The 72,089-nt window shown below is 39.6% G+C and overlaps 1 protein-coding gene across 2 annotated transcripts; it reads left to right on the forward strand.

Annotated features, from left to right (window-relative positions):
- The first annotated feature begins 27,543 nt into the window (after window positions 1–27,543).
- Window positions 27,544–59,628, forward strand: LOC126262499 (uncharacterized). 2 transcript variants are annotated; one of them, XM_049959166.1, is made up of 4 exons: window positions 27,544–27,704; window positions 53,737–53,824; window positions 56,012–56,242; window positions 58,449–59,628. In XM_049959166.1, exons 1-4 carry the CDS (start codon window positions 27,613–27,615, stop codon window positions 58,563–58,565), a joined length of 528 nt encoding a protein of 175 aa, XP_049815123.1. In that variant the 5' UTR covers window positions 27,544–27,612; the 3' UTR covers window positions 58,566–59,628. The 2 variants fall into 2 exon arrangements, with proteins under 2 accessions (XP_049815123.1, XP_049815122.1); XM_049959165.1 differs by having other exon boundaries at window positions 27,544–27,830; window positions 58,449–58,963.
- Window positions 59,629–72,089: the final 12,461 nt, after the last annotated feature.

Below are 72,089 nucleotides of genomic sequence, written 5' to 3' on the forward strand. Positions count from 1 at the left end.
CCGGTCTAGGAATGGTAGAACGATGGGTTCGATGACGGTTTGGATGTACCGTGCACTATTCAGTGTCCCCTCGACGATCACCAGTGGTGTACGGCCAGTGTAGGAGATCGCTCCCCACACCATGATGCCGGGTGTTGGCCCTGTGTGCCTCGGTCGTATGCAGTCCTGATTGTGGCGCTCACCTGCACGGCGCCAAACACGCATACGACCATCATTGGCAATTCGGCGGTACGTCCACCCGGCCTCCCGCATGCCCACTATACGCCCTCGCTCAAAGTCCGTCTTCTGCACATACGGTTCACGTCCACGCTGTCGCGGCATGCTACCAGTGTTAAAGACTGCGATGGAGCTCCGTATGCCACAGCAAACTGGCTGACACTGACGGCGGCGGTGCACAAATGCTGCGCAGCTAGCGCCATTCGACGGCCAACACCGCGGTTCCTGGTGTGTCCGCTGTGCCGTGCGTGTGATCATTGCTTGTACAGCCCTCTCGCAGTGTCCGGAGCAAGTATGGTGGGTCTGACACACCGGTGTCAATGTGTTCTTTTTTCCATTTCCAGGAGTGTATTTTGAATATTACTCTGTTAATTCAATAAATATAGTCAGACATAAATTATGTTTCATTGTTCTGAACACATGTGCTTGATCATATTTGGGTCGATGTTCTCACAACCATCTGACACAGAGCAGTTGACGCACACAACAGTGTTAAAGAGGAGAACAACAAAAATGAAACCTGAAATTTAGATTAAAAATTGACCTTTTTGTCTTTGAGACACTTACAAAATTCTGTTCCCTCATTCACATATTTCGATTGTCATCTGCAGCATAAACAATTATTCACCCTTACTATTACTAATAATAAATAAGGTGCAAAGAGGGAACAAATTTATTTTATATTAAGCTTTAGTTTTATTTTTTTTAAGTCACATTGGCAACATGTGCAGTATGCAGTGGTAGGACACTATGTTCTCTCCATACATACTACTGTTCTATGATCACAGCATATGATTTAGACAAACTACAACAAATAGAAATTGATCATCAAAACATTTTATATTAAAGAGGACAAAACGAAGTGAAATCTGAAATATGGATTAGAAATTGCTATTTCGTTAACCTGTAGATGATCTTGTGAACTAATTTCCGTATGTTTGACAGGTGTTTAAAAAGAATCATATTTTGACAGTCCCTGAGTATCATTAATAAAAATACTACAATAAAATGAAAAACGTTAAAGAATCACTGCAGTCCTACTTATATTCCATATTTTCATTAACACATTGACTGCCACTAACAATCTACCTCATACCTGGTGATTTGGCTGCTGCCACTAGCTACAAATTAGCTCATCTAAAATAAATTTCTGGATGAAGTTAGATACAAGAACAATTATAACTTTCAACAGTGATTTGCACTTCGTGGGCTTAAGACACAGGTACAGAAACTCATTTCCCCTGGTTTTATGGGATCACAATTCTTATTTTCACTCTGGGGCTGAAGAAACTTAGAAATGCATGCAGAAGTTCATACAAATAAGACAAGGTATCCCAGAATAAATGGTCAGCATTCTTGGATATGGCAGGAACAGTCATTTCAAACAAAATATTTTATAAGGTCTGAATGGTTTCTGAAATATGAAACATGTAATTTACAGTATTATCTATGGAAATGATTGTTTTACACACAACTGGTTTGAATCATGCTTAACAAACGGAATGCAAAAAGTTGTGCTGAACAATTCAAACAATGTTAGAAAGGTAGAAAATTTTAGTGATTGGATAGAAATGACAACGGGTGTCCCACAGGGTTCAATTTTCCTGCAATCCCATCCCTATAGCAAAAAGACATACTACTCAAAGAGACTGAAAGCAATGACGTAGCTTGGGCTAGAATAGAATGTCAAAGAGGTTGGGTGAGTAAGACACATACATGCTTGCCACTAGCTGGAAAACCGTGCACTCCAAATCAAAGCCATTTGGAATAGGGCACATGTCTATATGAAGTTTTTTGCTTCAAATGAACGTACCTGTTATATCCCTGAACATTGATCTTTCCTCCTGGGACACCTTTATACATATTAATTATGTTTTTTATGTGAAACTGTAATACCATAAAATACAAAGTAGGATAAGGTTTTCGCGGTATAGATAATTTGCAGTATTTCATTAAAAGCTTGTTGCAACGATCCTATCCAATGTACTGTTTACTATTTTTCTCATCAGATATCATGATAATGTGTTGTCATGTTGCACTACAGCTGCACTCTCTCAGAGTCAGGAGAATGCATTTACAAAACAGCCTACTGTTGCATAACGCATCTCAAGGTGGAAGCAATTTCCTTCACAAATTTAAATCCATTTTAGAGCTGCAACAACCAACAGAATAATTATTATGAGACCTATAGTGTTATGTGAATTATTTTGTTTTTTTTTATTGTTTGAAATACGTGAAGACAGAGACATTAGGAAGTCAATGATTGGTTTTACAATAATCGGACTTCGTGCTGGGTCACTGAGTTGAATATTGGTACTGCATCAGTTCTATGTATTTCTGCTAGATGTATATTGCATATATTACAGGGGCAAGTATTTTTCACATGTTAATATAAATCAACTTGAATTTCAGACTACTGCCAAACTACCTAGGTTCCTGATGTTTGTTGTTGCTAAATTGCATATGGTTACAACAGAAGAATTATTTATTAGACAGCCATTTAAAATGTATTTTAAGCATTTATGCTAATATATTTTATTTTGAACTTTTCAGAATTTACTTCTACGTGGCCCCTAAGAAGAAAGCTGATAACCATGGTAAGAATATGAAATTAAAACCCACAGAAACGAATAAGGGAAAAATGAAAACGTTTGCAGAAGTTACAAAAATTTGGATCTCTTGACAGCAAGTAGAAGAGTGAAATATGTAAATATGACTACATATAAAGTATCAAACTACACAGAAACCCCTACAACACTATCTAAAAGTTCTTGTTGGGCAGTATATACGATGAGCATCCAGAAATGCAAAAACGGGGCACATAATTTGCATTACCAGCTGAAATGCAGCATCATGTTGTCAACTACATTTGCGACATGCAGGAGTTTGATTTTGTATTAACCATGATATAGCTCAGAAAATCTGCATATGATTTAGCTGCAACCCAAGGAAGAAAGCATATGTTCAGTTCTGAAAAACAAGTGAGTAGTAAGCGATAATTTTCAAAATCCACAGAACACCGCAGTTTACGTTTTAGGGTTCCAGAAAATCAGTAACCAATGAGTATATTATAAGGGACAATAAACCTAAAGAGTCAGTACCATAGCAGAACAGAAGGAAGGAGGGTTCATTGTCAAATGTAGGGTTTTTACATTAGGTGACTTTTCCTTCAATCCAGATAATGATAGCTATGGGAAATCCAGAAGTATCAGCGTAAGATCCGAAGAAATACCTCCCACAGATGAGAGTATTAAAATCCTAACTGTTAACTGTCAAAGCACTCACAACAAAATGCCAGAGTTTAAAGCGCTCCCAAAAAGCACTGAAGCTCAAATAATATTAGCCAAAGAAAGCTAATTAAATCAAGAGGCTGACAGGAGTGAAATATTTGGGGAAAATTGAAACATATACCAAAAGGATAGGGAAACAGGAAATGGAGATGGTATATTTGTTGTGATAGACAAGAAACTCAAATCGACTGAGATAGAAACTGAAGCTGCATGTGAAACGATTCAGGTAAGGCTCAGTATCACGGATGGGCAAAAAATTATAATAGGGTCCTTCTATCGACCACTGTATTCTCCTCTGCTGTAACTGAAAACTCTAGAGAAAACCTCAGTTCGCCTGTCAGTAAGCTCCCTAATGATATTGTAATCATTGGAGAAGACTTTAGTCATCCAACAGTACTATTAGTGATGGGTGTGGCAAGACATCCCTTGAATCTTTGCTAAATACCTTCTCTGAAAACTACCTAGAACAGGTAGTTCAGAAACCCACTCATTATGAGAATATATTAGATTAAATGGCAACAAACAAGTCTGACCTCTTTGAGGAAGTCCACATCGAAACTGATATGAGTGACTGTGAGCCAGTTATAGCAAGAATGAATACCAAAGCACTAATGTCTACTAAAACAAACAGTAGGATTTGTATGTTCAGAAAATTACACAGAGAAACAATAGTGTTATACCTCAATGAGGAACTTGAAACTTTTAACTCGGGACAGGAGCATGCAGAGAAAGAATATTGAGCATACACAGGATAAATATATTATATCTAGTAGGACAGTTCACAAGCAAGAGGTCATCCATGGTGTACAGTCACTGTAAAAAAAATTTCTAAAGAAACAGGGACTGCTGCATAATAGAAATAAAACAAAGCACAGGGCTACAGATAGAGAGATGCTGAATGAAAGAGACCAATGAATGAAGTCATCAGTACTACTGTGCAGAATATTGTCAAATGAACTTCCACAAAAACCAAAGAAATTCTGCTCGTGTGCAAAGGCTATTGGTGGCACCAAAGTTAGTGTCCAGTCACTCAGAGATCAGACTAGAACTGAAATTCAGAGAAAGTAGAAATGCTTAACCCTGTTTTCAAATGTTCCTTTAGAAAGGAAAACCCAAGAGAATTTTACCAACTTAATTCTCGTATCACTGAAAAGATCAATGAAATAGATATTAGTCTTGGTGGTGTTGAGAAACAGCTGAAACTATCACAATTTACAAGCTATTTTATATTCCGGGCAACTGACGTTGTTGAAAGGCATGATGTTTGGAAATACTCTGCTTGCAGCTATTAAAATTGTTGTTTATTAAAACACGACGGGTTTCGCGGCTTTAAACCGCATCATCAAGTGAACAAAGTTAAAAGATCATAGGCACACCCATAGATCCTAGTCAAAATTTACTATTCAGAGAATATCACGAATAATACGGCGGGCGAAAGGTAAAGAAGACATGTGACGAACGACAGTAATTTCGAGTGGTCGCGCTAAAAGCAGAGACGTTCTAACACAGCGGAGTATGACTGCGCATGGAACCCCTTTGGTTCCTTGATTATTCTTAGTTTTTGTATTTGACCGCTTCGCGTTGGTTTCTGGAATTATTTTGCGAGTTTTTGTAAGATTGCTAATTTGATTGTGTTTTGTGGATACAGTAAAACAATAAAAGCCAAGTAATACTCTCAAGAAGTTCTGCGTTATTACAGCAATACATATCAGTAACATCAGTTGTGACCCTGATATTACGGACACAAAAATTAGCTCACAAGAAAAAGTGACCACAAGAATGGAAGAGACTTGATCACGTACAGAAATTGGACGGCAAGAAGACGATATCAGCGGAGTTCAAGCAACTCCAATTGAAGATTCATCCGTGCCGTTTCGTAACAGTGGCGAATCAGATTGAAACGTCCCCTTAGAAAAATTAATGAATGGTTGTGCTGATAAACCTCTTACATTATTTGATTTTCAAACAGTTGAGCAGAACTGAACGTACTCAGACATTTCGCTCTTTACCTATAAACTGACACACAATATTTTTAACGCAACGCAATCTGACTTTCAATAACCCCTACAAAAGAATGGCCCTGACTAACATTAACCTATATCTTTCACAAATCACTTACATCACAAAAATCTTCGTTACTCGAACTACTGCAATACAGCGAGAGCCAGTACTGCCAGCTAAATAAAAGATTCAAACTACTGAAGGCACTAACTACTGATAGGCTTACTAAGCAAATCAAAGATTTTGATAGACAACAAACAATGTATTTACCTTAATAGTGTTCAAAATTCATTATATATATATCCAACCATCTGAAAACTGTTACCAACACCTGAAGTCAGCGTTAATACAACGTGTTTCCAAGTCGATTGAGCAACAAATCCTACATTTATTGCATCAAGAGATGGAAGACAAGACGCCTTCGCAATTTCTCCGACGCCTGAGAAACCCCCTAGCGGACACGGAAATGCCAGACACAATGCTGCGAGTGCTGTGGACAAGTCGCCTACCTGTATCAGTGCAAACCATCGTACATTCACGCATGGAATTTAGATAAGCTGACAGAGATGGCTGACCGAGTACAGGAAACAATTTCACTTTCGCTACCACCAATCATAGAGCTTCCACGACATTATTCAGCAGCGTCAACAGAGATGGCCGCAGCAAGACAGCGGAAGTACCATACAGATATACAGGACGAGTTGCAACATTCGTCAAATGCAGTACAGCAGCTGTCATGCCAAGTAGAGGCGTTAACAGTGCCGCATGAGCAAACGGAAGTTGACGATAAAGAGAAAAAAATTCAGAGACGTCGGAAAATGTTTTCTCAATCACCAATTACGAGCAACAGTCCGAGCCCACATCGACGTCAATTTTGTTGGTATTTCGAACGTTTTGGTGAACGTACAACACTCTGCTCACCACCGTTCCATTACCCAAACTTCTCGAGCGGCCGGGAATAGGCGCGACCGACTGCGGCAGTTATTTACAGCGCCAACTAAACAATTCATTCTCGCACAGACTCTTTGTCGCAGACAAACTTTCGCGGTGCAAGTTCCTCATAGACACAGGGTCGGATGCTTCCTTATACCCGCACAAGATGTTACGTGTTCGTGTGAAGCCCATGCCCTTACAGTTTTCCGCAGCAAACAACTCCGTGATTAAGACATGTGGTGAAATAACTCTGCCGTTAGATTTCGAACTGGCGAAGAGATATCAGTGGCAGTCTATTGTAGCTGATGTAGCAGAACCAATAATAGAACCAGACTTCCTCGCGTATTTCAGCTTTCTGCCTAATGTCAGGAATGGCTGTCTAACCGACAATACTTCCGGTTGCAGTACAAGAGGCACCCAGGCACCTTATCCCATGAAACAGGTGCGAGAAGCATTCGTCACAAATGAGTTTACGCAGCTGTTTCAATACTTTCCCGAGATTGTTACACCACAATACAAGAAGTAAGACGTAAAACATAATACGCAACATTTCATCAAAACCACACCAGGTCCACGAGTGTCTACACGGCCACGGAAATCACCACCTGACCGCCTAGTAATAGCAAAACAAGAATTTGAGAAATTGTTGAAGGAAAACATTATGCGTCCATCTAACAGCCCTTGGACTTCGCCGTTTCGTTTAGTTCCCAAGAAACAAAAAACGTGGGGACCTTGTGGCGATTTCCGGGCACTTAACGCAAGTACAATACCTGATAAGTACCCGGTTCGAATTTAAAGGAGATTAACAATTTGCTAGCGGGATCACATGTGTTCAGTGTAGTGGATTTTGCGGGAGTTTAGATGCAAATTCCAGTGGCGGCAGAAGACGCCCCAAAGACAACTATAACTACCCCATTTGGCCTTTTCGAACACATGTATATGCCTTTTGGACTTATGCAAATTCCAGTGGCGGCAGAAGACGCCCCAAAGACAACTATAACTAGAAACAAAAAACGTGGGGACCTTGTGGCGATTTCCGGGCACTTAACGCAAGTACAATACCTGATAAGTACCCGGTTCGAATTTAAAGGAGATTAACAATTTGCTAGCGGGATCACATGTGTTCAGTGTAGTGGATTTTGCGGGAGTTTAGATGCAAATTCCAGTGGCGGCAGAAGACGCCCCAAAGACAACTATAACTACCCCATTTGGCCTTTTCGAACACATGTATATGCCTTTTGGACTTATGCAAATTCCAGTGGCGGCAGAAGACGCCCCAAAGACAACTATAACTACCCCATTTGGCCTTTTCGAACACATGTATATGCCTTTTGGACTTAAAAATGCAGCCCAGACATGGCAAAGGTTTATCGACGAGGTTTTGCGTGGCCTGCATTTGTGTTTCGCTTACATTGATGACATTCTAGTATTTACTAAAACTACGACCGAGCATAAGGATCATCTGACACAGGTTTTTCAAAGTCTCGGTGATTATGATGTGACCATTAATTTCAAGAAGTGTGTCATAGGACAAAACCAAGTGACTTTTTTAGGGTATTTAGTTACCGCAGCAGGAATTACTCCAACGCCTGAGAAGGTGCAAGCGTTACAGCAAGTATCACCCCTCAACCACATACCAAGAATTATGAAGATTTCTAGGAATGGTAAATTTCTGCAGGTGGTAATTGCCAGGGACGGCGGAGAAACAGGAGCCATTGACAGCAGCACTAGCAGGTACCAACGCTAAATGTAAGCGCGGAATTCAGTGGTCTATGGAAGTGCAACGCTCGTTCAAGGCAGAGAAACGAAGTGTAGTTGACCCAACGCCTCTAGCACACCCTGATCCGACAGCACCTTTGGCAATTGATGTCAATGCAAGTCAGGCAGCCATAGGCGCAGTCCTGCAACAATATGTTACTTTTGCGTGACAGCCTTTGCCACTTTTTTTTTCGAAAAAATTAAATGCGTGGCAAAGTAATTGGGGTGCATACGATTGTGAGTTGTTGGCGGCTTTTGAGGCAATCAAATATTTCAGAACGTCAGCAGAGGCCAAAAAAGACTTCACCGTTTTCACGGACCATAAAGCCTTAACGTTTGTTTTCAAGCAGTGAGGCAAATACAGTTCTCTAAGGCAACACATCTTTCCCAAATACACTCCTGGAAATGGAAAAAAGAACACATTGACACCGGTGTGTCAGACCCACCATACTTGCTCCGGACACTGCGAGAGGGCTGTACAAGCAATGATCACACGCACGGCACAGCGGACACACCAGGAACCGCGGTGTTGGCCGTCGAATGGCGCTAGCTGCGCAGCATTTGTGCACCGCCGCCGTCAGTGTCAGCCAGTTTGCCGTGGCATACGGAGCTCCATCGCAGTCTTTAACACTGGTAGCATGCCGCGACAGCGTGGACGTGAACCGTATGTGCAGTTGACGGACTTTGAGCGAGGGCGTATAGTGGGCATGCGGGAGGCCGGGTGGACGTACCGCCGAATTGCTCAACACGTGGGGCGTGAGGTCTCCACAGTACATCGATGTTGTCGCCAGTGGTCGGCGGAAGGTGCACGTGCCCGTCGACCTGGGACCGGACCGCAGCGACGCACGGATGCACGCCAAGACCGCAGGATCCTACGCAGTGCCGTAGGGGACCGCACCGCCACTTCCCAGCAAATTAGGGACACTGTTGCTCCTGGGGTATCGGCGAGGACCATTCGCAACCGTCTCCATGAAGCTGGGCTACGGTCCCGCACACCGTTAGGCCGTCTTCCGCTCACGCCCCAACATCGTGCAGCCCGCCTCCAGTGGTTCTGCGACAGGCGTGAATGGAGGGACGAATGGAGACGTGTCGTCTTCAGCGATGAGAGTCGCTTCTGCCTTGGTGCCAATGATGGTCGTATGCGTGTTTGGCGCCGTGCAGGTGAGCGCCACAATCAGGACTGCATACGCCCGAGGCACACAGGGCCAACACCCGGCATCATGGTGTGGGGAGCGATCTCCTACACTGGCCGAACACCACTGGTGATCGTCGAGGGGACACTGAATAGTGCACGGTACATCCAAACCGTCATCGAACCCATCGTTCTACCATTCCTAGACCGGCAAGGGAACTTGCTGTTCCAACAGGACAATGCACGTCCGCATGTATCCCGTGCCACCCAACGTGCTCTAGAAGGTGTAAGTCAACTACCCTGGCCAGCAAGATCTCCGGATCTGTCCCCCATTGAGCATGTTTGGGACTGGATGAAGCGTCGTCTCACGCGGTCTGCACGTCCAGCACGAACGCTGGTCCAACTGAGGCGCCAGGTGGAAATGGCATGGCAAGCCGTTCCAAAGGACTACATCCAGCATCTCTACGATCGTCTCCATGGGAGAATAGCAGCCTGCATTGCTGCGAAAGGTGGATATACACTGTACTAGTGCCGACATTGTGAATGCTCTGTTGCCTGTGTCTATGTGCCTGTGGTTCTGTCAGTGTGATCATGTGTTGTATCTGACCCCAGGAATGTGTCAATAAAGTTTCCCCTTCCTGGGACAATGAATTCACGGTGTTCTTATTTCAATTTCCAGGAGTGTAAATGTCATATCCCAAACTATTAACTTTCACGAGTCGGTAGTGGCACAAGAGAAGGATGCAGAGTTGCAGCATTTCCTCCTGAACGAGAATACGTGTCTCCATCTAGCGCAAATCAGATTGCTGAACTCGAGTCTCAAAGTTTGGTTCGACATCTCTACAGGTGGAAAGCGCCTATTTGTACCAACAGACTACCACAGACGAGCGTTCCATAGTTTTCACGATCTGGCCCATCCTGGAATCAGGAGCACGGTCCACCTGGTGACAGAACGTTTCGTACGGCCCGGGGTAAGGAAAGAATGCAGGAGATGGGCGCAAGAAGCAAAGTGGGTCATCATGCCCATCCTCCGTTGGGGACTTTTCCTGACAGCTGTGAAACATTCGCTCATGTCCATCTTGACTTGGTGGGACCATTACCTCCCTCTTACGGTAATTGATCGATATACCCGTCGGGCGGAAGCCGTTCCGATAGCGGACATTTCAGCAGAAACGACAGCAGAGACCTTCATAGGCGTGTGGAAAGCACGATTTTGATGTCCTATACATGTAATCACGGATAGAGGGGGACAGTTTGAATCAACTTTATTTCAACAGTTAGCCAAGCTGTGAGGAATGAACCACCACAAAACTACCAGTTATCATCCCAAGAGCAACGGTATGGTTGAAAGATGGCATTGAAGACGGGAGTCATATGACAGAAGAATTTGATACATCACCTACATTCATAGCGCAGTTACGACAACACGTGTCGACTCTGGGCACAATTCCAGGCACTAGGCATGGACATCAACCAACTTTCATGCACAAAGACTTGATCAGTTGTACCCACATTATGATGAGATCAGACATCGTCAGACCACCATTGCAACAACTGTATTCGGGACCTTACGCAGTTTTGTGCCGAAACACACATACGATGTAAATCTCCTACAATGGAAAGTCAACAGTGGTGTCAATAGAAAGGGCAAGCCAGCTTACATGCCTGGTGGCGGTAACGAAGCACGTCACCCAGCAACCAAGCCAGCACCGAAGATATCGGAGGAAACAATTTCTCTTGTGCCCCCACCGTCCAGTCAGCATACATCGCCCGAGCAAGTACCACATAGACATACACGAGCAGGTCGGCAGGTAGTACGCTTCAAGTACCCATACGTCCTGCGTGCTCCGCACTTTCAGCAGGGAGGCTGTGTGACGAACGACAGTGATTTCTAGTGGTCACGCTAAAAGCAGAGACGTTCCAACGCAGCGGAGTATGACTACGTACAGAACCCCTTTGGTTCCCTGATTATTCTTAGTTTTTGTATTTGACCGCTTCGTGTTGGTTCTGGAATTATTTTGTGAGTTTTTGTGTTATTGCTAATTTGATTGTGTTTTGTGGATGCAGTCAAACAATAAAAGCCAAGTAACACTCTCAAGAAGTTCTGCATTATTTCAACAATATATATTAGTAACTTCAGACGTGCTCCATTCTTTCAAATTTGCCTTGCCCTGCACTGAGCTACCCTGCTGTCATACTGATGCAGGTAAATTTTAAAGAATGGGGCACGTCTTCTTTACCTTTCATTCATCGTAGTATTGATGATAGTCTCTGAATAGTACATTTTGAGTAGGACCGATGGGCATGCCTATGATCTTCTAACATTGTTCTTCTGATGACGCGACTTAAAGTCGCGAAACTGGTCATGTTTTAATAAACAACAATTTTACCAGCTGTAAGCGGAGTTCTTCCTAACACTATGTTAAAATTTATCAAGGCCCTATGGAATCACTATCAGACTCCATATAAAATTCGTGGCTGAGTTAGCCCCTCTGTTAGCTATAATTTTTCGTAGATCTCATCAAACAAAAACAATGTGTCCCTTAGACAGTAAAAAGCGCAGGCCACATCCATCTACATGAAGGGTAACAGAAGTGATCCACAATATTCTTGACATCCATTTGTTGTGGAATCTTAGTACGTATTATAAGCAGTAAAAAACAACCTTCTCCATGCCAACCAGCACTGATTTTGAAAACAAAGATCATGTGAAATCCAACTCGCACTTTTCTGACATGACATTCTGTAAGACATGGATCAAGGCAGTCAGGTAGATGTAGTATTTCTCGATTTCTGGAAAGCATTTGACTCAGTACCACATCTATGTTTATTATCAAAAGTATAATCATATGGGGTATCAGACGAAATATGTGACTGTATTGAGGATTTCTTGGTAGTGAGGACAAAATGTGTTATCTTGGATGGAGAGTCATCGACAGATGTAGAAGTAACTTCGGGTGTGCCCCAGAGAAGTGTGTTGGGTCCCTTGCTCTTCATATTGTATATTAACGATCTTGAAGGCAATATTAATAGTAACCTCAGACTTTTCACATCTGAGGCAGTTATCTACAACGAAATAGAGTCTGAATGAAGCTATACAAATATTCAGTCAGACCTTTACAAGATTTCAAAGTGGAACAATGACTGGCAGCTTGCTTTAAATGTTCAAAACTGTAAAATTGTGCTCTTATCAAAACATAGTATCCTGTGAGTATAATAGTAATGAGTCACTCTGCAATCTATAAACTCATATAAATACTTGGATGCAATGCTTGGTAGGGATATGAAGTGAAATGATCACATAGGTTAAGTCGTGAGTAAAGCATGTAGCAACGTTGGTTTATGGGTAGAATACTATTGAAATTCAATCAGTCTACATAGCAGATGACTTACAAATCACTTGTGTGACCCATCCTAGAATATTAGTCAAGTGTGTGGGACCCATACCAAACAGGACCAGCAGGGATAAAGAATGTATGCAGAGAAGGACAGCATGAAAGATCACAGGTCTGCTTGACACATGGGAGAGTATCACTGAGATGCTGAAAGAACTGAACTGTCAGATTCTTGCGGATAGTATAAACTATCCCAAGAAAGTCTAATAACAAAGTTTGAAGAACCCACTTCAAATGATGACTTCAGGAACATACTACAATCATCTATTGGGTTTCAACTCTCCTGAATTAAGCTAATTCATATTGGCCATCCCAGCAGAATCACATCGCAACATCATCACATCATGGTGTATTCACACTGTCGATCACAGCAGAGCACCTCAGGTCAATTCAAGTCATGTGATTTCAACTCATCTGGCTGTCCTCAACTTTTTGTTGTTGTTGTGGGAACTGCGATATTCGCAATATGATTTTCAACTCTTTTCATACATGAAGTGCACGTACACAATGCTGTAGTTTACGTAAGTGGTTGCTGGAGTCCACATTTGTATGAAAATGACATTTATTGGACTCAAATGGTATGCAGTTAACAGGGATAGCTTGTACATTACCGAAGGAAAACAGAAGTGCAGACCAACACAAAAAAATAGTGTGGGTCCAAAAACATATCATTACATGGTACAGAAGGGGAATTTCACATATTATATGAGGTGCTTAAGGAAGAAGAATCTGAATTTTATAAGTATTTTAGAAAGCTGAAGCATCAGTTTGTTTATTTGTTATGTCAAATTTCACCCAGAGTTACTAAATGGAACACAGTGTTATGAGCTGCAACTACACCCCATGAAAAATTTGTTGGTGTAAGTTTAGCTATATCTACATCTACATTTATACTCACCAAGCCACCCAACGGTGTGTGGCGGAGGGCACTTTACGTGCCACTGTCATTACCTCCCTTTCCTGTTCCAGTCGCGTATGGGTCTCGGGAAGAACGACTGCCGGAAAGCCTCCGTGCCCGCTCGAATCTCTCTAATTTTACATTCGTGATCTCCTCGGGAGGTATAAGTAGGGGGAAGCAATATACTCGATACCTCATCCAGAAACGCACCCTCTCGAAACCTGGACAGCAAGCTACACCGCGATGCAGAGCGCCTCTCTTGCGGAGTCTGCCACTTGAATTTGCTAAATATCTCCGTAACGCTATCACGCTTACCAAATAACCCTGTGACGAAACACGCCGCTCTTCTTTGGATCTTCTCTATCTCCTCTGTCAACCCGACCTGGTACGGATCCCACACTGAAGAACAATACTCAAGTATAGGACGAACGAGTGTTTTGTAAGCCACCTCCTTTGTTGATGGACTACATTTTCTAAGGACTCTCCCAATGAATCTCAACCTGGCACCCGCCTTACCAACAATTAATTTTATATGAACATTCCACTTCAAATCGTTCCGCACGCATACTCCCAGATATTTTACAGAAGTAACTGCTACCAGTGTTCGTTCCGCTATCATATAATCATACAATAAAGGATCCTTCTTTCTATGTATTCGCAATACATTACATTTGTCTATGTTAAGGGTCAGTTATCCGCTGCAGATCTTTCTGCATTTCGCTGCAATTTTCTAATGCTGCAACTTCTCTGTATACTACAGCATCATCCGCGAAAAGCCGCATGGAACTTCCGACACTATCTACTAGGTCATTTATATGTATTGTGAAAAGCAATGGTCCCATAATACTCCCCTCTGGCACGCCATAGGTTACTTTAACATCTGTAGACGTCTCTCCATTGAGAACAACATGCTGTGTTCTGTTTGCTAAAAACTCTTCAATCCAGCCACACCGCTGGTCTCATTTTCCGTAGGCTCTTACTTTGTTTATCAGGCGACAGTGCGGAACTGTATCGGACGCCTTCTGGAAGTCAAGGAAAATGGCATCTACCTGGGAGCCAGTATCTAATATTTTCTGGGTCTCATGAAGAAATAAAGCGAGTTGGGTCTCACACGATCGCTGTTTCCGGAATCCATGTTGATTCCTACAGAGCAGATTCTGGGTTTCCAGAAATGACACGATACGCGAGCAAAAAACATGTTCTAAAATTCTACAACAGATCGATGTCAGAGATATAGGTCTATAGTTTTGCGCATCTGCTCGACGACCCTTCTTGAAGACTGGGACTACCTGTGCTCTTTTCCAATCATTTGGAACCTTCCGTTCCTCTAGAGACTTGCGGTACACGGCTGTTACAAGGGGGCCAAGTTCTTTCGCGTACTCTGTGTAGAATCGAATTGGTACCCCGTCAGGTCCAGTGGACTTTCCTCTGATGAGTGATTTCAGTTGCTTTTCTATTCCTTAGACACTTATTTCGATGTCAGCCATTTTTTCGTTTATGCGAGGATTTAGAGAAGGGACTGCAGTGCGGTCTTCCTCTGTGAAACAGCTTTGGAAAAAGGTGTGTCGTATTTCAGCTTTACGCGTGTCATCCTCTGTTTCAATGCCGTCATCATCCCAGAGTGTCTGGATATGCTGTTTCGAGCCACTTACTGATTTAACGTAAGACCAGAACTTCCTAGGATTTTTTGTCAAGTCGGTACATAGAATTTTACTTTCGAATTCACTGAACGCTTCACGCATAGCTCCCCTTGCGCTAACTTTGACATCGTTTAACTTCTGTTTGTCTGAGAGGTTTTGGCTGCGTTTAAACTTGCAGTTAAGCTCTCTTTGCTTTCGCAGTAGTTTCCTAACTTTGTTGTTGAACCACGGTGGGTTTTTCCCGTCCCTCACAGTTTTATTCGGCACATACCTGTCTAAAACGCATTTTACGATTGCCTTGAACTTTTTCCATAAACACTCAACATTGTCAGTGTCAGAAGAGAAATTTTCGTTTTTATCTGTTAGGTAGTCTGAAATCTGCCTTCTACTACTCTTGCTAAACAGATAAACCTTCCTCCTTTTTTTCATATTCCTATTTACTTCCATATTCAGGGATGCTGCAACGGCCTTATGATCACTGATTCCCTGTTATGCGCTTACAGAGCCGAAAAGTTCGGGTCTATATGTTATCAGTATTTCCAAGATGTTATCTCCACGAGTCGGTTCTCTGTTTAATTGCTCGAGGTAATTTTCGGATAGTGCACTCAGTATAATGTCACTCGATGCTCTGTCCCTACCACCCGTCCTAAACATCTGAGTGTGCCAGTCTATATCTGGTAAATTGAAATCTCCGCCTAAGACTATAACATGCTGAGAAAATTTATGTGAAATGTATTCCAGATTTTCTCTCAGTTGTCTGCCACTAATGCTGCTGAGTCGGGAGGTCGGTAAAAGGAGCCAATTATTAACCTAGCTCGGTTGTTGAGTGTAACCTCCACCCATAATAATTCACAGGAACTATCCACTTCTACTTCACTACAGGATAAACTATTACTAACAGCGACAAACACGCCACCACCGGTTGCATGCAATCTATCCTTTCTATACACCGCCTGTGCCTTTCTAAAAATTTCGGCAGAATTTATCTCTGGCTTCAGCCAGCTTTCCGTACCTATAACGATTTCAGCTTCGGTGCTTTCTATCAGCGCTCGAAGTTCCGGTACTTTACCAACGCAGCTTCGACAGTTTACAATTACAATACCGATTACTGCTTGGTCCCCGCATGTCCTGACTTTGCCCCGCACCCTCTGAGGCTGTTGCCCTATCTGTACTTGCCCGAGGCCATCTAACATAAAAAACCGCCCAGTCCACGCCACATAACTCCTGCTACCCGTGTAGCCGCCTGCTGTGTGTAGTGGATTCCTGACCTATCCAGCGGAGCCCGAAACCCCACCACCCTATGGCGCAATTCGAGGAAACTGCAGCCCACACGGTCGCAGAACCGTCTCAGCCTCTGACTCAGACCTTCCCTCTGTACCAAAGGTCCGCAGTCAGTCCTGTCGATGATGCTGCAGATGGTGGGCTCTGCTTTCATCCTGCTAGCGAGACTGGCAGTCTTCACCAAATCAGATAGCCGCCGGAAGCCAGAGAGGATTTCCTCCGATCCATAGCGACACACATCATTGGTGCCGACATGAGTGACCACCTGCAGATGGGTGCACCCTGTACCCTTCATGGCATCTGGAAGGACCTTTTCCACATCTGGAATGACTCCCCCCCGGTATGCACACGCAGTGCACATTGGTTTTCTTCCCCTCTCTTGCTGCCATATCCCTAAGGGGCCCCATTACGCACCTGATGTTGGAGCTCCCAACTACCAGTAAGCCCACCCTCTGCGACCATCCAGATCTTGCAGACTGAGGGGTAACCTCTGGAACAGGACAAGCAGCCATGTCCGGCCGAAGATCAGTATCAGCTGGACACAGATCCTGAAACCGGTTCGTCAGACAAACTGGCGAGGCCTTCCGTTCAGCCCTCCGGAATGTCTTTCGCCCCCTGCCACACCTCGAGACGACATCCCACTCTACCACAGGTGAGGGGTCAGCCTCAATGTGGGCGGTATCCCAGGCAGCCACAGCCGTAGTCCAATCGGGGGATGCGTGGGACCAGCTGGCCGTCCCCGACAAACCCCCTTCCAGACCCCCACAGTGATGCCCATTGGCAACAGCCTCAAGCTGTGTGACCAAAGTCAACACTGCCTGAAGCGGGGAGTGAAGGGATGCCAACTCAGCCCGCATCAAAACACAGCAGTCACAGTCCCTATCCATGCTAAATACTGTTGTGCAAAGAACAGTCCGCAGCTCGTGGTTGTGCGGTAGCATTATCGCTTCCCGCGCACGGGTTCCCGGGTTCGATTCCCGGCGGGGTCACGGATTTTCTCTGCCTCGTGATGACTGGGTGTTGTGTGATGTCCTTAGGTTAGTTAGGTTTAAGTAGTTCTAAGTTCTAGGGGATTGATGACCATAGATGTTAAGTCCCATAGTGCTCAGAGCCATTTTAACCATTTTGCAAAGAACGTCTGAACTAATCTAATCTACAGAGAGCACAAACAATTCGACACAAAATTTAAACGGTTATTAAAATACAAGACTGCCTAATAAATAGGGAAATATCAGTTGAGGACAACATGAGCAATGGAAATATCGACAAGGCCTATAAATGTGTGAGACATTGCTTTGGAGACAGAAGAAACAAGTGTAGGGCTGTGATGGATGAAAATGGCAATATGTTGGATGACGATGATGAAGTTGCAAGAAGATGGAAACAATATATAGGAAAACTGTACAGCGGACCAGACCTGTCTGAAAACATCATGGAAGAAGAAACAGAAGTAGATGCACACAACATAGGTGAACCTATATTAAAGGTAGAGTTTGAACTAGCTCTGAAAAAATTGAAAAACAACAAATCGCCTGGTATAGACAATATCCCAGCTGAACTTCTGAAATCTGGAGGAGCAAAACTGAATCAGGAGTTGTATAATCTTGTTTTCAACATGTACGAGCAGGGTAAAATTCCTACAGACTTTGAGAAAAACATTATGATCCCCATTCCAAAGAAGGCAAATGCTACAAGATGTGAAAATTATAGGACACTCAGCCTAGTTACTCACGCCTCTAAAATATTAACCTCAATTATCCTAAAACGCATAGAACAAAAAGTCGAAGCTACACTCTCCGAAGACCAGTTTGGATTCCGGAAAGATAGAGGAACCAGAGAAGCAATATTTGCTCTAAAACTAATAATAGAGAAACGACTCGATAAGAACCTGAAAACATACATAGCTTTTGTAGATGTAAAGAAAGCCTTTGATAATGTTAAATGGGATAAGATGTTTGAGGTACTCAAAAAAGTAGGAATAGGCCATAAAGATAGAAAAATGATATGGAACCTGTACAAAAACGAGACAGCAGTTATCCGTGGACGGACAAAACAAGAAGAGGTGCAGATACGGAAAGGTGTCCGACAAGGTTGCGCACTATCCCCTGTTATCTTTAACGTATACATTGAAGAGGCGCTGAAAAAAGTAAGGGAAAATTCATAGACAGGTGTAGTAATTCATGGCCAACGAATAGATATGATAAGATATGCTGATGATATAGCTGTCCTGGCTGAAAGTGAAGAAGATCTTGTAGTCCTACTGAATAGAATGGATAAAGTTTTGGGTGAAGAATATAATATGAGAATTAATAAAGCAAAAACAAAAGTAATGGCATGCGACAAAGAAGATCAAGTGAAAGTCCAAGTTCATGTAGGCAATGAACTGCTTGAACAAGTTGATAAGTTTACTTATCTGTGCAGTAATATTACCAGGGATGGAAGGAGCAAGGCAGAAGTGAGAAGTAGAATAGCTCAAGCAAAGGCTGCTTTTAACAAGAAGAAAAACATATTAACATCTAAGAACATCAGCCTTGAAACCAGGAAAAGATTTTTGAAATCATATGTGTGGAGTGTGGCATGCTATGGGTGTGAAACATGGACTCTCGGGACAGAGGAACAGCAGAAACTAAATTCTTTTGAAATGTGGTGCTATAGACGCATGCTCAAAATAAAATGGATCGACAAGATCACAAACGAAGTGGTTCTGGAAAGAGCAGGTGAGAAGAGAAGCTTCTGGAGTTTCATTGTTAAAAGAAGAGTGCAATTTACAGGCCATCTATTAAGACATAAAGGACTCCTGAACACAATCATAGAGGGATATGTCGAGGGAAAAAGACCAAGAGGAAGACCACGACTGAGGTACATGGATCAAATCGTGAAAGATGTGGGATGTAACACCTATAAAGAAATGAAGAGAAAAGCTGAAAGATGCACAGAATGGAGACAAGCTGCCATTGTAGCTGTTGCAAACCAATCCTTGGATTGACCACTACAGAAGAAGAAGAAGAGCCTAATAAATGCAGTAATGCTGCTACTTGCGCACTGCTGACACACTGCTCAGCGGCAGAAGGAGACTACGCGATTTTACACTATTCAGGTACTAAAATGCGAATTCAATGCACATTTCTGTGCAATAGTCATATCTCCCACAATACTTTTGCCTTTAAAGGTTATAGGTTTCCTTTTCATCTTGTATTTTGCTTTTAATAGTTCAAGTGCCTTATTTGTTTTGGGGTTAGCTAGTGAAACCACATAAATATTGAGCACTGATGCTTGCAAAACTTTTCACACATACAGGCCATAGAGCTGCTTAACAATAAATAAACCTGCGACAGGAACAAGTTTAAATAAACAATACTAATATATTACTTGATTACTTGATATACACTTCAAAAAAACATTTTCGCACTGTTTCAGAGTCTGCAGGTTTCTGTCCATATGTTTTTGCAGCATTTACAAATGTCTGACAGCATACAAATAAATTCCACTAACTAATCAATCTGATTCTACCCACTGTACTTTTTTCACTTCAAGTTGCAGCCATTTTGCAGTCCATATCATCATAAAATATTAAACAGTGTGTAAAAAAAACACTTCATAAATATAGCAGACTGCACCTAATTTAGTACACTTGTGTCATACAATTCAGACAGCTGCCTGACTGCTTCAGTTAATGTTTCGTCTCTTGTTGTAAAATTAAAAATTTAAATGAAAGAAATAACGAAACGAAACAGTTGCTAATAAATTTAAAAAAGTAGTTATTAAAGGCCAATTCATAATGGCCATCATGTCATGTCACATCACATCCCATCAAAGCATTCTGCAATGCATTACAAATGGTGACATCCACACTGTCCATCCCATCACGTCACATCACGTCACGTCACGCCAAGTCACCATCAGGGTTGCTTGGAAAGAAAGTTTTGATGACTGACATCATCTGTCTGTTTTTGAGCATGTGACCCCCAAGCTCATTTACTCACGATAGATGGTTATGAGCACATTTCCATGTTTCGTTTCATTATGGTTTTCGTGATTGATATAGTTGTTTGTTATTCATTACTTTTGTTATTCTTCACAAATTGTTTCGTCTCGTTATTTTTCGTTAAAAATTATAATCTTATAATAAATGATGAAATTATAACGTGTAGGTTTTCACAACTGGCGTCTTCATTAGTTAAAACTTCTTAGCTGAGAGGCCATGGTCGATCTGACATTTCGTTGTCTACTGCAGGCAACATATTCCAAGGTGAGTCAAGGACTGGCTGCTGGCGGCGGCGTCATATCATGTCGGACATTTCTTGCTCAGTAGCATCTGATGGGCCAGTGGACTTCGCCAGTTTGCCTTCTGTCATGATCTAGGGCGTTTTGAAATGACGGTTTATTTGCTTGAGTTATCTGTGTTTGTACATGTGTTGTTCAAAATGGTTCAAATGGCTCTGAGCACTATGGGACTTAGCAGCCGAGGTCATCAGTCCCCTAGAACTTAGAACTACTTAAACATAACTAACCTAAGGACATCACACACATCCATACCCGAGGCAGAGTTCGAAATGCGACCATAGCGGTCGCACGATTCCAGACTAAAGCACCTAGAACCGCTCGGCTACTCCGGCCGGCTGAAGTTTTGTGTTGTGAGTGTGCAACACTCTGAAGTGTTTAGTTATCGTGTTTTGCGGATGTCTGTAGTTGATGTGAAATGGTTCTGCACTGAGTGAAGATATGAGATGATGTGGAGAATTTTCAGAACATGTGTAGAATGACTGGGTTTTCTGTTGAATGAGTGTGGTGACTTCCATATCTTTAGTTTAGTCCTAGTGGTCAGGTCATTGCCTTTTAGCAGTGGGTATAGGTTGTAAATGCTGCCCAAACCTCTATTATACGCATCAGTAATGTGGGAGTTCCACAGCAGTTTGGAATCTATCTTTAGGCGTAGATACTTTACTTCGTTAGACGAGGGGAGATCCCTATTGGCTGCCAGTCCGTGGCAGTCCCGTTTATATAGAGCACATAGAGAGCACTGCCATAGGTCACGTAGGGCCGACTGTCTCTCTCTGCCTAACACCATTATTCTCGATTGAAGGTAATCGATTGTCACATCTTTGTGCAAAGTCTACCGCCATATCTTATCTAAGTTTAAGCCTTCCTCTTTTCTACAAAAATTATTATGGTGTCTGAATCTCTATAGTTTCTTTATACGTACGTGCAAAATAAAGCGATGGTCTGGCACGCTCGTCTCACTAAATTTTATTTCATGATCACCGTCTTTAAAAACATGTTTCGCTACAGCTGATTTGTCGCTATGTCCCAGTCGACACTTCCTTTTGTGTTCGGTTAAGCAGGTATTGACACTTCTTTCTGTTGTTCCAATATAAACCTTCCCACAGCTACACGGAATTCTGAACACACAAGGAGTTGCTAAGAGGTGTCGAGCGTCTTTCGCCTTCTTAAACACTCACTCATCTTCTTGGTGGGTCTAAAGATCGTTTCAAACTGAAACTTGGCCAGAACTGACCCAGAATGGTCCGTAATATTGTAAATAAATGGAAGAAAAGCTTTTCCAGCTGACAGTTGTTGTTGCTGAATGTTGTCAGACACTTTCCTTCTGATGTGGAGTGTTCGATCTGTCTCGTTGTCAGCGTATCCATTTTTCTTAAAAGCCTGTCGCAAATGATTTAATTCATCTTGCTAATAATCTGGCTCACAGATCTTATTACCTCTGTCCACCAATGTTTTAATGATACCTCTCTTCTGCTAGAATGATGGTTCGAATCCTTATGGAGGTAATAGTCGGTGTGTGTATCTTTTCTATACACTTGATGCCCTATACTCCCATCTGCCCGTTTAATTACTGATAAATCCAAAAAATTTAGTTGTCCATTACTCTCTTTCTCCACAGTAAATTGTATCTTTGGATTAATACTTTTTAAGTGCATCAAGAAACCATACAATTCTTCTCCATCATGATTCCATACCACAAAAGTGTCATCCACGTACTTCAAAGGGGTTTTACTGCCAGGCTGCAGCGCCTGCTATTCAAAAAACTCCATGAATAGATTAGCAACAGCTGGACTCAGAGGGCTGCTCCTGCACACTCCTTCGGTTTGTTCATAAAACTCACTATCACACTGAAGATAAGTCATGGACAGGCAATGTCGAAATAGAGCTACTACATCAGTGGGAAACATATCAACTATGTATGAAAGAGCTTCGTCAACAGGAACCATGGTAAACAGTGATACCACATCAAAACTGACAGCTGGCCCCACGTGATGTATGGTGGTGTCCTCTATGCGCTCCATAAAGATGGGACCTCCTCGGCCTGGCAGCCTGTCGTTGAGTCATCTTGGAAGTTGCCCACAGTTGCCAACAAAACGTCAGTAAGAAAAAATTTTACAGATTGACCACGGCCTCTCGGCCCTGAAGTTTTAACTAAGAAATGACGAAAGATTAATTGAAGCAATGAGCTGAACTGTATGACATGAGCATAATAAATTACTTGCCATCTGGTACATTTATAAAGTTGATTTTATACATACTGGTATCGTAATTAATATATTGCAATGAAATGGACTGCAATATCGCTACAACCTGAAGTGAAAACGTATTGTAGATAGAATAAGTTTGATTAATAATTAGAATGTCTCTGCATGTTGTCCGACATTTGCAATGTTTCTTAAAGAAATGGACTGAAACATGCAGATACTGCAACATTGGCAATACACCTTTTTTGTCAAGTATAGATCAAGTAATGTGTTAAGAGTTGTTTGTTTAACTATGTATTTGTGGCAGGCTTATTTATTGGTAAGTCGCTCACGGTTTTGCAAGCATCAGTGCTCAATATTTTTATGGTTTCACTAGCTAAACTGAGTACAAATAAGGTGCTTGAACTATTGAAAGCCAAATACAAGATTAAAGAAAACCCAACAATCTTGAAGAGATAGGTATGGAGGGAGATATGACTATTGCACAAAACTTTTGTGCTGGGCTGACAGCTAAACATGATATTAAACAAAAAAAATTATAGAATGTGAAGAAAGCTCGTAACACTATGTTCCTTTTAGGAATTCTGGGTGCAATTTCATGTAACAAATAGAAAAACTGGTGTTTCGACTTTCTAAAATACTTACAAAACGCAGATTCCTCATCCTCAAGCTCCTTACATAGTGTGTGAAATTCTCCTTCTGTACTATGTAATGACATTTTTCGGATCCACACAGTTTTGTGTTGTTTTGCATTTCTGACTTCCTGCTCTGATGCACGAACTATTCCTCCAAGTTGCAAATCATTTGAGTCCAATATATTTAATTTTCATACAAATGTCGACTCCAGCATCAGTGTAAATAAGGTACTTAGTTGTGTATTTGGACTTAACGAGTCAAAGAAGTTGAAGATCATTTTGCTTAGATCGATGTCCCCGCGAAAACAACAGTTGGGGACAGACATAAGAGTTGAAATCAAGTGACTTGAATTGACTTGACGTGCAGTGCTCTTGATGTGACAGTGCCGTGACAGCCAGAGTGAATTAACCTTGACAGCAAACTTGCCGCATATTTTTCAAATCTCGTTTTTGGATGATCGTTTGACCATCGATTAATCGATATGGCGAAGTAAGGTTGATACAATGATTGCGTAAATATATACTGAATACAAAACAATTTATATTTAACACGGCGTCGCGTCACAACTCACGTTGCCCTTCTCTCGTTGTTTCTTTCTAGAATATGGTCGTATTCATTTTCGTTCCTCATAATAAGAATAAAATTTCCATTGATGGAAGCACATTGGAAAAGTGGCGATCTATGATGATTGTGGTTGAGCCCAAAGGAATTAAATCTGGGGAGGTAAATAAGATCCTTTGCTTTGTCCTTGGTGTACCAGCATCTAATGTTCACACAGAAAGAATTTTTTCTCTGCAAAACAATAAAAGATCTGATGATAGGAACCGTTGTATGTGGACTTAATAAAAGCAAAATTACTAATAAGTGTTAATTTTGGTTACACATGTGAATAATTTGTTAAATTTGTAAAGAATTGTCTCCAAAAAATGTAATCAAATATAGTTTTAAGTAAAAAAAATGCTGTAGGCCGTCAGTTTGTAATTGTTATAAAGACCTTTTTTGATTCGGTGAGGCAACAAACCTGTTTTCAAATATTAAAATATTGCATTAGGCCTATTCATTCTGTCAGGCCGAAGTCTCCCTTATTTTGACAAAAAGAAAAAAAATAGTTGGCAACTTCCCCCATGTATATCACTCCCATAGGGGTCGTAACGATAAGATTAGGCTAATTACAGCCTGCACCAAGGCATTTAAATGATTATTGTTCCTATTTTCCATACGTGAATGGGACTAGAAAAAGACCTAAAAAGTGTTAACAGTGAATTGTTCCCTGTACCCAACACTTCACAGTGGTTTGCAGAGTATAGCTAGAGGTTTCTTAATATGGTTGAAAGCATTTAAGTTTACATTCCACCAAAATCCAATTACACTCTTGTAAACAATGCCCCAATAGTTTCCACAAGTTAATCCAAACAACAATGCCCAGACAACACGAAAGGTGACGATTAGATTTGTGATGTTGCTTAAAGACTTTCTCACCTGATGTGAAGAAAAAAAAGCTAGTTGTATAATTGGCCAATGCTCTTTTTGCTCAACACCCTACCATGACAGCTTTCAAAAACAAACGACAAAAGAAGCTATCCAAATTTGTGATAATCGTGAACATTCCAGCTCTGAAGATCAGGACTGATGAAGTAGAGTATTGTATGAAATTCAGTTTAAGAGAAGCCTAAAGGATTTATTGGTGGCCAACTCCTTCTGCTCCATTGATGAATTTCTCAGTAAAACCAACTGATATATACAATATAACTTATGTACAATTTCAGTGCACTAATGTGTTCATTGTAAATATGTGTGTGTGTGTGTGTGTACGTACAATCTAACTTCTGCACCATTTCAGTGCAGTAATGTGTTCATTGTAAATAAGTATTATAGTAGTTGTATTACACGTTTATTACCTTATAATTAAAAAAACTTTTTTATTTTAAATTCAGTACATTAGTATTTGTAAAATAACTCTTTCATATAGTGTTCATTAAAAAAAATGCGATAATTCCATTTGGCACCTGTGGAATGGTACATTAGCTTATTTGTTTTATTTGTAAATATTTGTCATGTATTGTCATGTTCTACATCCTGGAGGACCTCCTCACTACGGATCAATTGGAATGAAGTAAATCTAATCTAATTGTATTGTCTTTGTATTCGTCTCCTAATATACATTTTACAGATCATGTGATTGCATTGTACAGGAGACACATCAATTTTTTGCTCATGATATTCATAGTTACATACTTTTTAACTCTAATTTTACCAGCGCAGGTTTTTGTGGAACACATTATTAGACTGAGAGAATGAAACTTTGTGTTGCGTAGTTACCATGGCACTACAACAGAATCTTACCCACTGTAAAATTAAGTTCCTTTGTATGCTTCAATTTTATTTATAATTATGAACAGTGCCAATAAGAAAAACTTTCTTCATAAAATTATTTATAAAAAAGTAATTTTGTACTAATAAAAATTACATGTTATTGGAAATACTGCCAAATTACCTTATCTTACCCGACAATATCCCTCTAAAGCCCGGTCCACACGCAACGATCTGTCTGCGCAGACATCGTTGCAGATGTCTGTACATGCAAAAGATCGCTGCAAATGTGGTGTGTTCACACGACACAAACCCCAATCTACTACTCGCCCGCCATCTGTCGGTGTAGAAAAGAAATATCAGTGGCAAGCGACTACGCTCCCCGTAAACGTCAAACATTTAATTCAGTTATTTTGAAATATAGAAATGGAGGAAGTTCTGTTTGTGGTCTGTGTTCGCAACTTGTGTTGCAAAAAACATTCAGACCAACCGCAGGAAACAGAGAAAGCGGGCAAAATGGTGTAGACAGTGGCTGCTAAAGCGAAAGCAGTTTTCTCACGTAAATTTACTGAGAGAGTTGCAGGACGAACCTAACGACTGGCGAAATTATTTGCGGATGGATGTCGAAACTTATAATTATCTCTTAAAGCTTGTAACCCTTCATATTATGAGAAAAAATACTTGTATGGGAAGGGCAATTTCTCCTCATGAACGGCTGGCGGTAACATTGACACTCCAATTTCATCTTCAATTGTACTCCTGCTTGGTCTTGGTGTTTCTTGATCACTAAGAAAGCCAAGCAGATCAAAATACCATAACGTTGGCTGGTATACTTGATCTACTCCTACACCAGATCTAGATTTCTGAACTTTGGATAACTCAATTAGAGCATTGAATGCTGCAGTCTTTTTGTCTCGGTCACTATATTCTTTACTTTTAATCTTCCACAAACATGGGTGGTTTCTACATATTTCAATGAATTCACTTACAAACTCTCGAGAACACTGACGAGTATCAGCCAATTTAATGCCCGGTGTGCACAAATACAAACACTAGACTGAGCAAACAGCTGTTTCGCGCCAGATTTGCGGCGATCTCCTGTCCACACGCTCCAACTTGTCTGCGCAGATGTGGTTTGAACCCACAGATTTGAGAGGTTTCGCTCAAACCTCCAACTCCAACTTCCAGGTTTGCACACACCTCAGGTTGGTGCAAATCTTCTGTCCACACGCAACGATCTGTCTGCGCAGATGTGATGTGCGCAGACATTTGCGCAGACAGATCGTAACGTGTGGACGGGCCTTTAAGAGAGGTCGAAAATGAATACAACTACAACTACTACAGAATAACTTAACAGGAAAATTGATTAAGTAAAAACGAGAACAAATATTTTGTTATTACGCATAGCTTCGTGTTTAATGCTTGAATTCGCTTGTTAGACATTTCATGCTTTGTAAATTCGTCATGTGTGTCTTGACCGATTACTTTAGCTACTCAGAAACGGAGGGGAAAAATTGTAGAAGGCTATTAGAGCTGTACTATAGTTCTATGTTGGCTAACCTGCGTGTCAAAATGTAGCATACATGCGCTTTCTTTAAATGTTCAGGCTAATCGATCGCCGGTGGTAGCTGTTACAGATGTCATCAGAAATTGAATTAATTTGGAAATGCGTGACGTCTTCCATACCAAAATCTGTTGTGGATGAGTGGTGGAGCAAAATCCTCAAACAGTTTAGTGAAGAACATAGATATTACCATAACTTTAAAAATATTCAAGAGAAATTCCGTCATTACGAGAAAGTTAAATCGATATTGAGAGACCCAGATGCTGTAGCGTTAGCACTGTTTTTCCAGTAGTAAGTCTCTTTAATAAATTTGTTTAAATGTTTTGCTGGGCGCTGTAATTTTTGTTAGTTTTGCGACATTGGCTAGAAACCACACAAAATTAAGTCTCTCTAGCAATTAGAATTTTGTATCTGGTAGTCGCGGCAGCGACCTACAACTTTAAACCATACACTTTTTAATTTATTTAGTTATGCCCGTTACAACACACACACATTTTCGTTCTATAAATTTAAAGCTTTTACAACGGTCTGCGAGATTCTGTTCCTTGCGAACAATTTATCACGTCACTTAATGATAGATCATCTTCATTGCTGTATTTTCTGCAATGTTTCTGTATATTTCAATGTATAGATGCAATTTGTTAATATATTAAATACAGTATCTGTTGCGAACAATGTATATCGTCACCTTTCATTGAGAAAGTATAACAAAATTAAGTATTAGCTGTTAAATACCTTTAACTTTATTTTTGTTTTGTTGACAAACCATTTAAAAATGTTTACCGCAGTATGCATCCATCTGAGGTGTAGGTTCACCACGTTTCTACGCTATTTTGTCTGGTGAATTTTGTGATGGTTAATCAAGCATCATGAATGTAGCGTAAATTTTCCGCACGCTGCTTCATAATAGATTGTATTGTAATAAGATGAGAAACTATTTTCTAAATTTTGTATTTTAACTAAACGATCTATCTGAAAATGCTGCTTTGGTAATTACTAATGGGGTGGACTGTATAAAGTGAACAGTGAAGTCATATACATTCACATGCTGTAACTGGATGAATTTTCAGTGTTGGAAAAATGTTTAGTCAGTGTCTCCAAAAATGCGTTTTACTTAAACTTTGAGTGTGGCATTAATTATTCTTCCATTCTATTTCATTATCCAACTGTTTCTACTTGGAACAATAGTGATTTACATACGGTCACATGTCTATCGTTGCAAGTAATTATGGTATTTCTAGGTAATTTCAAACTAAACAGAAAACATTGAAAATAAAACACACCTGTGAATATGTTACAAGCAGTGTACACTGGCAGAAACAAAGGCAAAGTGATTGCCTTAATAAAATCATTACACTGTAAAATCGCTTGGTGAGATATATTGTGTAAAACACCTATTAGAAAAGGTTTTGTGGTGTATTTTTATCATATATTGTAAAAGCTGGAGTGTCCTCCTAGCTTTTAGGAAAAGATTGGCCAAAGATATTTGATAGTGTAACAGAAACTTAAAGAGGCCAGTTGGATACAACCATTCATTCATGCATTCGTCACATTCTGTAGACATCAAGTTGTGAAACACTCTGAGATGTGAAATAAATCAAGGTACACATGAAAAAGATGTGTATATTACAGAAATTTAATCTGTGTCTGAAGTAAAAATAAATTATCGCTCTACTGCTTTGTGCTGTCCACACTTATGCTAGCTAAATTTAAATGCAGAAGAAGTAGCTGCTGTCTCCTCACTTCTAATAGATAGATGCTGTTTGGATCCTGTTTGTTTCTTGGTATTTACATGAATGCATTGGTATCTTTCAAAGGAAATCAGTACCTATCTGTATTAATACAGAGCACTGTATCCAATATATTACTACCTTTTCATTTATTTATTTATTTAGTGCCCGTATTATCATATTAACGATATTGGACTTGTCAACATACAGAACAGTATAAAATATTACAGATTTACATAATGTACAAAATATTATCATTGTTATCAACACATCTTTATAACAAAAACATTATTTTGCTTATGTACATACAGATAGAAGAAAAGCTTGTGAAACCCCTCGGTTGATTTTACTAAACCTATAAAATACTAGTACTTTAGTTAACTAAGCATAGTAACACAGCACAAAAGCTAGGTGCATAATTACATACATACATGGATGAAAGAAGTTTGGTTTTATCTAGGTATGGTTGATAATTATGAATTTTTGTTTGGAGAGCTACGAAGTAGATCGACAGAGTTGAGCAAAATTCCAGGTATTTAATACTGTAGAAGATGTTGTTTATTAGTAGATTTTTTTTTAGTTCTTTTTTGAATGTATTACTGTTTGATATTTTTCTGGGCTATATATGGCAATGCACTGCACAGAATTTTTGGTTTCAAACAGCACTGTCTTGATATATTGATTTTCTGTGCACATCCCTATGGTAGTCATCCCGCTTCCGTGTTTGATAATGGTGGATCTCACTATTCAAAAGTGAAACTTGATGGTTTTTAATGAAGCATGTGCTTTCAAATATAAATGTAGATGGCAAAGTCATGTTTTTTAATTCCTTAAAGATACCTCTACATGGAGCTCTGTAAGCAACATCACTTATTAATCTTAAAGCTTTCTTTTAGAGCTTAAAAGACTGCTTTGCAAAAGAGGTATTTCCACAGATCACTATTCCATACTTCAGTAGACTATGCATGTAAGCATAATAACCACTTAACACTGTTTCGGTATTGCAGCAATCTTAATGCACTCTTAATATGTAACGGTACTTGCTTAACTTTTAGTTAAGCATTTCTACTTGTTTTTCCGATCTTAGATGCTCATCCACCCATATTCCTAAAAATTTTATGTGCTTCTTTTGCTGAATTTGGCTATTCGATAATGTGAATTTTACATTGGCCCTATTTTTGTTCCTTATACTGTTTTCTTGTCATTGGCAAGTAGACAGTTATCTTTAAACATTTTTCTGCCACTTCTGCTGTTTTCTCGATTTTTTGCTGCATCTCATAATCATTCTTCCGTTTTATAATGAAGCTGGTATCATCAGCAAATAATATGGCATCAGCTGTTGAAAACTGATGAGGTGGGTCATTAATAAATATCAAGAATAACAATGGTCCCAATACTGAGTCCTGGAGCACTCCATAATTAACTTCACTCCATAATTAACTTTTTTATATTCAGAATGGTACAAATTTCCGCCCTTTCAGTTAAATATGACTTGAACCACTCGTAGGAAATACCACGGACATCATAATTGTTCAGTTTTAAGAGCAGTAGATTATAAGATCGAATGCTTTGGAAAGGTCCAAAAACAACCAACAGGGCAGTTCCTTGTCCCTTGTCCTCAATACCTTTGTAAACAAGTTTTAGGAAACTGAAGAGAGCTGTTTGTATGTATTTGCCTTTTCTGAAACCATTCTGTGCATTTACAAGAATTTTATTTTTGTTTAGAAAGTCTAGCAATCTATCATACATTATTCTTTTAATTTTTTTCAAAAATACAGATAATAATGATAGAGGTCCAAAATTTTTAATGTCAAACTTGTCACCACTTTTATAAACTGGTATTACTGTTGATTGCTTAAGTTTAGTTGGAAACACTCCAGTTTCAGAGGAGTCACTGATTATGTCCACAAGTTGAGAGACATTATTGGTACTATATTTAATAATTTTGTCAGGGATACCCTCAAATCCACAGGTCATTTTATTCTTTAGTTTGCTGACAGCCGATTGTACTTCTTTAGGTTTTACGGGATATAGATACATTGTCCTTTCATTTATTGGAGTTGTTACCTTTGTCTGTGTATTATGTTTAGTGGTGATCAGGTTTTGGGCTACATTAATATAATGATCATTAAATGTATTAGCTATTAGAAGTGGATCATCATCAATTTCATTTTTGTGTTTTATAGTGACTTTATTACTGTATTTGCACTTTAATGTTTGCCTGTATGATTATTAATAACTTTCCACACAGATTTCATTTCGTTGTTACCCTTTCTGATATATGAATCATTGTGCTTCCTTTTTGCAGCAATTATAGCTTCCCTGTGCTTTATCCTATAACACTTGTGATATGGTTTCAAGATAGTATTTTGCTTTGCACACTTATATAGCATTCTAAGACTTTCTGATGACTCTTTGATTTCCATGAATTTGATTTTTTGTTTATTTTAATTCTCTTCAGAGGGAATGAAATATCGTAGCAGTATTTATAATTTGACAAGAACTTGTTGAATTTTATATCTACAGAACTATTGCTTTCCAAGTCCCAGTTTACATTTTTTAACATTAGATTAAAGACCCTAATGCTGTCATTAATTAACCTGCTCTCAATATATCTCCTGTTGTCACTTTTCTCATGAGATTTATCTAAAATCAATTTAACTGCTCAATGATCAGAAAAACCTGTATCCAATACCTCAGTTTTAAAGCCACATTTTAATTTGTCAATGAATATTTGGTCTATAACACTGCCACTTTTGCTGCTGTATCTGGTGGTGTCTTCTACACACATGTCCATATTGTGTGGTTTTAGTAGATTAACAAATTTTTGCCCATTTTCACAGTTGCCCTTGAAATTAATATTGAAATCGCTAAGCACAATTAATGTAATTTGACTGACTGGTTAGATAGTTCAGAAGATTTTCCAAATTTTCTGAGAATAATTCAAAATTGACAGAAGGGGACCTATATAAACATGAAATTATAATTTTACATCTGTTAGTTCACATAAACAATATTCAAAATCTTTTTCAATACAGCAGACTTTTTAAGCCTAATTTCCTTTGATTTAATACTTGGTCTTACACTTCTTAATACTTGACTACAACTTTACAACTACTGCTGTTACTTGCAATGTAGTGTATAGAGTTTATTAATCCCGTAATCTAGATATTTTATTAATTTGTAGAAAGTATGGCTGATGGTGTGTTTTATAGTTTTCTTGTGAGCTGGTTGTGATTCCCAATTTCTTGCTTTGTGTTAGATGAATGCTTGTTGAATACCTTTGAGGCACCAGAATACTATCAGTACTGCTTGATTTCGCTGAATAAGTACTTTATTTACTTTAGGAGCATTGCTCCAGAAGAAACTCCCATAAGACAACAGAAGGTTAAATGATAGGTCAACACAGTGAGATGCCCCTACAGGCAAAACATGCTGAATTGCGATATCATCCGAATCTACTGATAACAGATGTTGACTTCATCCCTGTACCATAATGATGATGTGGCATATGACATCACATATATGTCAACAGGAATAGTACAGAACACTGACATTGTTACTTTTGCATCTTTCTTTTTAGCCAGTGAATGTGAATATTAATCTTAGTTGTTGTGGCATACTGATCTGTAGTGTAGCTTAGGCCCAGGTTAGGGTCATAGATGACAGTTTGGTTGTGAGTTGGCAGAACACTATTGAAGGCTTCAGTTGATCCGAACTGAGCTTCTTGACTAGTTTACCATGTGTTAACTCCATTTTCATTTCTTGTCCAGTCACACACCAATGTACTTCAGACTCAATGTTTCATTCAATGTGTGACCATTAATATTAGCATCTGGTGCTTACTCCTACCAGATCATTTTTGCTTGTTTGAAATATGAGTCTTTGTGAGATTAAAACTCTGGACAAGCACATCAAAGCCATTGCCAACCTGCCAGTGTCCAGGAACCTAAAGGAGCTCCAGTTTATTTTGGGCAAGATTTCTTATTATGCAAATGTCATTACTCAACCCATGCACATCTGCCATCTTCTGGCTACACCAAAAAGACCAAGAGGTTGTGAAATTCATGTAAGCTGTGGATGTTCAATGGTCTTTTCAGTCTCTCAAGTAGTGTTTGTTCTCCATTCCCAGTTTGGATTCCCAGATGCCAGCTAGTGTTAATCCTGGCTGCCAATGCATCCCAGTTTGGCATTGATGAGGTTCTGTTGCATTTGAACTCAGCTGACACCGAGCAGCCCATCACGTACACTTCAAAGACACTTTCTGCAGCACAAAATAACTGCTTGCAGATAGAAAAGTATGCGCAACATTAAAAATTATCATGTTATTTTGTATGGAGCAAAGTTTCTGCTCATTACCAAACACAAGCCTCTGGTTTCCTTGTATGGTCCATTGCTCTAAGATACTGCATCCACGTGCCCACCAGTTGCAGAAGTGGTCCCTCTTCATCATTAATTATTGCGATGACATTTGGTACTGGTTCACTGCCCAGCATTCTGTAATGCAGACATGCAATTGTGGTTGCCGGCAGGATCCAATCTGGAGTTTGCATGACAGGAGGCACTAGTTTTCACATTGTGTGGTACCTTGCCATAGACAGCACTGGGTTTTCCTTTGGCAGGGCAAAATGTTGTGGCCACTGTGGCCACCAACCTGCTTTTTCCAGAAAATTATTCTAGTATTCCATACGGGATGGGCAGTGTGTGCTCCTTTAGGAGCATATTCAGTGTGGCATATGTTTTTGCTGCTGCGGAATCAGCTCAGCTTTGTTTAGGGTTCCTCATGCTGGCCATGGTGGAGAAAAGCTGCATGCGGTACACTGGAATACGCCCCATTTGGAGGTTTTGATGTGGCATCACATCTACTGGTTGGCGATCAGCTGAGGTATCGAATGTCTTTTGTGGGCCTTGCATGGCCTTTGCACAGAACCTTTCTGTGCCACCGCATCAGTTTTCTCCTTGGCCAGTAACCAAGCACCCTTGCGACAGTGTGCACGTCAAGTTTGTGGGCCCTTTTTTGCGAAGCAACTGGTTGTTGGTGGTCTATGCGTCATCCTCCATGAAGTCAACTGCAATTATTTGCACATTGTCAGTCATTTTTTATATGATGGGCTCTTCCCAGATCCTCATCTCTGGTAACGATTGGCAATTGGTCCCATGAGAGTTTGAAGATTTTTGCATTTGTGATGGTATCCAGCATCTGGCTATCCCCCTGTTTCACTCAGCTCCTAACTCAAAGGTAGAGGAATACGTGCAATGCTAATTAATGTGTGCTGTCCAGCAGAACATTGGCATGAACACCAGGTGAGGGGTCTCTGGGTCCATTGCACCCCAACTCACATGCTCTGGACCATCACAGCCCCCGATGTTTTTCTCGCAGGACTGCAATTTGGTCCCGGTCCTTCATCCGGCAGCAGAGATGGCTGCCAGGTGCCGTAGTTGGCCATAAAGGCCAGCATTTGTTTGTGGTGGATGTTGGTCAGGAGCTGACCCGTAATTCCAGTCAGTTGCACCCACGGCCTGTCGGATCATCAATGCTGCCATTTCTGAACCGAATGGGTGGCAGGATTAGTCTTTCAGGTGGGAGGCTTCCAATTGCAATAGTGTGCTGACACGCTAACATTCTCAGTGCAGCTTCTGCTGTCCTATCTTCAACTGTGGAATAGGGTACTGTCAGAGTCAGCTCTTACGAGTACTGAAACTGGGTGCACAGAATTTGAACAAGCGGCCTTCTTCCCCCACTTGCCATTGAATAAGGGCTTGCAGTGGCCTATGCCAGCAGATTCACCATTACCCTGGCCTTGGCAATCTTCTGTCCCTACAGCAGAACCAGCTGCATCAGCATTGTCTCCTTCAGTGGTCAGTATGCTGTAGGAAAATCTTGTGCCCTCTCCAGTTATGTGCTGGAGGTTGTGGCACAAACCTGGCCATTTTCTGCCCTATGTGGCCTTTACAAGAGGTTGGGATCACTGCAAGGAGATACTGAGATGGATGCAGATGAGGTGGCACTGTTATTGCATAGGAATAGTGCAGAATGCTGTCGTGGGTGCACTGACTCAGATGTTTGCTGGCTGGTGGCAGTAGGCCTGGACCGGCAGTTGTTACGTGGATGCCAACTGCCTTGGACCTGGTCTTCACCTCCCAGCATGCTCTGTTCTCCATATGCGTAGTTTATTCTGTTACTCAAAGAACCATGTCGACCATTATGTAGAAAACTTAAAATATTAACTCTGCCATCTTTGTACATATAAGAGATTATTATATTTTTTGTACACCAGACATGAATTATTTGAGGAAAACCATTTTGTCCATTCACATGATGCTAGAAACAAAGAAAATTTTGTGCTCCCCATCAACTGCCTCCGACTGTATGCCCAGGGACCTCAATACATGGGCATGGAAATTTGTAATGAATTAAAAGAGAACAAGTTGATGCAGATGAATTTAGGTTCACTTAAAAGAAAGCTATATGAGGTACTGACACTGAAGTGTTATTACTCAATGGATGAATTCATACAGGACAAACTGGAAATTTGAGGTGGATACTGTGTGTTACACTTTCCAAGAAATATCCTTATAGTGTTAGTATTTACTGTAGTGCTATTATTTATTAATGTAAAAATAATTGTAACTGTATTATAAATTTTTGACATGTCTCATGTATGCAAACCAAATGGATTGCAAATGTACGTCATGAGATGAATAAAACACAATTCACACTTCATTGTGTTTGTGTCTGTCAATTGTGTTTGGATGCTCTGCTCCTTCGTAGATTGAATCAGATATTGAATTTCGTTCCCACTTCCCGGGCTCAGCTCCCTGGGCTTGTAGTCGAACCACCATCTGCTGGTATAGTAATATTTTAATATTTTGTGTTAATAGTGACAGTTCACAGCATTGTCATGCCTATGCAGATACAAATGAAGTAGTGCACAGAAAGAGTGTAATGTAGAGTATATGCCACAATCAGGCACAGAAAGCTTAGTTTATTCTCTGAGCTAGGAAAAAATGAAAGTTGAGTGTAACATACATGCTACATAAAGGCAGAGAAGGTTAATCAAAACCTCTAGAAAGTGGCCATCAAGTTGTTTATCAGATGTAGCAGGCAATGGCAATTTTGATTGTTTCTTCTAATATAGCCCCACTAATTGGCAATGTAAGACTGCTTCTTCCTGACGAGAGTTACTTTCCCATAATAGAGCCACCGTGTTCAACTTAATCTAATATCTCTATCTCTCTCTCTCTCTCTCTCTCTCTCTCTCTCTCTCTCTCTCTCTCACACACACACACACACACACACACACACACACACACACAAAGACACACTGCAATTCAACGTGTCATCTTTGTCCCTGAATATTACTTTGAGAAATGCTGTTTTGCTTATAGCTGTACTATTTATTAATGAAATGAAAACAATCATATCACAGACCAGTTCACTTCACTTGCAACTTCTGGACAGTTTTTGTGAGCATGACTTTCAACTAGCTGTCTGTTCAACCTTACACAACCTGCTTGACTACAGTGGCTGCTCCACAACCTGTGCCATCTTGATCCCAACCTCCTCCCTCCCTTCCCCGCCTTCCTCCTCCCCTAATCTGTTTCTCTGTGCTACATGTGCAGCAACTGTCTTTACAACACATCCTTCGATCTAGCATTCCTCTCCTGATCTCAATCTCTGCTAACCCCCATCCTGCATCCACTGTTGTCCCCATGTCCTCTACTCTGCTCCCCCCTTTTTACAGTTATACTCTCATCTCCGTAGTCTCTCTCTTCCTCTGTTCTATCTCTCCCCCCCCCCTCCTCCCCACAACTCTTCTCTCCCCTCCTCCCTGAAAGTGTGCATCAATTACAATGCAACTAGTCAAGCTGTAGTGTAGGTAGGACCAATCCACCCCAACACTTCCTATTCCAGTCCTATCATACAGTTATTCTATCCCATCAGAGGCCAGGCCACCTGTGACAGCAGCCATGTCATTTATTAGCTTCGCTGGAATCATTAAACAGCTTTTTATGTTGGTACGACTACCAACTAGTTGTCCAACAGGATGAACTGCCTCCTCCAAATTGTGACAAAGAGCAGAGTAGACCACCCTGTGACACAACATGCAGCTGAAAATTAAATATTTGATTTCAATGGCTGCTGCACAACCTGGGCCATATTTATCTTCCCCTCCACAACCAGCTTTTCTGGACTGGGCAGATGGGAGTTATCTGTACAACATGTTACCCACTCCCGAAATTAACCCGGCCTTATCCTAAGGTTACCTAATGCCAACCCCCCTCCTCCCCCTGCCTATGCCCAATAGTTCCCACCCCCTCTGTCCTATCACCTTCACCCTACTCACGACACCCACCCTCTTTATGCGTCACCATATGCCAATGCACCCACCTCATCCTTCCCCTTCCCTGCTCCTCCCCTTTCACACTATCTGTTTCGCCCCATCTCCCTACCCCATAGCCTCCTGATGCTGTGCCTAGTGGCAGTCCCACCATGCCGCCTCCTAGTCCCTGCATGCTCCACCAGACAATGCTCGTTTTTCCCCCATCAAGTACCCTGCTATCCCTTTACTTTCCCCACACCCTCCAGATTACTGCTTCTGTTCAATGTGACAGTTACATTCCAGTCTGAGATGCTAGTGATGGCAGTTCTGTGCATAAAGTATGCTTGCATGTTTGAATAAATGTGTGTGTGGCTTTCCTTTTCGGAAGGAGACTTTGGGCGGAAGCAAAATGTGTAACAGTCTTTTCATTGTGTCTGTTTGCAACTAAACATATCATCTGTATGGTAAGTATCAGTCTATCTTTCTCCTTATATTGTTGTAACGCTGGTAGGTTTTTGTGTTTATGCGGGGTGGGGGGTAATACGTCAGAATCTACCAAGAAAGTTTTGAGCCTTTTCTTGGTTCCTACCTCTTAAAGGTTCCTTAGTGAAAAACCTGCTCTGTTCCTCTACACACTACCACCCATCTAACTTTAGGGTTGTTTATGTATCCACAAAAGAGGCAATGCTGCAGTGTAGTTTATATAGCCTTGAAGACTAAGAGGCTTTGATAAATAGTTCCAGTTGTAATTGATCCAATGGATTTGTTGTTGTTGTTGTTGTTGTTGTTGTTGTTGTTGTTGTTGTTGTTATAGTCTTCAGTCCTGAGACTGGTTTGATGCAGCTCTCCATGCTACCCTATCCTGTGCAAGCTTCTTCATCTCCCAGTACTTACTGCAACCTACATCCTCCTGAATCTGCTTAGTATATTCATCTCTTGGTCTCGCTCTGCGATTCTTACCCTCCACACTGCCCTCCAATACCAAATTGGTGATCACTTGATGCCTCAGAACATGTCCTGCCAACTGATCCCTTCTTCTAGTCGAGCTGTGCCACAAACTCCTCTTCTCCCTAATCCTATTCAATACCTCCTCATTAGTTACATGATCTACCCATCTAATCTTCAGCATTCTTCTGTAGCACCATATTTCGAAAGCTTCTATTCCCTTCTTGTCCAAACTATTTATCGTCCTTGTTTCACTTCCATACATGGCTACACTCCATACAAATACTTTCAGAAATGACTTCCTGACACTTAAATCTATACTCGATGTTAACAAATTTCTCTTCTTCCCAAATAGCAAAACTCCTTTACTACTGTAAGTGTCTCATTTCCTAATCTAGTTCCTTCAGCATCACCTGACTTAATTCGACTACATTCCATTATCCTCATTTTGCTTTTGTTGACGTTCATCTTATATCCTCCTTTCAAGACACTGTCCATTCCATTCAACTGCTCTTCCAAGTCCTTTGCTGTCTCTGACAGAATTACAATGTCATCGGCGAACCTCAGGGTTTTTATTTCTTCTCCATGGATTTTAATACCTACTCCGAATTTTTCTTTTGTTTCCTTCACTGCTATACAGATTGTATGACATCGGGGAGAGGCTACAACCCTGTCTCACTCCCTTCCCAACCACTGCTTCCCTTTCATGTCCCTCGGCTCATATAACTGCCATCTGGTTTCTGTACAAATTGTAAATAGCCTTTTGCTCCCTGTATTTTACCCCTGCCACCTTCAGAATTTGAAAGAGAGTATTCCAGTCAACATTGTCAAAAGCTTTCTCTAAGTCTACAAATGCTAGAAATGTAGGTTTGCCTTTCCTTAATCTAGCGTCTAAGATAAGTCGTAGGGTCAGTATTGCCTCACGTGTTCCAATATTTCTATGGAATCCAAACTGATCTTCCCCAAGGTCAGCTTCTACCAGTTTTTCCATTCGTCTGTAAAGAATTCGCGTTAGTATTTTGCATCCGTGACTTATTAAACTGATTGTGCGGTAATTTTCACATCTGTCAGCACCTGCTTTCTTTGGGATTGGAATTATTATATTCTTCTCTATATACTCCTTCCACCTTTCTGCTTTCCCTTCTTTGCTTAGAGCTGGGTTTCCATCTGAGCTCTTGATATTCATACAAGTGATTCTCTTTTCTCCAAAGGTCTCTTTAATTTTCCTGTAGGCACTATCTATCTTACCCCTAAAGAGATAAGCCTCTACATCCTTACATCCTTACATTTGTCATCTAGCCATCCCTGCTTAGCCATTTTGCACTTCCTGTCAATCTCATTTTTGAGATGTTTATATTCCTTTTTGCCTGCTTCCTTTACTGCATTTTTATATTTTCTCCTTTCATCAATTAAATTCAATATTTCTTCTGTTGCCCAAGGATTTCTACTAGCCCTCGTCTCTCTACCTAATTGATCCTCTGCTGCCTTCACTACTACATCTCTCAAAGCTACCCATTCTTCTTGTACTGTATTTCTTTCCCCCATTCCTGTCAATTGTTCCCTTATGCTCTCCCTGAAACTCTGTACAACCTCTGGTTTAGTCAGTTTATCCGGGTCCCATCTCCTTAAATTCCCACCTTTTTGCAGTTTCTTCAGTTTTAATCTACAGTTCATAACCAATAGATATGTGGTCAGAGTCCACATCTGCCCCTGGAAATGTCTTACAGTTTAAAACCTGGTTCCTAAATCTCTGTCTTACCATTATATAATCTATTTGAAACCTGTCAGTACCTCCAGGCTTCTTCCATGTATATAACCTTCTTTCATGATTCTTGAACCAAGTGTTAGCTATGATTAAGTTATGCTCTGTGCAAAATTCTACCAGGCGGCTTCCTCTTTCATTCCTTAACCCAGTACCATGTTCACCTACTATGTTTTCTTCTCTTCCTTTTCCTACTACCAAATTCCAGTCACCCATGACTATTAAATTTTTGTCTCCCTTCACTATCTGAATAATTTATTTTATTTCATCAGACATTTCTTCAATTTCTTCGTCACCTGCAGAGCTAGTTGACATATAAACTTGTACTACTGTAGTAGGCATGGGTTTCGTGTCTATCTTGGCCACAATAAGGCGTTCACTATGCTGTTTGTAGTAGTTTACGCGCACTCCAATTTTTTTATTCATTATTAAACCAACTCCTGCATTACCCCTATTTGATTTTGTATTTATAACCCTGTATTCATCTGACCAGATGTCTTGTTCCTCCTGCCACGGAACTTCACTAATTCCTACTATATCTAACTTTAACCTATCCATTTCCCTTTTTAAATTTTCTAACCCACCTGCTCGATTAAGGGATCTGACATTCCACGCTCCGATCCGTAGAACGCCAGTTTTCTTTCTCCTGATAACGACGTCCTCCTGAGAAGTCCCCGCCCAGAGATCCGAATTGGGGACTATTTTACCTCCGGAATATTTTACCCAAGAGGATGCCATCATCATTTAATCGTACAGTAAAGCTGCATGCCCTCGGGAAAAATTACGGCTGTAGTTTCCCCTTGCTTTCAGCCGTTCGCAGTACCAGCACAGCAAGGCCGTTTTGGTTAGTGTTACAAGGCCAGATCAGGCAATCATCCAGACTGTTGCCCCTGCAACTAATGAAAAGGCTGCTGCCCCTCTTGAGGAACCACACGTTTGTCTGGCCTCTCAACAGATACCCCTCCGTTGTGGTTACACCTACTGTAGGGCCATCTGTATCGCTGAGGCATGCAAGCCTCTCCACCAACGGCAAGGTCCATGGTTCTTGGGGGGGGGGGGGGGGGGGGCAAATGGATTTAAGCCTTGTAATAAGAGTTTCATTTGAACTCTATGGTAAGATGCCAGCAGTAGTGTCCCTGTGAAACAGATCCAGCTAACAAGGAAAAATGCTGTTTACAACTACATAAATGCTAACTCTCACTATGCACGGCGAATTTATGAGATTAACAAATTTAATTTTTTTATTAAAATATTCATAGGAACATTATGAATCCAGTTTTCCTTTACTCTGGATCACGGTGAAATGCAGTTAGGCACATGATATTCAGCACTCTGATGATAGCAGCAGAGAAATATAATTTTCGATTCAAATTTCTAGGCAGTAGATTATTCCTGACAGTAACTGAAAAAGATAGATAGATAGGGAGAGGGGTAGGGAGGAGATTGGCCATTGAAAACATATCCATTAACTTTGCTTAAGCAGGCGTTGCAGGCTCTATCGCGGTAGACATCAGTTTGCCAGGTGAACTGAGAGATAGGTGGGGGGGGGGGGGGGGGGGGACGGTTATGTCACTGAAAAGTAGTAACTCTTCTATGTATTTAAACAAAAGTACTAAATTCTTATGGTGATGTACTAGTGCACTTTTGATTTACCTTTGTAGCAGTCAATGAATCGAGGTTTAATTCCTAAAAGACTAAAATAACCAGTAGTAACACCCAACTATACAAGTAAGCAACCTCTAATTCTAGACCTCTCTCTTCCCTTCCCACTTTTTCAGTTTTTTTAAATTTTATTTATTTATATATTTTTTTAATTTAGAAGTTAGCTCATAACATAATATTATATCACATTTATGACACCAACATTTAAACAGCATTTCAATTCTACTTCCATAATAGCTTCTCTACACACACACAGCATTCTACACATTCACAAATTCCTTCATGGTAGATCTTAAGAAAGGATCTTCTCATGACATTACAATCACCAGTTTTCTCCTCCGATTGCGAAAACATTCTGTTGGCACCCACCTACCTAGGGAGAAATGATCATCACGATAAAATAAGAGAAATCAGGGCTCATGCAGAAAAAATTAAGTGCTCGTTTTTCCCGTGTGCCGTTCAAGAGTGGAATGGTAGAGAGACAGCATGAAGGTGGTTCATTGAACCCTCTGCCAGGCACTTCATTGTGAATAGCAGGGTAATCACGTAGAAGAAGAAAAATTACTCTGTTAGTACTTTCTGTGATTGCTCAGGCTTTTGATTGTTCAGATCAGGAAAATCTGTGATAGTCATGTCCAGTTTTTCTCCTCCATTCTTGTCAAACAGAACATAGTGTTCCACCCGTAGTGGTCTCCATGACCCCAGGAGATTAAATTTTAACCCTTTTTTCTGCTTCTGCTATGTTAGCTACCTAGTAACATTGATGACAGCTCTGCCTATGCAATGCGGATGACTTATATTTCCTTTTCCCTAGGTATACTTGAAATGAGCCGCAGTTAATATCTTTGGCAGTTATAGAAAATATATTACCTTCAATTATGATGCTGTTTTTCCAGTTACTTTATTTACTTACTGTTCACATACAAGTGCACAATCCACGGGAATACATACATGTACACACACAAAAAAGGTTTAACCATACATTGTATGAAGATTTATTTTCCAAGTGTTTTTGTAGATACTGTACTAATAGGAGTATTTAATCTTATAATTTAGATATTTAGTTAATTTACGAAGGGCAAAGGCTGACAGTGATTCTTTTTTAAGTTATTGTTAGTCACAATTTCTTGTCTGCTCAGCAGCATTTTGCAACAATTCTTATGCTTCTTCCCCTCTCCCACAGATAAGGCACCATTGTCCCTTTAAATTCAGTACCGGTATTGAATTTTTAGTGTTGAATTCTTAGATGCACTATAAAAGCAGTCCTTATGCCAGTGCCTTTAAGATTTATTTGCATTGATGATGAGTTTTGCTTTTTGGTGCTATTATTTTTATTATCTGGTTTGCAGCTTTGCATTGTAACAATTTCCCCAATGTATTGTAGATTACAGATATTTATGCTTTTAACTGTTGATTTTTCTTTTGTTTTCCATGTGTTTGCATGTTAGTGTATCACAAAGGATGTATAAAAGGTGCTAAAGTAAAATAAGGTCAAGATTATCATCTCAAGGTGAGTACAGATTTAGGACTGCCGTACAAACAACATAATTGCTGAATAGTAAAGGCATTCTTTCATGAAGTATTATGTACCTACTTACTGATGAGAAATGTGGCATGCTGGACAAGTTGTAGATGATGTCTTTAACATTAGTTTTGGGGTAGGAGCAAAGTGACTTCTTGAAAAAAATCAGCAGCTAAGAAACTTAGATGATTACATATGCTGTTTGTTATGAATAATTCTTCAAGTGCAAGTATTTACAGTTAAAATTATTGCTTCTGAGAAAGTTCATGCAACTAACAACGACAGGTGCATTGCATGGCATAGTGACATCTTGTTCGTGAATCTGCGTTAGGTCTGTTGTGTAGTGATCATGGTGGAAGAAACAGAGGGCAATTATTGACTTAATTTGCAGATGAAGGTGATCTCTGTCATATGTTTTGTGACTTATTTTATTTGTATCTTCATTGATTTGTATCTTCATTGATTTGTCTTCTTTTGGTTATTTTCAACTTCTTTGGCTTTATCTCTGTTGATACCCATGATTGCCTGCTCTGCAGTTCACTTTCCACTGCGCCCTTACCTTAGGTCTAATACATTATCTTCTGTGTGTCACATTAACTTTTCAGAATTTAAAGTCTTGCCTGTTGGTGACATTTAGTCTTCTCATTTACTCCAATCTGCTGCTCTCAAGTAAATTGAAGGCAGAGTTCTGATTTGTATGTTTTGGGATATTTTATGGATGACATGATTTCATAAATAGTCGACATGAAACATTTATATCAGCATTTCATTTATCAGGTATACTACCAATTATTGCTACTGTAGCACCATTTCCATTGATTCCATTATGAATATGAACAACACCAAAAAGGATGCATCTGTCTGTCCCCAGTCAGTGCTGGCTCCTGAACAGTTTGTTTCAGACATCATTCAGACAGGAACTATTTTGAATGTAAGCTCCAGGAACTTATTTTTTGGTCCATTTATCATAGCTGTTTAATGTAACCAAGGAAGAAATGTGGTGCTTTTTCAAGTAAGCAGCTTTCATTCTAACTTACTAAGCTACATTTAGTTAATATATGTGCAAATAGTACCAAGCAATGTAGGACAGTTTATTCTTAATATTGTGTACAGATTAATTCTTTGTGATTGGCTTCTCTTTTTTTAGATAATTCCTTGATGAAATCTGTGGCATACAGTAAATAAAAGAATGAATTAATGTTGATTAATGTGTCTCCAGTAACTAGATCTGATGACATACAGGTGTAACATATATTTTGCAAAGATTTACGGGAATTTGAGGTAATGTGTGTGACTCGTAAAAAATGTAGATTCAGATCAATCTACATTTCTTGATAACAGGCGTGTAATATACACCCTCTTACATTCTCTCATGAGCAATTTAACTAGGTACATCTACAGTGTAGTGTGTAGTACTTTCTTACCTTATGACACCAGTGACACATAAAGTCAACCCTATCCGCAACAATACAACTGCAGTCAACAACACACAGATATTAGCAAGACTGGATCTAATGCATTCACATCTTCCTCAATGGCATCAAGAGGATATAGGTCAGGTGACTTGGGAGGTCACACAAGCACTACAATGTTGTTAACTGTTTCTCATGGAGTTGTCACCACTACAGTGGAATGGAGTATTGCACTGTCTTTGCCAAACTGTAGGCAAAGAAACAGATTCAACTACTTGGGCAGTGCATTCCTCTATCATTCACCAAAGAGATATAGTGTTATACCTATCAGCCGACCATATATCATTTCCTCCACACAAGAATACCTCCACCACTTGTCTTAATTGTGTCCTGTCAGCAAATGAGAGACACAGCCTCCTGCAATTTTTGACATACTCATATTTTGCCTTTGGTGTGCACTAATGTGTATAACTCATCAGTCCAGGAGACCATTGTAGATGCTTAGAATATTCACTAGCATTGTTCGTGCACCCATTCCAATCTCAGTGGCCTTTGACATAATGGTGTCATCTGCACCCCCATAGTGATGATGTTGTTGTGGATGTAGAACTGCTTAGTGGTTGTTGTTATCCAAACTGATTGGTGAGGGCTTTAATGTAATGGCAACTGCTATCATCAACAGTCGTTGCAGATCAGAGTACTCACAGCACATCTTTGACAAAGTGATGTGTGAAAATTCTTGTGTTTCCACGACCTTGGAGTTGGGATGTTCTGCATACACAGTCCCTCCCTCAAGCCCCCACCCCCACCCCACCAACACAACAGCTATAAACATAACAGGAATGTGCTGTGTTTCATATTTCACGTAAACAGATGAGTGATCAATAACATCTGCATAAGTGAAATAGCACCTGTGTGATCTTCATTGTGATTACATTATTCTTAATGGAAAATTAAATTGTAACCAAATTAAAATAAAGAAAAGAAGTTGCCATGATGGTTTCACATCTATGAATCCCTCCAACTCTGTGGTTAAGTTACTGTAGGAGTTATGGGATATGACAGTCATAACTCTTTCTTAAGCGATAGGGACGTGGAGAGGGAACAGTGTGGGAGGAAGTAGGATAGATTATGGAGGGGTGGAAGTTTCAGAAGGTAATGAAGGGTGGAGCAGAAAACTAACAGAGATAGTGAGAGGTTTGCATGGGGGTAAGACTGTGGTGTGGGGTGGGAACAGGGGAGAGAGGGATGGTTGCATTTGGTGAACAGGTACTAGTGGAGGCTGAGACTAGGCTGACTGTACGAGTGCAATATTATGTTGACAGAACAGTTTCCAATCTTGTGTTGGGAAAGTTGAATGCCATCAAGACTGCTTGGGAGTTTAACAGTTATCTGCTTTTTATGTGCCTATCCACTACTCATCACCTTTTCGTTTGATGGATAATGACCTATTTTCATAAACTTGTTGTTGTTCTCTTCAGTCTGAAGAGTGGTTTGATACAACTCTCCATGCTCTTCTATCCTGTGCAAGTTGTTTCATTTCTGCCTAACTATTGCAACTTACATTCACTTGAAGCTGCTTACTGTAATCACACTTTCGTAACGTAAATTTTTGCCCCATACACTTCCCTCCGTAACCATACTGACTACCCCTTGAGGCCTTAGGATGTGTTCTGTCAATGAGTCCCTTCTTTTAACCAGGTTGTGTCATAGTATTCTTTTCTCCCCAGTTCAATTCAGTCACAAGAAGTAATGAATACTGTCGACAGGGGATCTTGAGTTGATTCCATATTTCTAGATTTCAAGAAGGCTTTTGACACTGTTCATAATAAGTAGCTTCTGATGTGTTCTCCACTGGTGGACACAAGTAAACAGCCCAGGTATAGGGAACAAACAACAGTTTATCGAGTACAATTTCGTCTTCAATAAGTGAACTTCCAGTAAGTGAAGCAAAATAAGTGGTGAGTCATAAACAATGGAGTCACTTAGGATTCTACTCACAGGGAAAGTAAATTAAGTTCCAGGATACTTGAAAAGAGTCACATACTTAAATAAAAATCTTAAATTCTTCGTAGCTTCACATTAAAAACAGTAATTTAAGGTTCCATACTCAGACACTCTATAATGAGCAGAGTCTTAAAGTCCTAATAACTCTAAGTTAAAATGGAAAAATAAGTTTCTCACTTCAAGTTTAAAACCAAAGTCCAAATACAAATTTAAATCAAGATAAATAAACAGTTTACAACTCTCATGATGTACTTCACTGAAGTATGACAAGGATAGAAACTTCCAGTCTGACACTATCTTGTCAGCTAGAAGAACAACAGTACAATTATATTAAGTCCCAATGAGCATGTCACTGATCACTTAAGAATCCCAACTGAGAATGTGGCGCGCTGTCCAGAAGTCGACGGTCCAGTCCTTGGCTGCAACAGAACTGATCTCCAGAGGTCATGCCCTGGCCTAAATGGCTGTCTCATTTTGTGATATGTGTGGGCCTATTTTTGGTATGTGGTGTGACAGATGCGTGAAGAGGTGTGGTTTGTCAACGACATCTACCATCGCCACATACGTCGCCTGATGACCTGGTCGGAGTGCTGCTGATTCCCTCTGTTCGTCTGGCCACGAAGATGTGGGGCAGCAAAGTTCCATGTAATATGCACTGTAGGGGCTGACCTTGCTGCATCCTGTACGATGAATAAGTTGTGCATGGTGCTGTCAGCGCCTGATGTGTAGAGCACCATGGTTGCTTCTAGCCAAATTGTCTGTCTATGGAGTACCGTCAGTTGTGCGACTGGATTCATGATTTCTTGTCAAAAAGATCACAGTTTGTAGCAACTGACAGGATATTATGTAGTGAAACAGAAGTGATACCTTAGGTTCCCCAAGTACTAATAAAATTCAGTTCAATTTCAATTTCATGATAAATGATATACATTTAAAGGTAATAGTTTCAGCTGAATAACTAGGTATTACAATTACAAAAAAACTTAAAGTGGAACCATCATGTAGAAAATGAGGGGATGGTGAACCAAAGACTGTGTTTATTGGTAGAACACTTAGAAGATGCAATAAATCTGCTAAAGAGACTTCCTACATTATACTTGTCCATTCTCTTATGAAATTTTGCTGTGCAGAATGGGATCATAACCAGATAAGAAAGTGAAGGGCATTGAAAAAGTTCAAATGAGGGCAGCTCATTGTGCATTATCATGAAATTGGGAAAAGAGTCGTGAATATGATGAACAACTTGTGGTGGCAATCTTTAAAATAAAAGTATGTATCATTGCAACAAAATTCTTTAACGAAATTTCATTCACCTACTTTCTCCTCTGTATGCGAAACTATTTTGTTGACTCGCATCTACATAGGGAGAAATGACCACCATAATAAAATTAGTCAGAGCTTGCATGAAAATATTTACATTTTCATTTTTCCTACACATTATTTGAGAGTGGAGCATTAAGTGGTTCCATGAACGCTTTGACAAACATTTAAGTGTGAGTATCAGAATAATGATGTAAAATTATATGTGCCTCCTCAGTAGTTGTTTGAGTATCCAGCTAATTTTCTGCAATTATTATTATTATTTCTTTACTTTCTCAGACGTTAAGTCTGGTTGAGAATGGAAAGTGACGCGGACCTTGATCAAGCGTCACTTCCTATTAACTGTACGGTATGTGTTATATTGCATTTAGGAACTTTCGGGTAATTGAACATGTATCAATAATTACGGATTTCTGTAGTTGTATATATATGTTTGGATGTAGCTGTATTGCATTGATGTACTGGTGGATATTGTGTGCTATGACTCCTGTAGTTGATAGTATAATTGGTATGATGTCAACTTTATCCTGATGCCACATGTCTTTGACTTCCTCAGCCAGTTGGATGTATTTTTCAATTTTTTCTCCTGTTTTCTTTTGTATATTTGTTGTATTGGGTATGGATATTTCGATTAGTTGTGTTAATTTCTTCTTTTTATTGGTGAGTATGATGTCAGGTTTGTTATGTGGCGTTGTTTTATCTGTTATAATGGTTCTGTTCCAGTATAATTTGTATTCATCATTCTCCAGTACATTTTGTGGTGCATACTTGTATGTAGGAACTTGTTGTTTTAAAAGTTTATGTTGAAAGGCAAGCTGTTGATGTATTATTTTTGCGACATTGTCATGTCTTCTGGGGTATTCTGTATTTGCTAGTATTGTACATCCGCTTGTGATGTGATCTACTGTTTCTATTTGTTGTTTACAAAGTCTGCATTTATCTGTTGTGGTATTGGGATCTTTAATAATATGCTTGCTGTAATACCTGGTGTTTATTGTTTGATCCTGTATTGCAATCATGAATCCTTCTGTCTCACTGTATATATTGCCTTTTCTTAGCCATGTGTTGGATGCGTCTTGATCGATGTGTGGCTGTGTTAGATGATACGGGTGCTTGCCATGAAGTGTTTTCTTTTTCCAATTTACTTTCTTCGTATCTGTTGATGTTATGTGGTCTAAAGGGTTGTAGAGGTGGTTATGAAATTGTAGTGGTGTAGCCGATGTATTTATATGAGTGATTGCTTTGTGTATTTTGCTAGTTTCTGCTCGTTCTATAAAGAATTTATTATTATTATTATTATTATTATTATTATTTTAGCACCACAATTCAAAAGTTTCTACACTCTTCTTGTCTAAACTGCTTATTGTCCACATTTTGTTCCCATATAAGCCTACAATCCACATAATTAATTTCAGAAAGCATTTCATAGTGCAAAAAATTTACGTTACATGTTAAAATATTTCCTTTACATAAATACTTTTCTTGCATTTTGTATCCTCTCTTCTTCAACCATCATCAGTTTTTTTTTCTGCTCGTGTAATAACTCTCACTCCTGCTTATAGCATCTTACTTCTTAATATAATTCTTTTAGCATCACATAACTTAATTTTACTCCATTCCATTACACTTGTTTCTCTTTTGTTGATCATCTTCTAACCTGTTGTTAAGACATTGTCCATTCCATCTGACAGAACTACAAAGTCATCAGCAAACATCAAAGTTTTTATTTCTGATTGTTTCCATATTTCTCCTTTGTTTTCTTTACCGCTTGCTTAGTGTAGAGATTGAGTAATGTGGGGTAGACTACAACTGTCTCTCACTACCTTCCCAACTACTGCTTCCCTTTCACAACCTTTGCCTCTTTTCAATTGCACAGGTACAATCTGCATAAAACCATTCTCCATATTTTATCCCTGTTACCTTCAGTATTTCATAGTGTATTCCAGTCATTGTCAGATCAGTTTCACTTCACATGCTGCTACATTTCCCCAGAACCCAAACTGATCTTCCCCCAGCTTTAGCTTAGATCAGTCTATCCATGCTTGTGTAAATAATTTGCCTCATTCTTTTGCAACCATGATGTATTTAACTGATTACTGTGTAATATTCAAATCTCTAAGCACCTTCCCTCATTTGAACTGCAATTATAACATTTATCTTAAAGTCTGAGGGTTTGTCATCTGTTTTATATGTCTTGCATACTAGGTTTAATAGTTTTGTCATGGTGTGTTCTCCCAAGCATCTCAGTAATTTTGAGATAATGTTGTTTACTCCAGATACCTTGTTTCAGTATAGAAATTTCAGTCTTCTGTCAAATTCCTCCTACTTTATAACATCTGCAGCAGCATCATCATCATCATCTTCTTCCTCTTCCCTTTCCATAATATTGTCTTCAAATTTCTTTCCTTTATGTAGCCTGTCTATAAATTCCTTCCACATTTCAGACTTCCCCTACTTAGTACTTACTTGCCATCTAAGCTTGATATTCCCACAGCTGGTTCTCATTCCTTGAAAAGTTTCTTTATTCTTCTGACATCTGTTTTGCCCATAGTCTTTCATAATTCTTCATATTTGTGTTTGTCCTTTACCTATGCCTGCATTGCCATTTTTTGCTTTGTCAATCTCATTTTTTAGCTATCTGTATCTTGTTTGGCCTAATTGACTATCTGTGTTATTATATGTTCTGCTTTCACAAATTAAATTCAATATCTCGTGTTATCCAAGGATTTTTACTGGGTCTTGTCTTATTGCTTATTTCATCCTCTGTTGCAGTCACAGGTTTTTATCTAAAAGCCACCCATTAGTCTTCTGTTGTATATCTTTCCCTTGTGTCAGTCTATGGCTGCCACATGCACCCTCCGAAACACTCAACAACTCTGGTTGTTTCAATATGACTGGACCATATCTCCTTAATTTAGTACCCATCTGCAATTTATTTAGTTTTAATTTGCAATTTGTAATCAATAAATAATGGCCAGAGTCCACATCTGCCTCTGGAAATGTTCTGGAATTTAAAATCTATGTCCATCTGAAACTGTCTGGTGTCTCCAGTCTCTTTCATGGTTCTTGCACCAAATGTTTGCAATGATTAAACTGAGCTCTGTGCAAAGTTCTACTAGGCAGTTTACTTTTTCATTCCTTTCCTTCAGTCCGAATTCTCCTAGTATGTTTCATTCTCTTCCTTTTTCTACTATCAAATGTCACTCACCCATCGTGATTAAATTATCTTCTTTAACAGTCCAAGTAATTTTCATTATCCCATCATGTATTGTTTCAGTCTCTCCATCTGCGGAGCTGTGGTACAATTGGCGGGAGAGGGTACCTGACAGTTGACAGTTCTGTTGCCAGCTTTCAACTGCGAAGCACAGATGGTTGCTGGCCATTGGAAATATTAGGGGTCTTTTCTTGCTTAAATCAACCACAGCAATCAGGCACTCTAACTGTATCTTATCTGCAGTTTATGTATCTGAAAGGCATAATTTATTGTGAAATTTTGGTAAGATTTACTGTCCTGTATGTAGAGAAGCATGTGATTTCTTCTTTGTTGTAAAGGGTGACAGCTCTGTAATGTATACTTAATTTTAGAGTTTAGTTTCAGGTTTTAACTTTGGCATTTAAGTGCATGAGAATGACCAAAATGCTAGGAGGTGATGACTCTAGGTAATTTTCTTGATAACCTATCATCAAGTAAACCAAATCTAACTGTCACTGCTGAGCAGCATAGAACTTCAATATAATGTTCAGAATTATTAATCCACTCTTTTCCTCGTGTACATCAAACTTGACCCCATTCAAAAGTTATCGTTCTCAACATACACATGCTCAGTAAATACCTTTTCTCTCTCCTCTGGTGCTAAACTAAAGTGCTGTAGCATAAAATTACTTCATTTAAATATTAGTAAATTGTTTCAGTACTTTTTAATAGAATATGGAATAATATTTCCAGCTCTCTTTCTACCTTCTTGTTAGTAGAAAACTGTATAACATCTCTGGAACATCAGAACAGATACATGGAGCACACAGGGACAGTGCATAAACATCGATGAGTGTTGGGCCTCAGCATGTGGTGGCTAGCGATGAGCTGTATATGGTAGTGTGGCCCATCTTCTAAGTCATTCACAGTCTCCCGCATTCACCTGTCACTTGATAGGGAAAGAATACAATTTCTATAGCAACATGATACACACATACTGTGAAACATAACTCACTTTATTAAATTATCTTTATGCGTGTGTTAGACTGGTGATGACAGGCAGTGAGTGCCGCTAATAATCTCAAGACACTACAATAGCAGAAAATTCTAAATAAAATTGTGAACCTAAGTTGATGCCTTGCGTAGTCTCAGCTGAAAAATTAATGCAATATGATGAAATAAATTGGTATCATAATATTTATTTGGAATTAATTTTATCGTGTAGGAAGATGTATAAAGGGTAGTCAAATGAAAACAAGATAGATGGGAAAAAGTAAGTAAAATAATTGCCACAACTGTTAATACATTTATTCCACTGTGAGACAAGATGGTTAATGGCTTCATGGAAAAATGTTTGCCTTTCCCACAGAGCTGTGGCTGCTCCCAGGTGTGCACCTCTTCATCTGAAGCAAATTGGTGGCCACAAATCTCTGTCTTCAGGTCTAAAAAATATGTAAATCACATGGGGAGAGATATGGACTGTTTGGAGGATGCGTAAGGACTTCCCAGAAAACTTCTGCAACTTACTCGAAACAACCTTGGCAACCCGTGAGCCTGCCCACATTTTGCAGAGGTTGTTTTGAGTATAAAAAAGCTTCTCATCAGGCTGTGAAGCCCAAGGGATGTCTACCATCTTCTGTGTCATCTGCCTTATGGCTCATGCTGATGCAGTGTAGAGGGGCATGGGGTCAATACGCCTCTCTCCTGGCTGTTTTCAGAATTTCCAGGCTGTGGAGCCACTATTGTTCGGTCAAGCAGCTCCTCAATGTCATCATGAGGCTGAGTGAACCCCGACCAATACTCCCAATGAGGAAAATTCTTGGCAGTACTGGGAATCAAACCCTGGTCCTCCAAATGGCAGCCATCTACTCTGACCACTCAGCTTCAGAGGCAGGCTGTTTTGATGCTGTGGAAGTTTTGAGTATGCTGAGAAGTCCTTACACATTCTACATACAGTTCTAATCTCTCTCCATGAAGAAAGACATCCACAGTTGTTGATTTCATTTAGCTGCAGATGTGCACGCGTCAGTACAATCACGGTTCTGTAGGCAATCGCAAATGTTTTTCCATGTAGGCATTGACCATCTTGTCTCACAGTGGTATAAATGTATTAACAGTCATTATGACAGCTGCTTTTGAAACAGTAAACAGCTCCTTGTTTTCATTTGACTACCCCTTATAGTAACAGCATCACACAAATTTTGAAAAATGTTTTTTAAGTATTGTATGTATCACTCTAGATTCAATATTGAGATGTGTTTTTTATGTTTTCAGATGGGTTGTAATCCCAAGTTATTTATAAAATTTTAACTTTTTTCAGCTTTGAATACAACCCAAAATCAGTAGATGCTGCCGAAAAAAATGTGGAACATTTTCAGAATTTTGCAGATCAAGGTGAAATACCAAAAGTGAGTATTTTGTGGTGGATGACACAGAAATACTCAGTTATACATTTCTAGACCATAATATGAGTTTATCTGTATTTTTTGAATGGCCTGGTAGAATTTGAACAATAATTAAGAATGGGTAGTCAATTTAATTTGTTTGCAAATTACTTATTTCATCATTAGATTTTGCGTAATGTCATTTATAATGGATTGACAGTGTTGTGACTGGGTTACTTTCATTGTAGGTTTATAATCAGAATATTGATTTCTTAGATCTTAAAGAAAAAAAAGCAACTCTCAGCAGATAGTAACTTTTGAGTCACAAGGAACACTCTTTAGTTCCAAATTTTATGCAAACTGCCATGATCAGGTGATTCAGTACATTAAAATCTGGTGAATTTGAAGCTGTTTTAGCATTCGAAACATTAAAATAGAAGAATGGAAGAAGATGAGCATATTAAGAAGGATGGAGGTAATGAACAGACAGACAGTAAAAATACTAATAGTAGTAGTTTGCTGAAGTATGTACAACAGTTTCCTCTATCTGTAATGACCTTCATTGCTTTTAGTGACAATGCAGGGAGTCAGAACAAGAACAAAAACATCAGTATGTTGTGGATGTATACCATGTAGCACATCCCACTGAAGACTACTGGCCACAAGTTCCTCGCTTCAGGCCACTCCTGTATGTTTCCTAAGACTATCGTCAATGATGACACGAATGTTGGGTCCATTGACTTAACACAGTCAAACCAAAGATGCCCAATCTCAGAGATAATACAATTGTTTGTGCTGTTACCACCTGCTATATCAACAGAGATATATGAGAATATGCAGCAGTTAATACCATTTGTGCCTCCAATTTACCATCCTACATTTACAAATATCAAGCACAAATCAAAAACATCTGTTTCCAAACAATAGAGTAGATCACCAGCAAGTGGATGGCCAAGTGCACAATCTACTAATGTGGTGCCTTCTGATGATGCTATATGGGACTCAGATTATACATTATGGTTACAAAGCTTTTTGCAACGAAATCTTTGCATAAAAATTTCTCGGTTCACTTGCTGCATCAGATTCGGATAAAAGTTCAGGATTTGATAATATCCTCCATCGTCTTCATCAGGGACCAAAACTGACAAAGCTAATGGATGATATCATCAAAAGCTGGGAATTTTATCGGAATTTGGCATGAGAAGTGAACCGAGAAACTTTTATACCGAAATAGACATTTCCTGTAATAAAATCAAATGGGAGTCTTTGTATATGTATGACCTAAGACTTTCCTTGGATATTTGTGTTTCTGCATGTAACAACATTGTTTATTCATTTCCGTTATCCTCCCTATTATACGTATAATCAATAAAAGTTATGTGTATGGATTAATGTAATACATGAAAATGGGGCAAAATATTGTATAACATTGTTGTGGTTCATTTTATACCCAATATTAATGAGGTTCCAAGGAATGCAAGTGCTGTCCTTGGAGGCAGAGGGGTGTAACTGCTACTGGGAAAAACATTACTGAGCACAACATTCTGAATTTAATTCATTTATATTGTATGTGTGTAGCTTCATTAATAATCACTCCATGTGATGGTTATTGTAGACAGTGTAAAAAATAGACATAAATTCTAATTTAGATACAAACTTTGGAACTCATTTACTCAGAATCAAGATTTTTGTCACTTACACTTTTTTGCTTTTAACAACCTCAAATATTTTCATCATTATAGTCACAAAAAGTCATGTAATATAAACTAGTCTTTCAAACTTATCTCTCAAGTGCTACTTTAATTGCATTATGGAAGCAACATGAATGATCTTTTGTCGGGCACATGCTTTTAATCTGCCAGGAAGTTTCAAGAATCAAGATATCGGTCTTAGTCTATGTTAACCTGGCAACTATATTGTACCTTATTTTATTGGTGACAAACAAAAAAACAATTTTACTTTATTTAAGTATCCTTTAAAATAATTAAAAGTATTAAAAATTGGACCTATATCACCATGCTTTACTATTTGACAGACAGTGAAGCAAGCAATATTCATAATGTGATACAGAAAAAGCATTGTAATGTCAAACTGATTTATTTTTCAGAACTGCCTAATTTATTTGAATAATTTGTAAACAAGGTTTTATTGCTATAGGTATGCAAATGAAATATTCAGTGGTGTGGTTCGATAACCTATACTTTATTTCAGGATGCTCCTTTGAGAGCCAAAGTGTTGAATTTGTTAGAAGCTGCCGCAACCCACAGCACAGAAGCGCATAAAACAGGTGGCACCTATGGTAATGAGGATTGTCACTATTTTCTGGACATAGATGTAGCTGTTCTTGGCACAGATCCAGAAGGTTATGCAGAGTATGCGAGTCTCATTCGCAAAGAATATGAATTTTTACCAGACAATACATACAAAAGTTTGCGACTGAAGGTATGAATTATTCACTGTATATAATTCCTTTTTTGTCATTTACAGTTCATATTTCATTGTCTTTTGTGGCAAGTATGTTTTCTCAGTTAACAAAACGTGTTAAATACTTGTATGTGACTTAAAAGGTACAGAAAAGCAGGTGATATTCATATTTACTATCATTATGGGTGACAACTTGGCCAGTAACAACTTAGATATCTCAACACGAACAATCAGGATTTAGGGATGTTAGTTTTCCTTCGGAGATGAGGCAGGAATAATGAATGGTTGCTGAATAACAGTCTTTAGGCCCTATACCTCATACAGTTCTATTGACAACTTAGTAGTTCTCAAAATGTTTGACATTAATAATAAGTGGTTGAGTACTGGTGAATCATCTACTAATCTCTATCTTCCTCTGCATTTTGGTGAAATAAGTCTTTCTAGTATTCCAGCAGGGATGTGCATAGGGCAAGTGTGACTCCAAGAGTGTAAACCATGTGATGAGGAAGTAGCTCTACATTTTTGGGATGGAACTGACAGAAGAGAAGCATTCCAAATAGGGACATAAATATTAAAACTGACTTGTTCACAAATGATGATATGTCATATTGAAAGCTGTATTTACTAAGAAACTATCCTGAGGCTACCAGAATGAAACCATGGGTTACTAAAGGCATCACAGTATCCTGTAGGATGAACATGGAATTTTCTGCATCATCATGGTTATTTGAAAATCCTGTAAAAAGTAGTGCTGTAGAGTATATTGTATTGTTTTAAAATGAGTTTTTAAATCTTTAAAACCTTATACACCATATATTAAATAGAAAACTCTTGACAACAATGGAGAAATGCCTGGGGATTTTAAAAGGGAAACTGGGACAAGAATAGAGTGTGATTCTAATAAAGAAATAAGTTGTTGCTATATAGTACAATGCTGACACAGTTTCAAATTTCAGCAATTATTTGACTGACAGTATGAGAAAAAAATTACTGTAAGAGTACTGTAAAGGAGGCCATAGATCTTCCAGAGAAGTCAGGTTGCAATAAAATAATTCTACTGCACATAACTACTCTAAAATTCTGTTCATGGTTCTGTTTGTAGACCAAATTGGGGTGTATTATACCAGTACTTCAGAAATTATTTAAATAGGTTTATTTCACAAATTTTATACTAACATAATTTACACACATTTCCTCATACTTCTTAGCTATACATATGTCTTTAAATGTTAATTAACCACATCCTTTTAGAACAGTATTTAAGCATAATTTGTTACTCTGAGTATATGTAAACAATAAAATCTCACATCTTATCTTAAATAACTTTCAAATTGTATCATGTTAGATAAAATCAAATACATTCCTTTAATCTGGAAGCTTAGTAATGTAACCCTCTGACTGCTTTAAACATGTTTGCTATTTGCCTTGTTGTCACTGCATCATTATCAGTAATCTGCCTGTTCACTTGCTAAATGCCTTGTGCTTCGTCTGCTGCCTGTAGTTCTGTTATTCACCCAGCCTGCCCTGCTCTGTCCTGAATATTTCATGGAGTACCCATCAGTGATTCCTTCTATTGCTCGTAGTTTAGTCAATGCCGATACAACATAAATACAATGAATGTGTAAGTTATTCAGGTGTTTAAAGTTTCTGACGTCAAAGCTTCTTTGCAGATGCATTTGGGTGCAAACTCACAGTACTGTTAAAACTATTTTATAACCTAAGAATTACATATTTCCAGTAGTATTCAACACAATTTTAGTAGTTTATGATGAAAGTGACAGTCTTTAGATTCATCTAAGTAGTTATGGTGTTTTTATTGATCAGAATGTTCTATTACATAATTTACAGGTCAAGAGGTAAAAGACAGGTTTCTCTTACTGAATCTGTTACTGCATACCACCATGAAATACAGTCTTTGTAATTTCCTATTGCTGCATGACAAGGCCATTTTGCCTAACATTATGAGTCCAGGTCAGCCAGCCATCCAGGCTGTTGCTCCTCCGTCTACTGGAAACAGTTTTTTATAACTCAGAAATAACATGTTTTCTTACTTTGGAGTTACGGTTGCACCTTTAACTGTTATCGATTACCGATAACAGTACCATTGCAAGCCTGATCGCAGAAATTATATATATTAGGAGTGTGTCCTGAAATGTCAATTATATATTCCTTTGCTCCTAATTAAATATGATTATATTGCTAATAGTACTTTTACTATTTCTAGATTCTGCAGAGTTTCTTGCTGATCCCAAATATATATGCCACAAAGGAGTTTCGTGAAAAATTTGAAGCACAGGCAAAGGAAAATATTCGTAAAGAGGTTGAAAACTTGAAAAGCTGAGCATATTGTTAAAGAAATGTGTGTGCTATTTCTCATGTTGTTAAAAGTATCCCTTAGTTTTCTAAATAACAAGATATCTGGGAAATAGAATATATACAGTTGAGTATATATCTTTTGTATTGAACTAGAGATGTAATGTTGCTTTGTTATTCTAAACAATTATTAGTTTCTTTGGTCAATGTAAAATAAAAATTAATCATTACAAAGAAAAAAGAAAGTAACAAAAGACTGCTATAATGTGACATTTATAGTTAATAGACATTTTCTCCAAATATTTGCAGTCTATTAACTGAGTTTATATCATACCTCTCTATACAACTTGTCATTGAACTGTGCTTGTGAAAAACTTATACAGAATGTCATTATCATTTAGAGTATGCTTAATAAAAAAGGAAAGAAAATACTGATTTTGATCATGTCATTGATGACATTTATTCTTAAATGGCCCCTCTCTTGTATTTATATCCATCCAATCCATCTCCAAATCTTAGTGAGTGTTTCTAATTAATTAAATTGTGTTTGTTATTACTGTTAATAGAAACCTTTGTCAATGTTGATGTCGACTTGAAGGATGACTGTATCACTTCCTCTGTCCACATCAGACCTACCAACAATACTTCAACTGTCACAGCTGGAAGCAGTCCGTCTCCAAATATACTAAGCGTCCCACTGAAGTTTTCACAGTATGAAATTACCTTGCAAACCTTGTCCAGAAATAGATCTTCCACACCTTGTCTCCCCAGTTACTTACCCTCCTCCATATACCCACTGTCCACTCACAAAGAAGCGTTCCTCCCATAACTGACTTCTATGCAGGACTGGAGCAACTGAATCATTTCCTCTGCATGGGTTTTGACTACCTCTCATCGTTCGCTGAAATGAGCAATATCCTCCCCACCATCCTCCCCACAACTTACACAATGGTATTATGCCATCCACTCAACCTGCACAGTATCCTTGTCCATCCGTACTCAACCTCTGTCCCAAGCCCTTGCCTCATGGCTCATATCCCTGCAATAGACTTAGATGAAAGACATGTTCTGTACATACTCCCACTATCACATACTCCCACTATCACATACTCCAGTCCTGTCTCAGGTATCTCCTAGCCCATCAAAGGTAGGCCACCTTTGAAAGCAGTCATGTGATCTACCAGCTTAGCTGCAACACTGTGCTGTATGTCACATGGGCATGACAACTAACAGTTTGTCTGTGTGCATGAGTGGCAACCACCAAACTGTGTCCAAGAGATAGCTGGACTACACTGTTGTTAGGCATGCTGCCCAACTCAGTATGCTTCACTTTGACAACTGCTACACAGCCTGTGCCATGTAGATTCTTCCACCCAGCACTTGCTTGTCTGAACTGTGCACGTGGGAACTCTCCCCACAACATATCATTAGTTCCCGTATCTCCTTAGGTCCCACCCTCCACTAACGCATGTCATCCACCTGCCTATCTTCTTCCCCGTTCCCACTCCAATATTGCACACATCTTCTATCCTGCCAAAGCACCTGCATAGATATTTCCACTTTTCTCCTCTCCCCTTCCCCCCCCCCCCCCTCACTCTTCTCTCCCACTTCATCACATCCTTCTGATGCTGCACCTAGCAAGCTTATCCTGTCTCCACCACATTCCTGCATGCTCCCACCTCTACTTTCCTGTCCCCCCTCTCCGTGTCCCCGCCTCTTCTATATCCCTAGTACCCACCCCAGCAAAGGTTGCTGATCACTGCAGATGCAGCCACACTTGGGCCTTCGAGTCTGGAGACGACAGTGGCCATATGTGTGTAAGTTGCGTTTGTGTGAATGTATGGTTTTTTTGTTTTGTTTTTTTTTTTTTTCTACATCTGATGAAAGACTTAGTCCGATATCTGAATATTTCTAGCGTTGTTTCTCATTGTACCTGTCTGCGACTCAATGCCTCCTACGTGGTGAGCAACAGTCTATCGTTTCCACTTTCCATATAGTCATTATTCCATCCATGATTTTCCATTGTTGCCTTTACTAACCTCATGTGGGGTAAGACAATATGTGGGTTGTAGAGAGAGAGGGGGGGGGGGGAGGGGGGGAGGAGGAGGAGGAGGAGGAGGAGGAGGGGAAGAAGGAAAGATTGAGTATCTTTATATTGTGAAGTTAATGTAAAGATAGTTTCTGACAGGTTGGAAATTAAAAGAACTTTTACCCTCTTGTTTTCCTTAATCAATAACTACTCTTCATGTAAAGGTATCATCAACCCAAAGATTGGTTTGGACACCACAGTACTTTACTACACATTTTCCTACTGGAGGTTGTATGCCATTGTCTTCTTACAACCTTTGAAATGACTTACTTACCCAGTTATAGGCTGACCTACAGTTTAAAAGTGAACTACAAACCTCAGTGCAATTTGATATTTTTATCTTTAACACAAATATTGCCAGAGGTGAAGGAAGTGATCAGTATTTGATGAAAATCTTAGAAATGACCTTGGATTTTACACAAGACATTAGGATCCATAGTCTGCACTGTACCAGTGAGCCACCAAGTCACATATTCTTGGTTTATGGGGTTACATATGCAGAGTTATTCATAAGTAGATCTGGGGATTCAGAAGACTTCCATGTTAGAAGTACAAGACAAACTGTGATGTTTCTTTGGCTGGTTACCATGATATAGAGTGGCAATGTAAAATGTACTTGGCAGCTACAGTTTCCTATTGTTCAATTCCTCACCTTGTTATTTTTTCATACTTGCCAAGATATCTCGGTCGGACTTCATTTTTTTGAAGTACTGCAGTATTGTTAGAAGTTAAGAGTACAAATATACAAATTCTTGAAATAAATATGATGCTTTTCAGTCCCTGGACCCTGAGCATGCCCTGACCATGTCCATCTCATTGCTTTCTTTCTCTCTAGTTGTCCATTCTTTGTTGCATGATATCCCGACATTGTTTTCTCTCCATTCCTATATATCTGTAAACTATCAACGTGGATAAATTTCCTTCTTTCCATCTCCTCCAGTATGCTGATGACACCACATTCGTAGTCCCCTACCATACGCTGCAGTTATCCCTCAGTCCCTATAGCTCTGTACTAACCAGTTCACCTATCACCACTGACTTTTATTTAACCATCAATTAATAAAATATATAATTAATTAACACACTAAAATACAAAGACCTAATCCTCAAATGTCAAATAACATGGCAACCACACATACTAACCATATAACAGAAAGCCGGCTGTTGTGGCCGAGCGGTTCTAGGCGCTTCAGTCCGGAACCGCGCTGCTGCTACGGTCGCAGGTTCGAATCCTGCCTCGGGCATGGATGTGTGTGCTGTCCTTAGGTTAGTTAGGTTTAAGTAGTTCTAAGTTCTAGAGGACTGATGACCTCAGATGTTAAGTCCCATAGTGCTCAGAGCCATTTGAACCATATAACAGAATATCTAAAATAGGCTATCAGCTCTCTAATAATCAGTGTCACCGCAGCTGTGGTAGTGTGCATTTGGGTGGCTGTGTATGAATGTTTGTCTTCATGCCAAAGGAAGAGCCAGAGCTCCAAAACTAGTTAATACTATGTTCTTTTACTTGTCTCTATGTGTCACACATCAGTCATTCAAGGATTACGAAGGAGTTACAGATTTAGGAGGAGGAGGTATTCAGGTGACATTGGAATAAGTGAAGATGCATCCAAGAAAGGCATTGTAAGGGTGAAGACGGGTAGAGTGGTACAGTTTCCATTGTGGGGTGTTAGCAGTGTAGACAGTTTTCACCTATTTCGGTTTTGTGTTGCATAGTTAGTAGGTGGGTTTCCATTTTATTTGCCATGTAAGGATTAGGCCTAGGTTTTTGTAGCGTGTTAATTAATTAGATATTTTGTACATTGGTGGTTAAGTAAAAGCTACAGTTGATATATTGTATAATAATTGCCCCCGTTTTGGAAAATTTATCTTGGGAACCCACTGATTGCACTAGTAGGTGAACTGGTTGGCATGCAACTGTAAGGAGTGTGGGATATCTGCAGGGTAGGTGGTGTCACCAGATTACTGTGGGAGTGGAAAGGAGGAGATTTAGACATGTTGATAGTTTAAAGATGTATAGGAACGGAGAGAGAACACAGTCAGGATACACCTGGAGCAGGATGAAAGACACAGGAATTTGTGTTGTTGACATTGACAAAAGATAGACAATTAGGTAGAAAGGAAGTAATAAGATGAATGTAGTTAACTGGAAGCACATAGATGTGGGCACTGAAGAGGAAACGGTAAAAGGCAGAGGCTTACTCAAGGCCATGACTAATGTATGACAGCCCTGTCAAGGCTGGGGATGTGATATTTCCTGTGGCGGAGGAAACAGCTATGTGATGGTCAGGAAGTAAAGCCGCCACCTTTGCCAGGGCGCAGGTTGAGTGTGTTGGTGGTGACTGAAAGCAATTGGCGGACAATTAATAAGACATCCCTGACTGAATCAGACTTTTATTCATGGTTGATACAGAATTGTGGTCACTGCTGGAGGAGAATCCGTCAAGACTTGTGTAATGTTAGTGGGCGACAGAACTCGGCTGGTACACCTGGGTAGCAGTGTGCATCTGTCAGCTGGACAATCATAGTCGGTAGGAGTACGTGCCATGACTAATGTATGACAGCCCTGTCCAGGCTGCTGGCCCACCTTGAGCTGCTGAATACAGCACAGGAAATATGATAGTCAGACCGTTAGCCTGCAGCACGATTCATGTTGAGCCATATTCTCACCTTGTGTGGTCATGAGCATCAATGGAAGCCTTCAAACACAGGTGCATGGCAACAGAGAGAACAGTTCACCCCACGTCCGGCTTGAACAGGTGTCCTGCTAGAGGGATGGTCACTAGCAGTATGTAGTCACCCAACCAGAGAGGTCGCCACTAGCACTATGTATCAGCCAGATGAGACCCAGTGGTATGAAGGTGCTAAGTCCTGTGCATACTGACCCTAGCACAGGTGATTGCCTGCTGCTACTTGAGATAAGGTCCTTTGGTAGATAATTGGATACTTCTTATAGCTGGGGACTGATGACCATAGATGTTAAGTCCCATAGAGCTCAGAGCCACTTCTTGTAGCTGTGCAGTAGTCCCATCTCAAAATCAGCAGCTAATGGAGATGGTGGTGGCTGGTGCCATGAACACATGTTGATATGGTTGTGCACAGCGATCATAAGCAAACACCTGAGAATGAGTGTCTGATGTGGAGTGGTAATTATGAGTGTCTCCTGGCCAGTACTTCTCCAGTATCAGCACACCACCCTGAAAGACACAACAGGCCTTAGAAGCTGGGTGTCCTCATTGGGTGGCGATGACTTCATATGTTGTTAAGCCAGCCCCTGAAGCAGTTCAACCAGAGCTGTAGTGTTCTTCAACTTTGCCCTTAAGATGTGTTGACTAGCCTTGTCAGCTTCCTGAATGAGTGCTCTTGTACTCTGAATATGTCTTCTTCCTTCATAGTGCATGGTCACCACTGGGATGGCACCTCTTTCCCAATGATGTCATTTCGCTGATTTGGTGCCAGGCAGTTCACTGCTCCAGTGTAGGGGTGTGGCACTACTCTCTGAAGAAATCTGACCTCCGGATTTGTACCTTTCTATATGTCTGGACAAAAACACTGAAGTTAACAAGTTGACCTAATAATACAAAAGTATAGAAGTTTCCTCCTCTCTGTCTTACTCTAATGGCCACATGGTACATTGGCTGTTCCTTAGTGTATGTTATGTTGTGTAAAACACTAATAAAATGAAATTACCAAAACTGTTCTTTCTCGGCAAATTCCCTTAACAAATCATATAACAGAAAATAGTTCCACTAAATTGTTCCTAATACTTCATATCCCTCCTGCAATGCTGTCACCTCTACCTTCGCATCACCTAGGCAGTCTGCCAAGGATCACACAACTTTGCTACAGCCATTCTCCCATCCAGTAAGTTACATTGAGTTCGTGCTTTGTCCAGATTTCAATTAATTATTCCCATACTCTTCTTCATGTATCCTGTTAACTCTGTCGTCAATTCCTGTATCACTCTGGTGTTAAGGAACACATTTTTCTCCAACTGTGTGGTGTGCCATTCCACAGATGCTTTGTCAGTATCTGTTACACCTCTTACTTGTACCAGTGTATTATTTAGTACCTGAATGTCATCATCACTTGCTGTACCAACCACTGCCTTCAACAAATTTTTGCCTTTATCTAACCATCCCCGCTTAGATAGTAACAATGTGTATGGTGCTAAATCCGTCACTTCACACAATGGATTCCCAAGTTGCTTATATCAGAGTCACAACCCTGATACTCTGAGACGCAGCTCAGTGCGATATGACGATTGTTGACACATAAGTTAACGTTTTACTGATTGTAAAATGGACATGTTCTGTTATTCTATTTGATTTAGAGTTGAAGGGACTAGTTTTTAGCTTCCAAATTTGCAGTATGTGGTATAACTGCTTAATCAACTCAGACATAAAGTTGGCACCTTGATCTGTAACTATTGTGTTAGGAATGCCAACCTTTAATAACCAATTGTTCACCATGGCCTGTGCCACAATACTTGCTTGTTGATTTGGGATTGCAAAGATTGTGACATAATGGAAAAAGTGGTCTTTGGTAGTTAACACAGTGCCTACCTGTCAGTGTTAAATTGAATGGACCCAAAGTGACCATTGCATTATTTAAATGGCTTGGATGCCTCTGGCAATCTTTGGAGTGATTTATTTTTGTGTATTTATTTTGTCCCTAAAAGCCGCTTTTTCAGTACATATATCGTACGCAGGCTATCGGACAGAAAACCTTTTTAGCTATTGATTTTACAAACATCAGACATACATTCTTTAAATTTTTATAACAAACTGGATCTACAAAGTTAATAATTACAAATTTGATTAAGTACTGTATATTTATAACTTATTTATACAAGATACGAATTACATTTTTTGCAGCAGAAGATACTGTGAGACTGAATAGTAGCAGTTTTGCTGAAGATAGGCTGTCACAGACTTTTTAAAGTTCTGTAGTTCAGGAAGAGATTTTGTGTGTCTTGGTAATCTGCATGATAGACACCTTTTTGACATAATGTGATGTTAAATGACTAACACGTATGTCACTGTCTGACCTCGTACTGTAATCATGGACACTCGTTTTGAGGAAAAAGGTTTTCTTTTCTCAGTATACTTTTTTTGACATGTCGTATTATTTCCAGTACATAAATGCAGGAAAGGGGTAAAATCTTTAAAGAAAGATTTGTATGATTTTATGCTGCTCACTTGTTTCATTATTCTTATAACTGCTATTTGTTTGCTGAAAACTGTTATGGCCTGGTGTACATTACCCAGGATATAATACCACACTTCTGTATCGAATGTACATGAGCAAATTATACAGCCTAACTGTTTCTGCACAAGTATTGTTGCACTTGAGTGAGACGCTGGAGGTGGTTTGGTGTTAAATCATCTCCTACAGAATGGACATTCCCACCTTCACCTTTGAGGTCCCTGAAGGAAATATTAACAACCCTATGGAAATGGCAAGTGATGAAGAATCAGGCACACTTGTTTGTGATGGTTGTCTGAAAGGTGTGATGTGTGTCTTGTGTTAGCCATGATTTACCGGTTGGTGTAAATCATGATTTACATACTCACCCCTTTCAAAATTGATACAGACCCTCCAATTTACATCACATCTCATAAAATGTATAAAGTATCCTATACAAAATAGAAAATTATACACTATAGTATAATAATCATTTAGTTCATCACATTATATTTTTCACAAACATAATATTCCTATTCCATGTATTACGTCTAAATCGGTATTTGTTTTATTGTCATATCCCATTTTCCAAGTAAAGAGTACAGTATAGTTTAAGATTTTTGAAATAGATGACAGAATAGTTTAAGATTTGAAGGGAATTCAGTGTGGGAAAACTATTTTGGAAGAAACACCAAAAACAAGTCGGGATCTGGTGGTCATCACTCTGCCCATCAACTCAGAATGTTAACATCCCTGGGGGATAGATGACTCTGCCCAGATCCCATGTATCTGATATTAACTTCACTTGAGCAAGAGCAGACCAGTACTTTTTGTTAAATTTTGTTTGAAAGTGTCCCCACTGCAAAACAGTCACCACTTCACTAGTCAATACCACACTAGGCGAATTTATTCTATATTCTACTTTATCCTGGATAAGTTTGAATTCTTCCCACAAGTCATCTACAACCTCTCTGGTATCATTAGGTTTGTAAGAAGCAATAGTTGAAATGTTTCCAGAGGTTATTCTCTCGGTAACTTCTCGATCTATAATCCCTTCAAATTGTTCCTCCAAACTACTTATATTCACTATATAAGAGTTTGCTATCTTCTCTTGGAATCTTCTTTCTACAGTATCCACTCGCTTACTTACACCTCTAATTTGCAATTCAATGACAGGCACTAACTAGCTCTGCTTATCTACACTTTCTTTTAAAGCACTAAGTCCCTGCTTTACAGCATTAAATTTAATGTTACACACATTTTTGAAAGATCCTAATTTTTCATTGATTTTAGATTCTACATTATTGCATCTGTCCTCAATCTCAAATTCTAACTTTTTTTGCTAAATCTTGTAACTGATCATTCTGTTTCAAACTAAAGTCAGTGAACAGTTGATTTACATGAATGTTCAATGTATTGGTTAATTCTTTCTTTAAATCTAATTTCGAATTTTCTGCTTTACTATTGTGGGTGTCAAATTGAGTCTTTAAAACATCCATGTCTTCACATAGATTACTAAATTCTTTGCTCTGTGCGTTGACTTTGGGATTCAACAAATTTAATTGAGAGTCTACCAAGCCTAGCTCTTTACTTAAAGCTTCACTCTGGGTATCTATTTTTTCACTTAAAGTCACACTTAGTTCCTTTCTTAAGGTAGCATTTTGAGTTTTTGATTAGATTTACTGACTCAGACCAGTCTGGCCCTTCTTTACTGATTTTCGTAGCCATGACTGGTTCTGAAGTTTCCCCAACTTGCTGTTACTGACCCATAATTTTACAAGCTTTAGACCTTGTGAGGATCTAAAAATTAACTTTAATTATAATAACTACACTAATGAAGTTCATTCAACAGTTTATACCATGTTGTATTAAAACAATAAAGTTCTGTTTTACACTCACCCTGCGTAGAATATGGGCTTTGTCAATGAGCGGATGCGTAATCAGCACCAGTGAACAGCAACTGGTGCCGGCGGCGCCAGATGTTGGTTTCCGCATTTGCATCCCCTTGATGTGTGTGAGAGCTATCCACTCCCTGCACCAGATCTTCTAAGTCAAAGTGATCTTGGCGTATTTCTTCTTAGAGATACACGCTGGAATCTTCTTCACTATTCCTCAATTCAAATTTGTTCTCTTTTTGAATACTCAAGCATGTCCTGAAGTCTCAGAGCAAATCCTTTTTCGGGTTCGGTTTAGCTGCTATGGTAACATATAACATCCACTTTTCTCGTTTTTTGGTCTTAAAATTCCTGTTTTCCGAGTCCTTTTTCACTGGTTGCCATGTTCTAATGTTTTTGATGACAAGAATGTGTGAAGTTGGATTGCAACCTTCCCACTTCTTTTACACATGTCGACTTACTGGGTATGCACATCTGATCTTCTTCTCTGGATAGCCGGCTACGTCAGTCTCCAAAAACTTCTTCTCCGAAGAACGATGCTAGTTAAGGAATATATAAGACTCTCTCTTTACTTGTGAAATAAGTAGGTACTCGAAGAATACTTTTAGCTCACTGCCGGTATATTTCAACTTTCATAAGAACAAATTGTCTTTTCTCACATAAATATTTGACTTCTTGTAAGTCACCTGTGTCATCTCACATTAGACACAATTAAGACACATTTACTACTGATTTGGTTTAACAATCACAGAAATCATACACGTCTTGCCTCTAGCAAGTTCAAATTAAAAGTTACTAAAAATCTTTTTTTCACTTAATTGTTTTTTTGTCACTAACAATAGCCACAATTACAGAACAACACAGAAGTTCTTTGGTTCTACCATGCTCTTTCATTGCGACTTCCATGGACCAACCGACAAGTACTTGTCGGTGCCGTTCGACCGCCGTGTCTACAGTCTTCTCACGATAACCTTTGGACCTGCACACACAGACAGGTGACGTGCAGTAGATAGGGTTCCTTTCTCCCCACTCACATCTAAAATACTGTGTGTTCGAGATGGTGGCAGTCCAAGTGGTTCTAGAATTTATGCCGAAATTCTTGAAGCACTACACTAGGATCAGTGACATTCTTGCCATTGTGCGCTATCACAATATTTTAGTGAGTTGTCTTCTTCCCCATAAGATCCTGCACAGCTTTCCACATGGATTTAGTTTTATTGGAGGGCTTCATAATACATTTATCATTTTCCTTAATTTTTGCCTCTTTTATGACAGGTTTCAAAACTAACTTGTATTTTTTGAAATAACAAAAAAATTCTGGACTGCTGTCTTTTTTGAGAGCAGATAAAGTTCCCATTCCTTTTGCAAGATACTCTAATGCCCGATGTAATCCTCCTTTTGCAAGATACTCTAATGCCTGATGTAATCCAGTATTTTAATCTGTCTGTGGTTTGCAATGATGACTAAGACACCACGTTGTACACGTGGTACACAATTTCTTAGTGATCAACATCTTGTCTCCTCACCCTCCAACAATATTGCTCAGCTATTCAACAATTAGTTGTTCTTTGCCCTCAGTGATTTGCTAATGTATGATCATGCACATCCTTTAACCCTTTGCCTTTCAAAGCTGCAGATTTCATAAGACACAGCCCAAATTTTTTCATCCTACACAACAGCCCATCAGTGACAGTGAACTGCAGCTGTGTCTTAGATAATTGGTTGTCTGTGTCAGTGGTCTACGCTGCTTGGAATTCTGCAAGGCTTCTGCCAAAGTGCCTATACGACTCTAATCTTTCTGCTCAAGCCCTCGGCAATGCTGTGTTTCTTGCCAGACTTGTGTACTACCTTATACTCAAATTCACTCACTTGAAGGATTTTTTAGCCCTAACAACCTCTTGAACACTATCTTTCCTACTGTACAGGTAACAACAGAAATAGGTAATACCATATATAACACTCAACATCTTTTTCTCTGTGGCTGAGTAATTCTGTTCAGCTTTATTCAACTGTCTTGAAGCATATGCCATTGAGTTTTTTTTCCCATTGATGTTTTGACTCAGAATGCATCAACTCACCCAATTACTTGTGTCACGGAACAGGATGAATTATTTTTCATAATCCGGAAATATTAATACCGGGCTAGTTATTAGCACCTCTTTCAGTTTCACATCCTTTTCTAACAGATGAGTCAGTGATATAGCATTTTCAGAAAACCCATTGACAAATCTTCTATAATAATTACATAGGCCCAAAAATGCTTGAAGTTGTCTCCTTGTTTATGATGGTAAGAAATCACGGCCAGTACATATCAACCTTGGGTCAGTCTTCATGCCATCTTGGCTAATCTCATGACCTAGATAGTTTTATCTCTGGAGACATAAAGTGACACTTCAATATATAATACACACATCAAAAAAAAAGTTTTGCAACTCCCCAGTTCCCAGAACTCCTGAAGATAGACGTTGGCTGTGGATATTGTATCACAGACACAGTCCCTTTTACTGTTCAGAGATGTCACTAAACCCACCCAAAGATGTAAACAACCATGCATGAGCAGCGCCTATTAGATGGACGGGGCCCAACAGCCAATCAGTTCCAGTCAGTCCACCAGGAAGGAAGTACACGGCTCATGTTGTCTGTAGTTCAACCATGCCTAGATGGTCAATACCCCAGCTTGACTGTGTCTGCATTGTTATTTTGTGCCAAGAAGGGCTCTTAACAAGGGAAGTGTCCAGGCATCTCGGAGTGAACCAAAGTGATGATGTTCGGACATGGCGAAGATATGAGAGACAGGAACTGTTGATGACATGCCTTGCTCAGGCCCCCAGGGATACTACTGCAGTGGATGACTGCTGCCTATGGATTATGGCTTGGAGGAACCCTGACAGCAATGCCACCATGTTGAATAATGCTTTTTGTGCAGCCACAGGATGTCATGTTACAACTCAAACTGTGCGTAATAGGCTGCACAATGCGCAACTTCACTCCCATCATCCATGGCGAGGTCCATCTTTGCAACCATGACAAGATGGGTCCAACAACATTCCGAATGGACCACTCAGGATTGGCATCATGTTCTCTTCACCGATGAGTGTCACATATGCCTTCAACCAGACAATCGTGGGAGATGTGTTGGGAGGCAACCCGGTCATGCTGAATGCCTTAGACACACTGTCCAGCGAGTGCAGCATGGTGGAGGTTCCCTGCTGTTTTGGGGTGGCATTATGTGGGATCGAAGTACACCGCTGGTGGTCATGGAAGGCGCCGTAATGGCTGTACAATATGTGACTGCCATCCCCTGACCGATAGTGCAACCATATCAGCAGCATATTGGCGAGGGATTCATCTTCATGGATGACAATGTGCACCCCCATTGTGCACATCTTACGAATGATTTCCTTCAGGATAACGGCATTGCTCAACTGGGGTGTCGTGTTCTCCAGACATGAACCCTATCAAACATTCGAAAAGGGCTGTTTATGGACGACATGACCCACCAACACACTGATGGATCTACGGTGAATAGCCGTTGAGGAGTGGGACAATCTGGACCAACAGTGCCTTGATGAACATGTGGATAGTATGACACGGTGAATACAGGCATGCATCAATGCAAGACAAGGTGCTACTGGGTATTAGAGTTACCAGTGTGTACAGCAATCTGGACCACCAACTCCGAAGGTTTCACTGTATCGTGGTACAACATGCAATGTGTGGTTTTCATAAGCAATAAAAAGGGCGGAAATGATGTTTATGTTGATCTCTATCCCAACTTTCTGTACAGGTTCCAGAAATCTCGGAACCAAAATGATCAAAAATTTTTTTGATGTGTGTATTAAACATTCCAAGCACAATCACTTAACCTCCAGTTATTGTGTATGTTCCTCTTGATTTCTAGAAAACACATGTTCCTCAGTCTAATAGGCCCAACAGAACTCCTAAATGTCATCAATTCACTGAAGAGTAATTATTCAAGTGCTGTTGATGATATTCCAGATTATATTATAAAAATTACAGCAAGACTCATAATCTCTCCTTTATTAGATATATGCAATTTATGCTTATCATGTGGTGTCTTTCAACAGTGGACATGTAGACCACACACTGATGTGTTTTCAATCCCCTCATTACTCCATACAATAACCTCTGAAACGTGGGCAGCACATTTTTAAGCGTAAATGGGATCCATCAGTACTGATAATGTCCCAATGGAATGCTAAATGTGATCTTTGGACAGTCTTCTAGAACCGCTCCCAATCTTTAAATCTATCATGAATAAGTACTTCCATTACACTAGGTTGCCTAAAGTCACTGGTATGTTCAGAAAATGATTTGCATCTATGACTGTTCTTTCTTATAGATATCGGTAACTGCAACA

Source organism: Schistocerca nitens, chromosome 6 (assembly GCF_023898315.1).
Source record: "Schistocerca nitens isolate TAMUIC-IGC-003100 chromosome 6, iqSchNite1.1, whole genome shotgun sequence".
Classification (NCBI taxonomy): Eukaryota; Metazoa; Arthropoda; class Insecta; order Orthoptera; family Acrididae; genus Schistocerca; species Schistocerca nitens.

Coding starts and splice junctions, on each gene's coding strand:
- LOC126262499 (XM_049959165.1), top strand. CDS start 27,613: ATGTCATCAGAAATTGAATTAATTTGGAAATGCGTGACGTCTTCCATA. Junction 27,831..53,736: donor TTAGCACTGTTTTTCCAGTA/GTAAGTCTCTTT, acceptor AACTTTTTTCAG/CTTTGAATACAACCCAAAAT. Junction 53,825..56,011: donor ATCAAGGTGAAATACCAAAA/GTGAGTATTTTG, acceptor ACTTTATTTCAG/GATGCTCCTTTGAGAGCCAA.